General features: G+C 31.4%; 1 protein-coding gene across 2 annotated transcripts; it reads left to right on the top strand.

Moving 5' to 3' along the window:
* Nucleotides 1-31,688: 31,688 nt before the first annotated feature.
* LOC143052881 (uncharacterized) lies at nucleotides 31,689-62,020 on the top strand. 2 transcript variants are annotated; one of them, XM_076226028.1, is made up of 13 exons: nucleotides 31,694-31,854; nucleotides 32,587-32,658; nucleotides 33,609-33,680; nucleotides 40,055-40,126; nucleotides 41,629-41,700; nucleotides 49,995-50,066; nucleotides 50,669-50,740; nucleotides 51,319-51,390; nucleotides 52,685-52,756; nucleotides 54,309-54,460; nucleotides 55,446-55,544; nucleotides 57,162-58,565; nucleotides 59,861-62,020. In XM_076226028.1, the coding sequence occupies exons 2-12, from the start codon at nucleotides 32,639-32,641 to the stop codon at nucleotides 57,308-57,310; spliced, it is 924 nt and encodes a 307-aa protein (XP_076082143.1). In that variant the 5' UTR covers nucleotides 31,694-31,854; nucleotides 32,587-32,638; the 3' UTR covers nucleotides 57,311-58,565; nucleotides 59,861-62,020. The 2 variants fall into 2 exon arrangements, with proteins under 2 accessions (XP_076082144.1, XP_076082143.1); XM_076226029.1 differs by lacking the exon at nucleotides 52,685-52,756 and having other exon boundaries at nucleotides 31,689-31,854.
* Nucleotides 62,021-72,089: the final 10,069 nt, after the last annotated feature.

Below are 72,089 nucleotides of genomic sequence, written 5' to 3'. Positions count from 1 at the left end.
TTTTTTGAAAAGGTTTAATATTTTATTATACACTTTAATTCCGATTGTTTGAACCATGAACATATTTTTGCTGCAAATAAACTGCAATTAGGCAGAAATGAAGAATGTCTAAGCTGTTATCATAGACATTAATTTAAAGTGTCTCGCACATCCGCAGAACTATAGGTTACTTTTTAGTTAACGAGTAATTATTGAATAAACTCATACATTATACTATAAGTTTGATCAACTTTCGTCCTTTGACCTTCAGATATTTCATTATGAGTTTGATAATCTTTTTGCTTTTGATTATCATACATTGTAGTATGCGTTTGATCAACTTTCTTCTTTTAACCAACAGACATTATGCTATGAGTTTGATCAACTTTCTTCTTTTAACCATCAGACATGATACTATGAGTTTGATAACCTTTCTTCTTTTGATCATCATACATTGTAGTATGAGTTTGATCAACTTTCTTCTTTTGACCACCAGCCATTATACTATGAGTTTGATAACCTTTCTTCCTTTTTACCATCAAACATTATATAATGAGTTTTAGAAACCATCTTCTTTTGACCATCATACATTAAACTATGAGTTTGATCAACTTTCTTCTTTTGACCACCAGACATTATACTATGAGTGTGATAACCTTTCTTTTTTTATCATCATGCATTGAAGTATGAGTTTGATCAACTTTCTTCATTTGACCATCAAACATTATACTATGAGTTTGATCAACTTTCTTCTTTTGATCATCAAACATTAAACTATGAATTTTATAAACATTCTTCTTTTGACCACTAAACATTATACTATGAGTTTGATCAACTTTCTTCTTTTGATCATCAAACATTAAACTATGAATTTTATAAACATTCTTCTTTTGACCACTTAACATTATACTATGAGTTTGATCAACTTTCTTCTTTTGATCATCAAACATTAAACTATGAATTTTATAAACATTCTTCTTTTGACCACTTAACATTATACTATGAGTTTGATCAACTTTCTTCTTTTGATCATCAAACATTAAACTATGAATTTTATAAACATTCTTCTTTTGACCACTAAACATTATACTATGAGTTTGATAAACTTTCTTTTTTTGATCATCAAACATTATACTTTGAGTTTGATTATCTTTCTTCTTTTGTTCATCATAAATTAAACTATGAGTTTTATAAAATTCTTCTTTTGACCACCAGACATTACATTATGAGTTTGATAACCTTTTTTTTTACCATCAAACATTATACTATGAGTTTGATCAACTTTCTTCTTTTGATCATCAAACATTTTACTATGAGTTTGATAACCTTTCTTCTTTTAACCATCAAACATTATACTATGAGTTTGGTCAACTTTTTTTCTTTTGACCACCAGACATTATACTATGAGTTTGATCAACTTCCTTTTTTTGACCATCAGACATTATACTATGAGTTTGATCAACTTCTTTTTTTTTTGACCATAAGACATTATACTATGAGTTTGATCAACTTCCTTTTTTTGACCATCAGACATTATACTATGAGTTTGATCAACTTTCCCCTTTAGACCATCAGACATTATACTATGAGTTTGATTACCTTTCTTCTTCTGATCATCATACATAGTAGTATGTGTTTGATCACTATTTCTTTTTTTATCATCTACATATATCTTAATCGTTAACCCATTTATTCTGTGATTAATTCTAGTCACGGCTTTTGATCATTATCAAAAAGTGTCTGTGCGGCTTTTGCATATTTGACACGTTAATCAAAGTCAGAATCTATATAGCTTGTAAACATTAGACATTATACTATGAGGAAGAAAATCTACGGCTTGTGACAGTCTGCTATTATACTTCGATCGAAAACTACTACGGTTTGTAAACGTCACACATTATATTCCAAGGTCGAACTACAACGGTTTGTAAACGCCACACATTATATTCCAAGTCAGAATTACAACGGTGTGTAAACGTCACACTTATGACTTATGTCTATCGATCCCTTTGCAATGTGAAAGGTAAAAAAATGGAACATCTATTTCGAGTTTATCTGTTACAATGCACCTTTTTCATATATTCTATATACCCTTTGGGTGACCCTGTCAAATCTGATCAGCTTTTATTTTCTATATGTTTTTTATGTTCTTCAATGATAAGAATAAAATATTTTCAAAGAGATGGTAAAACCAATGAATAAATAACTTTAAGATAAGGAAAAAAGAAAATCAGAACGTGATTATCATTAATCGTAATATTTCATTCGAACGCTTGATTCGTTTAGCAACATTGAACTTTTGTCAAATTATTTCCATCAATTTGTTTAAAATTGATTCATTAGATTGAAAGTTCTTCCCGGTATTGATAGTTGGGAAGTCATAAATCATTTGTAATATTTTCCACTGGATATTTAACTCCGAACATTCATTTATTTTACTTGCGTTTGGAGCCATATTTGATAGTGGTCATTGATTAAATAAGAAAATAATAAATCAATCGTTTAACAAGAGTTAACAAGAGTGAATCTCAACTTGGTCTATTCAAAGAATATTAGAACATTTCATAGAATGTATTATACAGTTTCTGTAATTACGTGTCAGACACATATATTCGCTAACGACTAATCAACTCATGATTGCGTTCATAAAATTTTGAAGTAATTATTGCAACTTCATCACCTTAAAGTACTGATTTGATATTTTCCTCGACAGGTCCCTACAACAGAGTTTAACACACGGTTGCCATCATAGTCTAATGGGTTGCTGATGTAGTAGCTTAATTATGAAAAAGAGTTAAACAAATTGGTATTGAAAACATTGCTATCAAAATTGCAGTGTTTAATGCATACACAATTATTGAAAACAACACGTTTAATAATTATCTTGTAATAATTAGGGTCTGTTTTGGGACATTAGGATAGTCCACTGAATTATATAAATTTTGAAACAAATGAGTATTACAAAAGTGTAATGGTTCCAACGAGTACATTTGTCGTCAGAAATGTCGCCAAAGATTTTGAAAATGGATTTGAGCAAATACTACAGATATAAAGTAAAATATTCCTTTGATTAATGCAGTAAGGAATGGTTTGTGAATGGTCTATCAATTACGATAAGCTTTTATTGGTTTCCCTTCATCGGGAATGCAAATCATTTTACTTTGGTAGGAAACTTCTTTTCTGTCTGTTTCGCTTGCTGTTGTTTCCAGTTGACAGTTGTGGTGTTGTTCGATATTTGGTCTTTGATGAATTGTTTGGCATGGGTAATGATAACCACATTTTAAAAACTATACAATTTCTGTTAGTGGCAAGGAAATGTATAACAATTATTGCAATAAGCTGAAAGAAGTATTTTTTCCTTAAAACATTGAGGTATAAGATACATTAATTGATATACCTATAAGTATGATTGTAAGTTTTCTTTACAAAGCTGTATTTTATAATGCAGTGCATTAAACAAAACAGTATAAACAAAACAAAACGACAACGATACATAAATTAATAAAGAACTAATAGCAGTTACAAGCAATCACTGACATGGCAGCTTCAGACCTTAATTTAACTGATTGAAAGATTAAGTCTTCATAATATGAATATCAAGCATAATCCCCCATTAGGGTTTTAGTATTGTACCATCATAAAATATAGGGGAAGATCATAACTAATAGTATGACAACAACTAGTTTTATAATAAATGTGTTTATTTCCAATGCAAAGATCCTATAAGGGAATAAATATTTAAGCCAAAATATTCAATCTTCAATGACCTGACAACAGTATCGTAACTATATCCCGTCCTGGGATATAAAAACACCATAAGATGGTGACGAGGGAACGTCATCATCTACGAATGGATATTTAACGATAGGAAAGGAAACATCATCTCTTTCATCATGAATTTTTGTATTGAGCTTTCCATAAACGAGGAAGATAACAAGATATCGAGGATAAGGCAGTGTTCATTCAATTTGATAGTATTTGCTTCTTTAAAAGTTAGGTCAACAACATAAATTTCCGTAGAATACATACTGAAGTCGTCATTATTGAGAACCAATATATCAACCAAATATCATAAAAAGTAAAATCACAAAAATACTGAACTCCAAGGAAAATTCAAAAAGGAAAGTCTCCAATCAAAGGGCAAAATCAAAACTACTAATAAAGTATTGTTGAATAATTCATCAGATGTTGATTCCATGGGTCTTTGCTGAACATAGTTTGTTGAAACATAGTTTTAAAAATATTCATCCTTCTCTAACAAAATTTTTTGATTAATTAATATAAGCATCCCTTGTCACAGAATATACACGTTAACACCCGGTTTGTTAAGAAATTCCTGTACCATGTCAGGAACATAACCGATATTTTCAATTCGTTAGATGTGTATTACCATGTGTCATTGAAGAAAAGTTATCAAACTCATAGTATAATGTTTGATAGTTAAAAGAAGAAAGTTTTGCATTGTTTAAGTCAAATACACAAAAATAGATACCACACTTATGCTTTTATTGTACATTTCAGAAAACACAACTAATACTGTATCATCTCCAAAAGAATATCAGTGATGATTAAACGCATTTCCAAAAAAAAAATGATGCTGCGCAGTCTCGATCTCGCCTTTAATATTTCTGTACTGCAGGCATTTATGTTAATTACTTCTCCATAATTCATTTTGATCATTATATTTTATCATAAATTTCTCGTTAGTGTTTCGAACTTCATAGATACCTGTAACATAACTAGATGGTAAAAAATAAAAGTTTTATTTTGTAATGAATTTCGTGTTGTCTATCAATTTATGTTTGATGATTGAATGCATGAATCTATTTATTTGCAAAACGTATTTACATGCTATGGCAATCAAAACATATATTACATATATGACAGATGAAGATAATTAAATTTATTATAATTATAACATAAATAATAAATAAACACGAGTTGCAACAAATAGTAGTATATAGTACTTTCTCCATCAGTAAGTTGTAGATATTGATATCATTCAAGTGTTTCTTATCATGTAAGGCAAATTTAATATTTTCTTGAATACAATCATGAATCAGTGAATCCTCATTTAAGAAAGGACACTTTAATCAGTTGGCAAGAGTGTTGTTTAACTCGACTTTTTCAACCTAAAGTATAAATAATTGCAGATAAAAAGGGGGCCGGTTAATGTCTTAATAACTTAGTCAAAAGTAAAATCAAACAGATACTGAACTCCGAAGAAAATGAAAGTGTCTAATCAAATGACACCATCAGATGACAAAACATATCAAACGAATGGACAGCAACTGTCATATTCCTGACATGTTCAGGTATTTACAAATGTAGAAAATGGTGGATTCTACCTTATTCCATAGCGCTAAACCTATATCTTTTATGACAGTCGCATTAAATTCTATCATTATTTACAATAATGCGTGAAAAAAAAACATACTAGGTAAACTTTTTAAAATAGGGGTAGGCAATTCATGTTGAATACTGTTGGTCTAACACGGAGATTTGTATTTCATATTTATATTTATTCATATTGAGAAGATAACTGTTTTCTCATCTGTGTACGAAAAAAAGTCTTTAGTTTTTTTCCAAAACTGATCTTCTAACAAATATCTCCTGATACTTGTAATAATTAGTATGTTATAGTGTCTATAGAAATGTATAGATACCGTCTTTAGTCAAGATGTTTGTTATACAGACTTACTTGGAGTGTTCACAAAGTAACTTATATTGGCTCTATAGAAATAGATAAATACCGTCCTTAGTCATGATGTTTGTTATACAGACTTACTTGGAGTGTTCACAAAGTGAGTAACTTATATTGGCTCTATAGAAATAGATAAATACCGTCCTTAGTCATGATGTTTGTTATACAGACTAACTTGGAGTGTTCGCACAGCAAGTAACTTATACTGTCTCTATATAATTGTATACATACCGTCCTTAGTCATGCTGTTTGTTATACACACTAATTAGAAGTGTTCACATAGCAAGTAATTAATTTAGTCTCTATATGATTGTATAACTACCGTCTTTAGTCATGATGTGTCTTATTCAGACTAACTTGGAGTATTCACACAGGAATTAACTTACATTGTCTCTATAGAAATGTTTAAATACCGTCTTAAGTTATGATATGTGTTATACAGACTAACTTGGAGTTTTCACATAGCAAGTAACATATATTGTCTCTATAAAATTGATAAAGACCGTCTTTGGTAATGGCGTTTTGTTATACAGACGAACTTGGAGTGTTCACACAGCTAGTAACATATATTTTCTCTTTATAAATGGATAAATACCGTCTTTGGTCATGATGTTTGTTATAGAGACTAACTTGGAGTTTTCACATAGCTATTATCTTATATAGTCCCTATAGAATTGTGTAAAAATGTTGTTTATATCTATATTTGTTTAAATGTTTGCCTTACATGCCAACAGTGTATTACAAAAACAAACAATTTCTGAACTCTGGGTAAACAGTTAGCTACTTGCATGTCATCTGCTATCGATAAAAATGTTCTTGAGAGGTCAAACGATTGAAAGGCTAACTTCATTATTTATTGGTTTTATAATTATGTTTTGTACCGATTAATTTTATGTATGGCATATTTTATTCTTTAAATGTCTGTCTTTTGTGATTTTTCCCTTACGTTCATGTTTAAGCCCTGTCAGGCTCAAGGTAATTGAAACCCCGATATTCAAATTCACTGTCTTTATTGTATTTGTATTTTTGATGACACAACTCCCATAGTTTGAAGTTAAAAGTACAAATAAGGTTAATTCTTATTTCTCTTATTTCATATTTCAAATTAAAAAGATTAACTTTATAGATTAAACGGTTAATTTAATAAGATCATTTATCATGGTGAAATACAGTTTTGAATTATCGATTCAAAAGAATATTAAATTCGGTAAATACCCGTTAAAGACAACATTTAAAACGATTTTTTTATTATTAATCGAGTTTTGATTATTAAACAACATTATACTATTGTTGCTTATATTCGATCGGTCCTACTTGCCCATCTGGAACACTCAAGTGTTTGGTGGATTCGATGTACTTAATGTTTAGTTTCCATGTTTTATGTATTGTTGTTTGTCTGTTTGTCTTTATTTTAGCAGTTCTATTCCATTAAATCAAGAGTCAAAATGTCAACACGTGCACTTACCTTAATAATGTATATGTAAGTAAAAAACGCGATGCCTCATTCGTATACAACTTATCTATTCAAATATCGATATGGTGTTCCACTATAAATTTGAACCTGATTTCCTAACATTTCATGTGTAGTTTTTGTTATAGTCTGACTAAAATCACACCTCTCGCTTGATATCGCTTTTTTTAAAATATAATGCCAAATATAAGGGCCACATGCAAGTGAGGGGTATTATGTTAAGCCTTCAACAAGTTTGAGGACGATTGTCGAGTTTTTATTGAAAAGTTAAAAACGATATTTCACAGTTTGACTTAAAATGATTTAAATTGATAATGTTTATTTGACCTTGACGTTATCATTTTTGTTGTCTTGCATGTTTATTAATTTTACAGTGCACTGCGGAAACTTTTTTAAATTTCTAGAAGTGATTCGTCACAAAAACGCTCAATGACAACGAAAGAGGATTTTTTTTTTTTTTTTAAATTGACAAGTTTCAAAGACATGAACTAATTTTCATCTAAAAAAAGCGAACTTTTAAACAAACATCTGTGCACTTCTATTATGGTTTAAGTTTTGTGCAACATAATCCCAGACTTAATAAAATAACAATTATTCATAGATATCGCGGAAGTTTATGACGTCAATACATGCAAGAATACTGTTAACGAGCAAATACATATGAAAACAGTGAATGCCTTAAATAAAAATACAAAATGAACCAAAATCCCAAATGCAAGGCTTGCACAGCAATTTTTCAAACTATAAAAAAGGAGATGTGGTATGATTGCCAATGAGACAACTATCTACAAAAGCCCAAAATGACACAGACATTAACAACTATAGGTCACCGTACGGCCTTCAACATTGAGCAAAGCCCATACCACATAGTGAGCTATAAAAGGCCCCGATAAGACAATGTTAAACAATTCAAACGAGAAAACTAACGGCCTTATGTATGTAAAAAAATGAACGAAAAACAAATATGTAACACATAAACAAATGACAACCACTGAATTACAGGCTCCTGCCTTGGGACAAGCACATACATAAATAATGTGGCGGGGTTAAACATGTTAGCGGGATCCCAACCCCCCCTCTAACCTGGGACAATGGTATAACAGTACAACATAAGAACGAACTACAAAAATCAGTTGAAAAAGGCTTAACTCATCAGATGGACAAAAATACAAGTGGACGTTTTTTCTAGATTCAAATCATTCAAACTCTAACTCTTCCTACATGTGTTATACTAGAACTTATACTTGGTCAAGGGTTTTACAAAAATAATGGATTACATCAAAATTCATGATGCAATTCTTTTAAGAATCAAGTGGGTTTTTTTAAGAAGAAGGCTTGTTAGTTCGATATTTTAATGTGTTATATGTTTTGTTTTATGTCTTAGTGTCTAAAATGTTTTCTCTTGGTAAGTATTATTTTTTCAGAAATAAAAACAAATTGACATAATTAATTTATCTGTTTTGTTGAATAATAAGGCATCTTGGCCAATTTGAAAGGTAATCTGAGAATTGCAAAGAGAAGTTAAAACTTGCCATATTTATATATATTTATGTGTGTTTATTACAACACCTATATGTAACTTTCTCGATAAAGTGGTAGGTTCAAAAAGCCGAAATGATAACCTCTTAAAAAATTGATATTGCTGATAGCATTCCATGTATCGTTCTATTGAAAAGGTTACTTTTTGATTGTCGTTTCCCAATGGAAAACTTAGTATATTATTCTATCGATACTATCAGTTCTAATGTTACTAATATGATACTTTAATCTTGTATAAAAATAAAGACAAATAATTATGTAGGCCATAGTTCACTTCAAAATGTATATGATTTGATTTCTTAAGGGAACGTTGGGCACATTGTTTGCCTCTAACGTTGTAAACGTGCGATTATTTGCAACCTGAAAATGTACAGCTTTTATCGTGTCGCTGAAAACATTTTTTAAGCGAAATCCATGCTTGTAGCATTGCCATCGATAAGCTACTTAATGTAGCCGTTGGAAATCACATTAAACAAATATGAATGTGTTCAAACAGTACCAATACTAAAATAAGGCTTACGCATAGTTATATACTTAAATTCAGTCACGGACCCGCGATATCACGGTTGTGTTCTGGTATATATGTAACACTCACAAACGTGTCCTTCCCTCCTAACGTGTCCGATCCTCCAAACGTGTCCGGAATTATCAAACGTTGCCCAAACGTGTCCGATTTCATAACCCCCAAACGTGTCCGATAATTGTTATTCGCCTAAACATGTCTACTGTTTAAAAACGCTAAAGCGTCTCGCGTCTTTTGGCGCTAATATGTTTTAAATGACGTCAATAACGTTGACGGCAATTTCAAGATGGGGGACACAATTGAAGATGTTGGGTTTCGTTTAGACTCTTAAAAAAGATCAAATCTGCTATCGAAAGACATGAATGCAGAAGTATGTTGGGCACAACTACCGGGAATTAAAAGAGTTACTAAATTGAAAGAAGAAAATTCAAAATGGGGACCTAGAAAAATTTCAGAAATGATAAAAGGTGTAACAGAAGGTATGATAAAAAAATATATACAATTGTATTTTTTTGACAAAGAAACAAAACAAGTTTACAGAAGAGGTGAAAGACTAAATGTTGGCATAGAAGATGCGTAACCAAATTAGAGCTTATACAGATTATTAAGACAAATCACGAAACAGATCACAGGAAAAATGATACTATTTAAGAGACAATAAGACATGCTGTGTTCCCCGTAGGAAGAGAGAGAGTATTAAAATCTTAATTAAAAATGAAATTACCTGCTCTAGCTGTAATGCAGCTGCGGAACTTCCTAAAACAGCAAGGACTAGAAGACCAATTCCAGCCACTTATCCAAATGGTCGATGGCAGATAGACTTGAAACAATGCCTTGTTACAAAGGATTTAATTACGTTGGCAACATTGTAGACTGTTATTCCAGGTTTGCGTTTGGATGTGCCACAAAAACCAAAACGGCAAAGGAAATTGCTGACATTGTACTCGAATAATTTTACTTGTTTAGTGCACCGCGTATTTTACAATGAGATAATGGCAAATAATTTACCAATAAGGATCCAGAAGGAGTCGTTGAGGAGTTTAAGTCAAAACAAATCCATTGCAGGCCGTACAATCCACAGAGTCAAGGGAGAGTAGAAAGATTTAACCGGTCAATGACCACATTTAGCCGTAAAGTAAATCATTACCGGAAGCTGCGGAAAGGTTGCAAAGCATAATTATTGATCTATAAGTCTTTTGAAAAGATATTCGTGCGAAAAGGGGAAAGAAACTAGCGTAAAGCGTTTACCCTTTGATTCTTTGATTTACTACACTAAAGTGTATAAATTGTTCTAACCAACGCTTAACTAACCTGACCCTTATCAACGTTTACTTAACCCTAATCTTTATTTAATCCTAATTGAAAAATACATTCTCACGCATTTAACGCGTAACAACTAAAAAAAAAAAAACTTTACAAACACATACACAATAACTACGTTTACCTTATTTGTGTCAAAACTGTAGAATCCTATAAATAAGATAAAAACTACCAAACACAAACCGTATTCTAAATTGCAGGAATCCGTAAAGGAAAAAAAAGATAAATATTTATAAATACCAACAATAATTAGTAAATTCGAGAGTAAACTGATAGTATTATCTTATTATTGTCTGCAAAAGTAATAATAAGTTTTTAATTTTAGAAATTTTGCAACTACTAGAAACATCGCATCGCCTACCAAGGATGTAACTGAAGACCAAACAAATGAAGTTAACACGCAGCAAGACTGTATAATGGAAGATAAAACACCTGAAAAGAATATAGTATGTATACCCCGAGTTTATAAACAATAACATGTTGTTTTTTGATAACCTATATTTGTTCTTGCATTTTTACTTTATTTTTTTAATAGTCTAGGTATCTGTTAACATATATTAAGCAATTTCAATATTTTAACATGTTTTAGCTTAGAGCTTAGAAATGGAAAATCACTAAATACTAAACTTGTTCAAAGGGTATCCACACGTCTCAATCTTCAAAATCGGTTATCTAAAAATACTACCATCGCTAACATTTTTAACGATAAAAATCGTAGTTACCCTTCTATCGATAAGTGTCATGCCAAAAAATGACTTACATGTCCCCGTCTTTCCACCAACAATACGGTAAGGTCCACGTTTAATGGTCGCACATTTTCTTTAAATTTTGAAACTGATATAACTTGAAAAACAAACAGTATTATTTATTTACTCACATGAAACAAACCGGGGTGTGGTATTCAGTACGTAGGAGAAACTGGACGATATTTATCTAAACGCACTCAAGAACATCTGTATCGTTTAAAAAGACCCAATAAATTCAAAAGTATCATTTACCAACACCTTAAGAAGCACAACCATCCTTTTAAATATTTAGCAGTTCAACCTTTAGAAGTAGTAAATAAGCAGCCTGGTGAATCGCATTCAAAGTTTGTTCGATCACGGAAAATAATTGAATTAAATTGGATTAAAAAATTACAGACAGTTTACCCTCTCGGTCTAAATGATAATATCATGGGAATTGGTAATATATCTAGAACCAATTCCGTTAACATTTTGGATATAGTTTCTAAAACTGTTCGTAAAAAACGTTCTCACGGTCGTAGAACAAATCGCAATCAAAGAAAATTTCGGGCCAATCATACCAATATTTCGGACCTAATTTCTATTTCAAAAAACAACGGCAGACATTATCTGTTAATAAAACTCTGTTCGTTACCGGTTAATAAGTTAAATAAAATTTTGGAGGATTGCAACACAATTTCATATAGCAGTCCTAAGTATGAAATTGTTCAAATTGTTATGGCATATTGTTATTCTAAATTATTTCCCAAAATTGATCGCCCTGAAGATCATAAAAAACATTTTATTAAAATTAAGTATGTCAATAAAGGCTTTGATTTTGTAAATATTGCCGGTATATTTAACGACCATTCTGTTAAAGAACAAATTCCTGGATATTTTGACAATACTGAGCTACCTCTTATTTGTTATATTTACAAGAAATCTACCCGGAAATTTGTGTTTAATTATAGTCAATTGTGTAAAGATGTTAATATCAGTGAAAATACACCTACTTCATGTAATTGCAGTAATTCCGAATATATTTATGGACCCATTTCCCATGTTATAACAGGAGATCTTAACATCGTTCAAGACCGAGAGTTAAAATCATTCCTCAGTAAAGGACCTAAATATCGTCCCCCGTCAATTATTAATTGGAATGAGTGTCGTAATATCATCCACGACTCACTCCATACTTACTGTATGAAATGGATAAAACGGGAAAAAGCTGACAAAAAATCTTTGGACTCTTTTTTTTAATTCAGTAATGAAGATAGTTGATATACGTATTCAACATTTTAAAGAACATTTTACTATAAACAATAACCACAATAAACCTATTTCTCGTATCAAACATAAACTAAAAGAACTAGCCAAGGAATTTGTTTTTGTCCCGGCAGATAAAGCTGCTAATAATATTATTATTGTTTGACGTAAATTTTACATTGAGGTTCTGAAAAAGGAAATCACCAATTCACCAACATTCCAACTGACTCCATTTTCAGAAAACGAAATCTGTAACAAACATAAACTTTTAGCCACCGCTTTACAAGCAGAGCCAAATACAATGAAAGTCCCAACTATGTATTGGCTTCCGAAGCTACACAAAACCCCTTACAAATATAGATTTATTTCGTCTTCAAGCCATTGTTCAACTACTAAATTGTCTATTCTTCTTACTAGCACACTTGGTACAATTAAAAACCTGATAATAAATTGTTCAAATAAGGCCTTCGAAAATAGTGGAATAAATTACTTTTGGAGTGTCAAGAACTCGTTGGAAGTACTTGATAAATTGCATGCTTATATTGGTGATTTTGAATCTGTTCAAAGTTTTGATTTTTCTACCCTGTATACCACATTGCCTCACATTCTCATTAAGAAAAGATTCACACACCTAATTAAATGGGCATTCAAAAAATCAGAATGTGAATATATATGTTCAAACTCTTTTAGGTCATTTTTTAGTAGCAATAAACAAAAAAACTATGTTAATTGGACATGCTTTGGTACTATATATGCCCTTGAATTTTTATTAGATAACATTTTTGTTCGCTTTGGGGATTCCGTATATCGTCAGATTATCGGAATTCCAATGGGGACTAACTGTGCACCACTTATTGCGGACCTGTTTTTGTATTGTTATGAGTTACAATTTATGACAAAAATAAGCAAAGACCCATCGAAACAACATCTGATAAACAAATTTAATAATACTTTTAGATATTTGGATGATATTTTGGCTCTCAATAATGACGACTTCAGTATGTATATTAATGAAATTTATCCTGTTGAACTTACTTTAAATAAAGCTAATACTAACAATGACCACTGCCCTTTTCTCGATCTTGATATCTATATCACTAATGGAAAGCTGAATACTAAAATTTATGATAAAAGGGATGATTTTTCATTTCCTATCGTTAATTATCCGTTTTTAGATGGTGACGTTCCCTTGTCACCATCTTACGGTGTTTATATATCTCAACTTGTACGATTCGCTCGTGTATGTAACAATGTTTTAGATTTTAACGAGAGAAATTTATGTATTACTGAAAAATTATTACACCAGGGTTTTCGATATCACAAACTAGTCAAAACATTTACTAAATTTTATCATCGGTATAAAGACATCATTCGTAAATATAGCTCAACATGCAGACTTCTAATACGTTCAGGTATTTCACATCCAATTTTTTATGGTAATATTCTTTATAAAGCACAAAGGTGTCAGTATTCACCTCAGAAACTTACAATACTTTGAATAGACTTATTAAGAAGGGATATAATTACGATACTGTTGTCAAGTCATTAAAGATTGCATATTTTGGCGTTAATATTGAGTCACTGATAAGGTCTTTGCATCGGAACTAAACACATTATTTTTTAAAAACAGTTGTTGGCATGACACGGGTTATGTTCTACTCATATATGTTATGATGGTATGATACTAAACCCCTAACGGGAAGGATTGTGCCTGATGTTCATATGATGAAATCATAATCTTTCAGTCAGTGTAATTGAAGTCTGGAGCTGGCATGTCAGTTAACTGCTAGTAGTCTGTTGTTATTTATGTCTTATTGTCATTTTGTTTATTTTCTTTGGTTACATCTTCTGACATCAGACTCGGATTTCTCTTGAACTGAATTTTAATGTGCATATTGTTATGCGTTTACTTTACTACATTGGTTAGAGGTATAGGGGGAGGGTTGAGATCTCACAAACATGTTTAACCCCGCCGCATTTTTGCGCCTGTCCCAAGTCAGGAGCCTCTGGCCTTTGTTAGTCTTGTATTATTTTAATTTTAGTTTCTTGTGTACAATTTGGAAATTAGTATGGCGTTCATTATCACTGGACTGGTATATATTTGTTTAGGGGCCAGCTGAAGGACGCCTCCGGGTGCGGGAATTTCTCGCTACATTGAAGACCTGTTGGTGACCCTCTGCTGTTGTTTTTTTTATTTGGTCGGGTTGTTGTCTCTTTGACACATTCCCCATTTCCATTCTCAATTTTATTTAGCTTAGTATTTTTAAAAATGACCACTATTTATCAGTATAAACTTCATGTATAATTTTAAATCACGCATGAATGAATAAAAAAAAAATACACTGCTTAAACACGCTTGCTTTTGATTCGAAACTATAAAAAAGAAGATGTACATGTAGTGTGATTGCCAATTAGACAACTCTCCGCAAAAGACCAAAATGACACAGAAATTAACAACTATAGGTCACCGTACGGCCTTCAACAAAAGCAAAGCCCATACCGCATAGTAAGCTATAAAAGGCCCCTGAATGCCAATGTAAAACAGTTCAAACGAGAAAACTAACGGCCTTATTTTTAGAAAAAAAATATAGAACTAATTTGTATTAGTATACTTAGTGCATAATGCTGATTTTGATCTAATATGTTAAATACTAATATTTTTTAGGAAATAAATTTGACAAGTGAAAACGTGCAGAGCTGCCAAGTATTAATGATGGAAGAAAAGGAAACCAGGTACATATAAAAACCTACAATAAACAATTGTCATTTTATGTTTAAAGCATTAACTGGTTATTGTGCCATTTAATATTGCCAACTGTACAGTAGTTAACGTTTTCTTGTAATATAAATACATATCCAATAATTAAGGTGCACATAAATCCGTACAGTTTGTAATGAAATGTTGTTAAAACGACCAATATGCAAGTTTCTGTCATGCTATTGACAGGATCTTCAAACAATTTTAATAGTTTTTTTTATGTTTTGCAAGGTTATAAACTACACTTCATTTAAACGTTTATATAAAACAAATAGTTTATAAGATTTATTATAATATAGAATAATTTTGTATATTTTAAATATGTGTAAATTGTGTTTTTAGGTGGTACAAAATAACACAGTTTCCCCTTACTATAGTGAAATGTATAGAAAAAGATATGGAAGACCCCTTCTTTGATAAGCTCAGAAAGTCCAAGCAAAAAAAAATTCATTTACAGGTATTTATTTACAATACATGTACTTTAATAAAACAAAATACAAAAAAAAAAAATATTTATTTGATAATTATTTAAATTACTTTTCACAAGTTTTTATGTTAGCTCAATTTTTGCATTACTTCAAAAATAGTTTTCGAAAATTAAGTTTAAAGTAAAATTTGCAAACACTTGTTTATGAAACATTAAACAAACACTTTTTTGTTGTGATTTTATTTTCTCAATTACAGGTAATGTTTTTTTTTTTTTAACATGTGTTTAATTTATTCTAAATAGGAAATCAACGGGAACCAGTCCACATTTTTTAACACTGGTATTATTGTTTTTAATAGCAATGGTTTTACAAATTCTTTTTATTAATACGATTATTATGTGATCAACGCCAGTTGTTAATGATTACCGTAATTGCAAAATTTAATTTTTATTGTATAAATTAACTTTAGACTATTGGTTGCGTACTGTCCAGTTGCAAGTACTTCAGGCATATTTAAAGCGAACATACAAGTTGTAATGTTTTTACATTTGCTGTTTTAATCAACCTCAGACTGTTAATTGCGTATTGTCCGGTTGCAAGTATTTGATGCATATTCAGAGAGAACATTCAAGTTTCAATGTTTTTACAGTTGTACTGTATAAATTAACTTTAGACTATTGATTGCGTATTGTATAGTTGCAAGTACTTCGGGTATATAGAGCGAATATACAAGTTGTAATGTTTTTACATTTGCTGTTTAAATCAACCTAAGACTGTTGATTGTGTATTGTCCAGTTGACAGTACTTGATGCATATTCAGAGAGAACATTCAAGTTTCAATGTTTTTACAGATGTACTGTATGAATTAATTTTAGACTATTGATTGCGTATTGTCCAGTTGCAAGTACTTCGGGCATATTAAGAGCGAACATACAGGTTGTAAGGTTTTCACATTTGCTGTTTAAAGCAACCTCAGACTGTTGATTGCATATTGTCCAGTTGACAGTATTTCATGCATATTTAGAAAGAACATACCAGTTTTAATGTTTTTACATTTGTACGGAATAAATTAACTTTAGACTATTGATTGCGTATTGTCCAGTTGCAAGTATGTTTTGCATATTTAGATATTTAGAGAGAACATAAAAGTTTTAATGTGCAGAGAAAGGGAAATTTTAACCAGGTATCTGTACAGTTTAACTTAACATGTTTGATCACAATTTTTAAAATACAACATATTCGAAAATACGCCCCCACGTTTACCAAATTTATACTAGTGGTTTAAAAAGTGCTAACATACTTTATCTATATCTTTAAATGAAATTGCAAAATTAGTATACGTTAGTAAAATAGCAATATCCAGATAACGGACACGTTTGGGGGATTGGACACTTTTGAGGGGTAGTTAAAAAATGGACACGTTTGGGAGTCTACAGAAATGACACGCTTTGGTGCCCTTTTGCATCTTTACAAGTTTTGCAGTTCAGTGACGTCATGTGGACACGTTTGGGGGACTCGGACACGTTTAGGGGGAAGGACACGTTTCTGCGTGTTACATATATTTAATACAACTCAATACAACTATAGAATATCAAATGTAATATAAAATGTGATATATTGTGTCTGCAAAATTATACACATTCCTACCAGAAACACGTTTACCATCAACTGTACTGCCTCTTGCTTTGAATGTTAATACCAATTGAAACATTATGCAATGATTGTTTTTATTATTTTTTGTTGTCTCCTTAGCATTGCTTAGGCCCTTTTTAATTTTTCTTTTGTAGCTTTTCGGTGTTTCTTTTATAAAAAATAGAAAACAACATTATTCTCGTCCGTCCTTGGATATCAAAATTGACCTCTGCTTGTTTTCTTTTCCTAACATAGTTTGTTTCGCTGTAACTAAAATACAAAAGGAACATAGACAGATGTCGCAATGGATCAATTAAGTCTTAGATGCATGATTTTTTTTTCAGTTCTGTTAGATCAAGGCAGCAGTTGGTTTCCTTTGTTCCATATCTCATTAATCGATTAAAAACGTTTCTTAAGTGAAATAGAGATATTGTCTCATATGAACGAGTTGTATTGTGTGAAATTTCCGACGAATGTTTATATTTGTATGAAGAAAGGAAGATTACTAGATAAAAGTTATGACTATTCTTCTTCAAACAGGGTACCATTTAACAGGACAAACGTCTGCATGTATAATTTTAAGGAATATAATGAAAATCAACTTGTATCAATACGAGAAATCGGTATTTTAATGAAATGAAACAAAAATGCTAATATTTTTAATTAGGAGATATGCCCATTCAATTAATATCATGTTTCAAAATCAGTGCAATGCAATTGAGAAGGATCGGTTGTTTTCTACACCAAAATCACCTATAATTCAATGATACTGCTATATTTTATATTATGGATGCGATATTTTTCTAATATAAAAGCGCTGTTGTTTTTAATATGAAAAATTATTTACTGCAATATTTGTCCTACTGCAATATTTTCTCATATAAAATAAATACAATGATAAGTCAAAATGTATGCTAAGAAAACCGGAATCATAATTCACAATTATAGTACATCTAACAAAGGCACAAATATCACTTAAATATCGTTCCGGTAACAATATTAACGGTTACAGTACTATTCATGTCGAAAAATGTTGTTTTATCTTATCAATAGTTAACCTGCTAAGACCATTTTTTTTTAGATCATATGGTTATATCGAATTAGTCTTTTTTTCAGTGATGATGCAAAGGCGGAATTTAAAATGTGCCTACTGTGATTATTCTAACGACCTATATAATTTGATTAAGGTCATTCTGTAAATATCCACAAACACATAGCCAATAATAGTGTATTGACTTGACACATCAAAGATATAATGATGTGGCTTTGAAACTGGAAAATGCAAGTCTCTGCAAGCTTTTTCCCCGTTTTATGCCGACTCCTTATATGGTTGATATGTCAAGTCAATACACTATTATTGTCTTTATACTGCATTCTAGAAAAAAAAAACTATTTAAAATTGTTGTTTTTATGAGATGTTATTGTTAATACGTTGATTTAAACATTAGGAAAAAATCTTTAAAAAGGCATCACTTCTGAAATATACACCACAATGCAATGTTCATTACCTGTTGAAAATAATCGACGGTGAACGAATTCGTTTGAGTATAAACTAAATATCAATAATACACATTAAACATACTGAACTAACAAGTGAACTACGTTTGTAAAAAAAATTGTAACAAAATATTTATGAGTCGTTCCACGCTTCGTTGTATTCATAAGAAACAAGAACAGTTTTAAGGTGTCGTCATGAATCTCTGATTAAAGTTCCGGCTTTACTATTTAAATATCAACGAGGAAAGGGGATATCGGGTCATTGACTGTATAAGATAGAGAAATATACAGGCCATGCATTTCAAAAGAGTAAAAAAAAACACATTCCTGCAAACAATTCAATCCAATATGGAAGTTCCTAATAACACATGGGAATGAGTATTCGATTGGAAAAAATATTGTTCTAAACAATGAGACATGTACAGGTACTTGTGTCCCGAACATTAAGATTACATCTGTCCTCAAAATAGAAAACTTAAATCAAGTTATGGAAATCCAAATTAGCAGCCTCAGTTTATGATGAAACAACTTCAGATACCACGAATAAAAAATGTTGTCATACATAAAATTGAGAATGGAAATGGTGAATGTGTCAAAGAAACAACAACTCGACCATAGAACAAACAACAACAGACGGTCATTAACAAGTATTCAATGCAGCGAGAAATTTTCGCACCCGGAGGCGTCCTTCAGCTGGCCCCTAAAGAAATATATATACTAGTTCCAGTGATAATGAACGCCATACTAAACTCCAAATTGTACACAAGAAACAAAAATTAAAAATAATACATAACTAAAAAAGGCCAGAGGCTTCTGACTTGGAACTGGCGCTAAAATGCGGCGGGGATAAACATGTTTATGAGATCTCAGCCTCCCCTATACCTCTAACTAATGTAGAAAAGTAAACGCATAGCATTAACATTCAGTTCAAGAGAAGTCCGAGTCTTATTTAAGAAGATTTAACCAAAGAAAATAAACACAATGACAATAATACATAAATAACAACAGACTACTAGCAGTTAAAACATGCCAGCTTGACTTCAATTAAACTGATTGAAAGATTATGTCTTCATCATATGAATATAAGGCACAATCCTTCCCGTTAGGGGTATAGTTTCATACGATAATAGCATATATGAGAAGAACATAACCCGTGTCATGCCAACAACTGTTTTTTTTTAAATAAATGGGTTAAGTTCCAATGCAAATACCCTATAGGTGAATCAATACTAACGCCAAAATATGCAATCTTTAATGACCTGACAACAGTATCGTAACTATGTCCCTTCTTAATAAGTCTATTTAAAGGTTTCGTTAGCTTCTGATGTGAATACTGACATTGTTGTGCTTGATAAAGAAAGAATATTTCAATAAATGTGAAATACCAAAACGTATAAGAAGTCTGCATGTTGAGCTATATTTACGAATGATGTCCTTATACCGATGATAAAACTTATTAAATGTTTTGACTGGTTTGTGATATCAAAAATACTGGTGTAATAATTTTTTAGTAATTCATAAATTTCTCTCGTTAAAATCTTAAACATTGTTACATACACGAGCAAATCGTACAACATATGAACAATTTCCTAGTCTTTCACAATTTGACAATACAAGGCATGGCCACATTACAATTTTAAATGGAGATGATTTATTTCACCCTAAACAATTGTTGAATTCCAGTGCAGGTTCAACTCTATATAAACCGTCTGTTTGCAGTGATATATGACACGTTGTTCTCATACATTTGTAGACACAGATCACCATTAAAAAAAAATATTATGTTTTTTTTTATGTTGTGGTATGTGTCGAATGTTGGTTTTATGCATGCAAGTTATTTGCAATGAGACGCATATTCTGTTTATATTGATATAACCTTTACAGAGTTTAATATAAATATTTCATTTTTAGAGACCTGACATCAAATCCACTCAACTGTAACTGTAGAATCTATTCATTTTGGTCATGGTTGTATAGGAACAAGTGCTAAATGTAACAACGGAACACTGGTTACATCACTCCAACCAGTTGCGCTTGAAAAATGTAATAGTAAGTAGTACCAATCGATAGCTAGTCTTTTCTCAAAATAGTATGATAGATAAAAAAAAGGTCACAACTTCTTTCTGGATTCAGTCGAGATGTATGCTAAGCGTGAGAAGGAAGACGTAGACACTATTTCCGAATTGATTAAAGCAGTAAGGTCGTTAATACAAATCAGAATCAAGAAACTGAATGGGACTACATGCTACGTCAATCTTTCAAGACCCTAATGTTGCAAAGTAATTATTCTACCTTCATGAAAATATATTGTTGTCCCCGCAGATAAAGCCCCAACCAACATCGTTTCTTTGTGTAAAACTCATTACATTAACTGCTTGATAAACAAATTAGGTATTGACAGTTCACTTGGAAACCCAACATGTTCCCTCACGACATTTACCAAATAGGAAATCCTGGATAAGCATAGGTCTGTTCTATGTTCCTTTGGAATTTCAACCACAGATGATCAACTGGATCTTCCATCACTGTTTTGGATTCCCAAACTGCATAAGTGTCCTTACAAACAACGGGATATAGCTGGGTCTTCCAAGTGATCCACAAAACCTTTTCCTAATTTATTAACACTCATTTTATCAGCAATCAAAGACGGGGTTCAACGTTATTGTGAAACTGCCTATTCTAGAGATGGCGTGAATCAGATGTGGATATTTGAAAATTCCAAACATATTTTAGAGTACATACAATCTAACTCTTTTTCAACTTGTAATAGTATTAAAACATTTGACTGTTCTACACTTTATACAAGTATTCCACATTATAAACTAAAAGACAAATTGAAAGAGTTGGTATTGCTTTGTTTCATTGAAAAGATTGGCCAACGAAGATACAAGTATCTTGTCTTAGGAAGGGATAAATCCTACTTTGTAACGGATCACTCTGATTCAAAAAAAAAATTTCTGAAACTGACTTCATCAAGATGCTTGATTTCTTGATTGACAATATATGTGTTACGTTCGGAGGACGTGTTTTTCAACAGACTATCGACATTCCAATGGGAACGAATTGTGCCCCTCTTCTTGTCGACTTGTTTCTTAATTATTTCGAGGCTGACTTCATACAGGAACTTCTTAGGAAGAAAGATACGAAGTTAGCAATATCCTTTAATTCTACTTTCCGCTATATAAATAGAATCGTAAATCATGTAAATTCAATGCAAACAAGGTGAACAGACTGTTAAAAATGGGGAACGAAATCCGTGATGATCATCATGTTTATATCCCATCATATAAAAATATTTTCCCGTTGTGTTGGATAACCTATCTATGAGTGGCATCCATCCGCTTTGATTTTTGTATATGCAACTTTTTAAAAGGAAAAATAGGAAACCTGCTATTCAATATTTATTGGAACTGATTTTTTGTAGTTAATAAAAGTTAATATTAAGAATTAAAAGTGTTTTTGGATTGTATTTGGATCGAAACACATATACTAAAAATATACAGATACAAGTCCTTTTAATAAACAAATGTTCAAACACGAAGTTTATTTTTTAATTTACACAATCATTAAACGCGAAAAGTTAACGTGCGTTTACTTTCAAAGGCACGTTATAATATAGTAGTGAAATCTGTAGTAAACGCCCGTTTACTTTTAAGTGCACGAAACAATCAACCTGTAAAATCTGAAGTAAACCCCCGTTTACTACTGACTAAACGGACACAGAGTTAACGCGCGTTTACTCGTGTAGACATTAGAAATTTCCATTTTGACCAAGTTAACGTAATTATAGTAAACGCTCGTTTACTAGTAAACGCGAAAATTAAAGTGAATTAACGGAATTTGTGAACGCGGCGTTAACGGGCGTTTACTTTATGTAATGCTTGGTCTGCATCCAACTGTAGATGATGTTCGTTTACTAAATAATTAAAAATTTGGTGACTTTGTCGAACGCATCTATCCCATTTAACTAGAGATAAAGGATCCAACAGATACAGTTAAGTCGGCCTTATATCTTGACTTACATCTAGAAATTGACAATGATGGTCGATTGAAAACAAATCTTTACGACAAAAGAGATGATTTCAGGTTTCCAATGTGAACTTTCTATTTTTAAGTAGCAACATTCCAGCAGCACCTGCATATGGTGTATATATCTCCCAATTAATACGATATTCCCGTGCTTGCATTTCCTATCATGATTTTCTTGATATAGGGTTGTTGCTCACAAGGAAGCTATTAAATCAAGAGTTCCAAATGGTGAAGTTGAAATCATCTCTTTGTAAATTTTACGGACGCCATCACGAGTTGGTTGACCGTTATGGAATAACCGTTTCACAAATGATATCGGATATGTTCCTAACGTCGTAACTACAATCCCCTTCCATTTCATAAATGTAACCTACCGAATAAGACTATCTACCGGATTTGTTATCTCATAAGCAAGACCAGGTGCAACATGTGGAGCAGGCTCTGCTCACCCTTCCGGAGCGTCTGAGATCACCCCTAGTTTTTGGTGGGTTTCGTGTTGTTTATTCTTTAGTTTTCTATGTTATGTCATGTGTACTATTGTTTGTCTGTTTGTCCTTTTCGTTTTGATCAATGGCGTTGTCAGTTTATTTTTGATTTATGTGTTTGCCTGTCCCTCTGGTATCTTTCGTCCCTCTTTTCTATTAATTTAGTCAGCATATTTTTTGATTGTAAAAAAACTACAAATGGTAAATATAACTTACCAACTACTTTAACAGCATAGAACGATATAAAGTAACAGTTGGATAAATCCATGTGCATAAAATCGATGAACAAGATGGATACTATGTTAGGCATCTGATATGTGAACCGTGACGAAGTTCAAAAAATAAACTCGATGTTTGGTGTGTTCTTCGTTAATCAGTATTCTGTTTTCTATGTTTTAGTGTGTACATTATTCTTTTCGTTTGTCGTCATGTCCGTTTGTCTTTTTCATACTCCAAAAGCTGTAACAAAATATTGATTATGTATCTTTTGTGCTCAATCACGACACAAAGTTATCAAGACTTTGATGATAAAATATACCGTATCAACTTAAAACAAAACTACATGATACATGTAGTCTAGAAGGATATATTATAGGTACTGACGTTGCTTTTTACCTACAAAGTATGTTTGTTTTATTCAAACATTGTTTTTAATGTATAGGAATATTTTCCGAAAGTCACACAAGTGAAAGGTTTCACTAGCTAAGAAACCTGGCTTTATCCAACTTGTTCTACGTCAGGAAATGTATTTACAAACCCATGTATTTGACAACTGTTTATATGTGTTTAAGCTGTTGATGTTGCCATTCCGTTTTGAATTTACCTTGGGGTTCGGTGTTTTTGTTATTTTACTTTTAATCTTGTATGCAATTACATGTTATTTGAAATGTTGACTGTAGTACTGGACAGGATCAATTTTTCTCTTGCCACGTATACTTTATTTAAAACAAAAATGAACTCTGTACCAATTTTTGAAAAATATCATCATATAAACGATTAAATATGGAAAACTAATGGTGGTGTTATGACTTATGAGTTTGAATGTCACTTTGGATCTTTGAACATTGTACAAAATGATAAATATGAACTGTATTGTGTGAATAATTTAAAGGGACTGTTAACACTTAAGGTATGTCAGTGTCAGTATTTGTTCATTTTTTATATGAAATAATCATCATAACGATAAATGATATCATTCTTTCCTTTTAGCAAATAACTGCAAACGTTTCAATGGTGGAACATGTGTGACACAGGACGATGGACTTGAAGTTTGTGACTGCATTGTAAATTGGACCGGCCAATTTTGTCAAGGTGTATATCTTGTTATTTTCAAGGCAACGAAACAAAAAACTTAAATGTGTTAGTTTCAATGTAACAATGGCAACTCAAATCGAAATGTATTTAACTCAAATCGAAATGTATTTGAGGTGTAAGGTCTAAATGTTCATTTATTGACAAATTATGTGAAATACGTTAATCGTTATAATTATTATTCACCGAATATGTTAACCGTACACCGTAGGGTAAATAAGTTTCATCGCGGTCAAAAGCTAGAATTGTCAAAATTATGGACAATATGCAAGTAATGGTTATGTATAATTAACACTCCCAAATGTGTCTTTACCCTCAAACGTGATCGATTCCCCAAATAAAGGCAACAGTAGTATACCGCTGTTCAAAACTATAAATCCATGGACAAAAAACAAAATCGGGGTAAAAAACTAAAACCGAGGGAAACGCATTAAATATAAGAGGAGAACAACGACGCAACAAAACGTGTCTATTCTCCCTAAACGTGTCTGTAATGTTTAATATTCCCCAAACGTGTGCGATTTAATAACGCCAAAACGTGTCCGATAATTGTTATTCGCCAAAACGTGTCCACTATTACACGTCAGAACGAACGTCTCAAGTGTTTTAGCGTTAATACACTCATTTACCGAATGAAATAACGTTTACTGCTTTTCTATGATGGAAGACACAGTTGATGAAGTTGTGATTTATTAGCATTAGTTTTTGCAATGCCGGTTATTAATTATTATCATAATTGTAAATTTAATCTGTAACATATTAATAAATTTTTGACTGTATTTGCCTATTGGCCAGCTGCAAGTATGCCATGCTCATTTTGAGCGAACATAAAAATAATTCGTGTACAGTTGAATTAATCGTTTAATATGTAAATTATTTTGTACTAAAACTCCGATGATGCTTTATATTAATCCGAATATTGCCTGGTGGGATTCCTGGAGAATTGACATGCTTTTTCCATCTCTCAGTCTGATATTGTTACAGCACTTCAAATCATAAACTGGTTGTCAGGGTTCTTTTAATATTTGTTTTGTGTCTAGCAGCACTAAAGACACACGAACAAAAGACATAACGTCCAGTGTCAAATAGTTCATGCATTATTTGAACGATATAATGTTAGCAAAAATACATTTGTCCTTTCGGTGCCTTTTATAGCTGTTTATGCGGTATGCACTTTAATCATTGTTGAAGTCGGTACGGTGACCTATAATTGTTAATTTCTGTGTCATGTGGTCTCTTGTGGAGAGTTTTCTCATGGGCAATCACACCATATCTTCTTTTTTACACTGTAGATCGGTTCTATTATCATACCTGGAATTGAGGATTGGACCTTAATGTTTACGGTTATTCGGGATAAACACTAGTTGGGATTTTAATTTAAAAAAATTCAAGAGCGAGTAAAAACGATTTTTTTATGACTTCGTTAGAAATGCGCAGTGAATGGACAATTCTTCCTACACGAGGTATCTGATTTTATATCTACAATTTAACTGGGCATGGCTGCTTACAGTAACATCCAACATAGTTTAACGAACGTCCTGACTTTTACCCAGGTTATTTTGACGGTTTGAAAAATAGACCTGAAGTTATTCTCTATTTTTAAATGAAATAGCAAAATGAGTATACGTTGATAAAAAAGTAATAAACAAATAACCTACGTATTTGTAATATTGACACGAATGACATTTCCAATAAAAAATAAAAATATTGACATGCACATTAGGGGGATTAGACATGTTTGGGTGTTCATTAATTGCTATATAGTACAACAAAGGTAGAATCTTTTTTGTAAAATATCGATGGCCCTGAAAAGGACCGTTACTTTATAAGAGATATCATAAGCTGTTGGCACTCTATTCATGTCTAATGCCTTATTTTCTCGTCTCTTGGTGGGCTTCCAGTGTAACGCGAACGCTGCCATCTTGTTTATTTACGTCTGTGACGTCATTTTCTAGGGAGATACCTCAAGTTTAAATCAACAAACTCAAAAGGTTATTCGCCGGGGAATAATAGGGTTATTCACCGCTGGTGGTAATTTTTAGGATTATTCTTCCTTCCTTGCAATTGAATGAAAAACAACTGTATTATTCCATGTCACGTGATAACCCAATATAATTGTTCAACATATATGTAAGGTATAATAATATGTGTTGTTTGATATCAAACAATCAGATGAATTAATTTTGCCCCGTCAAGGAAGTACAGAAATTATAAATACCTGCATCAAATTTGCTACCAATAATTTGATCTTAAAATTATTTATCAACAGAAAGTCAGTGTATCTCACATGACTGTTGATTTTGTGACTGTTATATAGAGCCAGTAAATGGTATAGCTCAGTGCATGTGTGACGACAGATATTCTTACCTTTGTCCACGTTATGATGTGTTATTTTCATAAAATTGTAATGTAAATAAAGGCAACAGTAGTATACCGCTGTTCAAAACTCATAAATCCATGGACAAAAAACAAAATCGGGGTAACAAACTAAAACCGAGGGAAACGCATTAAATATAAGAGGAGAACAACGACATAACACCGAAACGTAACACACACAGAAACGGACCAAGCATCAGACAAAACACCACGAGAATAACAAATATAACATGAAAACCAAATACATGAATTTGGGATAGACAAGTACCGTGCCACGTCTTATCTCAATTTCTCAAAAATAAGAGAAAACACAAACGACTCAACGTTAAAATGCAACGTAAACAATGTTTACATTATAAATAAGCGTTCTAATCATTTTGAGGGTATTTAAACTATGTTCATCTAAAATTCACTTAAAAGTAATTTTACATTAAAATAAGAACATAAATTTGAATTTGAATTTTACATAAAAGATAATAAGTATTATTTAATCTGTTTCTTTTAAAAGGCTATCATTGTCGCCTTTCGCGAAAATAATTCTTTATAACAATCTATACAGGTATACTTGAACTGTTTCATGAGTTAAATATGTATGGTGTAAGTACAAGATATTTCGATAATCGCTTGTATTTATATTTATATACATTGTGTGCTTAAACATATATATCCTGATTTCTATATTGTATTTTCAGTTTAATTATCAATCAATATTCTCAACATCTCGATGCATACTAACAGTACCTGCGTTTATGTATAAATATAAATAACAGGTTGCACGTTTGTACGAATACATAATTCAATATTGTTATCTTTCGTCCCTCTTTTATCTGAATCTGTTCATTGACTTGAATTTTTAGTATTCATGTCGCTGGACAATTGTTTTTCTTTCTGACTAACTCAACAAATACAAAATATTGAACATAAAAATTAAAAGAAACATTTATAAAGCAAACACAAGTAAGTATATAAAACTGTACAAAACGTGTAGAAATAAGATACTTGTAATCACATACCTAAAATACAGGTTTTGTGTTGTCATTGTTATATTAATCTGTAATGATACAGTGGTAGTTAAAAATAAAACTCGAACAAGGACATTTGCGTGATGTGTGCAAAATATACGCAGTTATTAAATGATCAGGTAATTGTATAAAAACAAAGATTATCTCACGTCTCAATTTGTTTTACGTTCTCATTCTAATTACAACAACTTTAAAGGAAAAAGTATAAATGTTATCAACAAAAGGTAAGGAACTTTCAACACTGCAAATGTTATCAAAATAAGGGTCACAAATATAATCAAAAATAAAGAGTTTGTACTTGAATGATGACAGCAAAAAAAGAACGTGAAGTGTAATAGAAATGGTCTAAATTGAAATAATTTCTGTGTAATTAAGCATCTGTTAATATGTAAAATGTATTTAAGGCGGACACCCTATTTACAAACAAATCACGACTAGCTGGAATTTTCAATAATTAAACACTGTATTAGTTTGTTACAAGTATGCTCAAGCTGTTATCCTTTACTTATTAATCATTTCACAAACACAGATTTTTATTAAATCTGAAAATGTCGTATATGATCTTGTTTCACTTTAAAAATTATGTTTTTCCATATTATGTTCATGTATAACTTTTCCTTAATTCAGCTAGACTATAAATTTGGTATTAAAAAAAATCATATCGTGTTAACTCCCGTAAATACGTTTTTAAAATAAACGGTTGGAAAACGAGTTATCCAGACATAATTAGGTTCGTTTTCCAGTTTGAATTTTGGGCACTTGCTGTTCAGTGTTAGTAAAGTCTCCGTGTTAATGGTTTATTTTTTAAAATTGTGACTTGTCTCAATAGCACACATACCACGTCTTCTTATATATTTTATTTTTGTTTTCTGTCTTATTACGTTGTAATTCTATTTTTTGTACCATGATACAGACAATTCAGTACTTTGCAGTAGCTTTTAAGACAATTCGATGCGATGGTGATATGTTCATATAAATAAAAACCACAGAACAGTAGAAAAGAGTGGCACGCAAATAGTAATAAATAAGAAATAAAAAAACTAAAGACTAAGCCATACGAACCCGCCAATAACTAAGGTAGATCTCAGGTGCTCTGAGCAATTCTAATTTTACCGCATAGAATAATTCTGAAAATGTAATGAAAAGTTGGAAAACAATTTATTTCACAGACGTTTCTACTGTATTCAGCTTATGATGTTCGAAGGTCAAAGGTACACTGAAAAACAATATAATAATAAACGTAATTAACTGATTTTGATATTTACGAAAGTTGATTTATATTTGTAGCTTTCAAAAGACAAAATGCGAGCTTCGTTATGTCTTTGTTTTCGATTTTGTAAAAATTAGCATAATAAAAAAACCAAATAGAAACATCGGTACAATGTAGCTGTCAATTGTTTAACTTTAACTAACACCATTCGTTCGTACAGAGTTGATTTTAAAAAAGCAAATAAATTACAAAGTAAACACGTGCAGATCAAGTCTGATTATTCCATTTCAAAGCATGCAACAAAAATGGACAATCTCGAAGCTTTTTATGAATTCCTTTACCTTAAATAATATATACTAGAATATAAGTCGTGTCATAGGGACTGTTAAACTTGAGAAGGTCAATTTCTTTCCTCACTCATCAGCCATTACGTTAAAAGTATAGTTTGTTAACAAGCTCGTATACAATTATCAACGAGTCTGTAATATGTCAATTGATACAAATAAACTACATTGAACTTGGTATAATGATGGATGTGATTTAATCTGATTAAATCTTAACTTGCATCTGAACATTAATATTGTTTATCATTGTGATAGAAAATTTTTGTTTTCAAGGTGAATATTGATTCAAGTGATTAATTTCTAGTCGGTTATGGTGTGTTTGTGTCTGCTTTGCTTGAGTATGAGCTTCACGACAGATGCAAAATATACATTTGTAGATTATGGTCTGCCTTTCTGCTACATATGATGTGGGTCTGTACATTTATATCCCGTTATTGTGTTATTGTGCTACTTTAAAATCATGTTGTACTCTTGTCTTCCATATTTGGCAATTTGCTTTGTCTATTTGTCTTTTGTGTCTTTTTTATACATATGACGTGGCTCTGTACTTATACATCCCGTCATTGTGGTATGGTACATCTTTATATTTTTGTCTATAATTTATGTTAATGTGTTTTGTCGTAAAGCCTTTTTGTGCTTCTTTGTTACATCTTTGTTTGTTTTATAGTGATAGAGATTTTAACACAATGTTGACTACTATTTCTGACATTTTTACCTCTTATGTCTGTTTGTTTTGTTCACACATCATTGTCAGTAAAATGACTTTTGATGCGACTGTCATAAAAGTAAGAGGTTAGGATAGCTGTAAAACCAGGATGGTATATGACTGTTGTTATTAATTCCTTTGATGTGTTCGGTGTATAAACTCGACCAATTCACTCACAAACAAATAAAAGTTCAAAAGTGACTTGGTCTGGTTTGTATACCAATAAATTCCCCTAAAAAGGAGTTAAATCCTTATAATTCTTCAAAATTGGAAAAAGGGAAAATATATTTCCACACTCATAACCTCTATCCTGCTTACGTTGTATATTTGTTTCAGTGAATAGGCCTGGCGCATGAATTTATTTGTTAGCTTACGCAAAACTAAGTACTCCTTGAAATTTGAAATCTGATAAAAATAAACTACAAATATTCTTATTATAATTCAAACGAATCTTTTTGTTTTTGTTATTTTATTAATCGATTAACTTGCAGTTAAAGAAATTTCGTTAACGTCTGTGTTATTATAGCCGCCATCTTGTTTACATGGGTTAAGAAAAGAAGTTCGGTAAACGTCGTCTATCGAAAAATAACCAACGTCAAGGTCAACTACCGGAAGTCCTCTCGACCAATCATATCAACGTATTCCTCAATATGGAAATCATATAAGAACTATATTCATTTGCTAGTGGTATTATGTCTTTCAAATGAGTCAAGCCATGTCAATTGATATTTTATAGTATGTCTTTCTAGATGTATGTTGTTACACTATTGTTTCATGTAAGGAGGAGGTTGGGTCCTTTTAAACCGTTTAAACCCGCTGCATTTGTTTGCACCTATCCAAAGTCAGGAACCTTGTGTTCATTGGTTGTCGTTGGTTTATGTGGTTCGTCCGTGTTTTTCGTTTCTTTTTTTTTATATAGTTAGATTTTCCCGTTTCAATGGTTTTACACGTCATTTTATAACTTGAGGGTTGATGTCAGTCAAGGCTCCATGTGAAAGACCATACTTTAACATACAATGATTCGTTAACAAATAATGATTTGGATGAAGAGTTGTCTCATTGGCACTCATACCACTTCTTCTTGTATCTGATTATCGATAAAACAAAATTAATGTTTTGTCAAAAATGTAATCTCTTCTAATCAAGCAAGTGTCATTTTTCGTTCACATCTTTTTTTTTGTATCAGCTATATTCTTAGAAATAAAACAACCTTATGAATTGAGTTAAACATGAACCCATTTCAATTAAGATGATACATTTATATTGCGTGTCATTTTGAAAAGAATAAATGTGCATTTCTTTTTTAAAGAAAAATTAAATCATTTTCAAAAGATGCAATTCGTTTTTTTAGAGATGAACATAGCCATGATAGCTGTGCTACTTTTTATTGAGTTCATTGCTAGTATGGTAAATGGATTATGTCCATCGGAATGCTCCTGTATAACCTCGTCAGCGGGAGATTACGTATACTGTAATTCTAGGTCGTAGGGACATATTCCAGACGACCTTCCTAATAATACCCATAACCTGTAAGTAAACACAATGTATTTGTAATTATGATTCTGAAAATAAATTCATAGCCCTTGTTTTACTGTCTCTTGAATCATATAAACAATCTCAAACCATATGATCGAACCAAGCCTAAGGTAAACATATTAGTTGAGGTGTGAAAAGATTGAAAACTAATTTTAACATATCTAACGAGTCAAAGTTAAGTTTTAAATGGATAACACCTAAAATATCATTAAAGATACATCATGTACCGTCTTTAAGATTATATATGACAGCTGAGCGATTAACTTACCTTAAAAAATCAACGTATCAAAACAGTTGAACGTAGAACCAAATCAAAGACGAATTCAAATACGGTTATATTTTTCAACCATTTTGCAACATCGGACGTTGATGAAAAATAATAAATGGTAGATTACCTCATCATGATACTCGTAATATAGCTATTTCCTTTACTTGCATACCGAATATTCGCCCATGAGTTGCCAGCCTTGTTCGTTGTACATGTTATCAAACAATAAAATTAAGTCGTATCACAATAAAATATCTGAAAAATGAAAATTATGCCAGAACAATAATAAAGAACGTCAATTGCTTTTCAAAATAATTCATACAATGCTTAAATTAACAATGATTATTTATATTAACTAAATATTTTGCATTGCTTGCATTTACAAGGCAAGAAAAACAAATAGAACTACATGTATGATTGTATTGAATTGATGACTTTTGTTTAATCTTTGATCAAGGTTTCTGCAAGAAAACAGCATAACATCAATTGAAATTCAGTTTTGTAAGGAGATGCCGCAGCTGAAATATATGTATGTAACATATGTTTGTTTTGCTTTATATTACTTGTATTGTTGTTATAATGCGTACAACATGTGTTCAATGTATCATGTTTCTTTAATATTCAATAGTTCAGTCTTTAAATCTATGAACGTAAACATAAAAGGTCTTTTGTATCCAATCTAAGAGTTGAATATAGTCTTGTCGTTTTACAATTTCTTTAAATTGCATGTTTTCAACTGAGATCGATACAATAAAATTCCCAGATGCCAAATAATTATTAAATGTATTAAATAACTCTGTAATGTCATGATAACCTTCAAATGATAGTTCATTTCTAGACTTTGACACTTCCGTTAACAGTTTTTGACTGTTCAATGAACTATTGATCTTTTACTATGGTATGTCCATATCATTTTGTATAAGTGTCCTCGTGTTAGAGAAACATGACGATGTCGAAATTAATATCTGAATGATTTAATAGTGTTTAAATTACATGATTTGGGATGTGTATTTAAGTTCAACATATTGCATACTAAGTTGGCAAAACTAAAAGCTACGTACCAAAATCAATTTAAAAAAATAGATTCAATCTGGTAAGCATCACTTTTTTATATACATGCCTGTCATAGAACTTTAATAAACTGAAGGTGTTAACGTCGGATATATTCCGATTGGAAACATTCACGTCGCACAATTTTTTAAGCAATGTAACGATATGGAATTATTACGTCCAAATTTCCATAAGGACACTAGATACACATGGTGTAATCTCTTAAATATTGTTAAAGAGTGTTGGATTTTAATCGCATCACATGCTTTAGTAACTCTTTTTACTTCGGCCCTTGGTGAATACTATGAATTCTCTACTTAAGATTTAATAGTCATGGATATAGGAATTAAAATATATATAATAAAATATCTAAAGAAATACTAACATTTTAAACTTTGATAATGAATTTATTTCCTATTTTTACATAAGCACCATCTACAACAATCAGATTTCTGAAATCCCTGTAAACACATTTGTAGAGTGTGAATTTCTGCAATCTCTGTGAGTATATACTTTAGATATATATTTTTTTTCTTTCGTGACTTTATTCAAAAACAATTAAAACACAGTGCACACTTAAAACGGGTGTGAATGACATATAACACTGTGAGAGGATATGGTATGATTGCCAATGAGACAGCTCTCCAGATGAGACTACATGATAAAGAAATTAACAACGCATTTATCAGGTTTGACACAAGAATAAGAATAACAAATTAAACAATTCATTACAGTAAACCACGATGACTCATCCCAAATCGAAATGCTAACTTTCCATAAGACCCTTGGAAAATAAAATTGAAAAATATGTTCATCTTCCCAAAGGTCATTGAACTTCCTGAAATAAGATAATGCAGCTCCATGCAAATGGAACATTCATATTAAAAGTGGTTTTTTTTTTCGTATAACACACCGAGTGGTGACGGGATGATCAAATGATAGACTGATAGTATGTATATTTATCTTAATCTAATACAGAATGTTGTGTCTTAACGTGCAATTTTAGTTGCCTACCTTGTATTAATGTTAACTTTAATTCATACTTCATCAAGAAAGTATGTACAGTACACAATCTGCTTTTATCGCCGTCCTTGGCAATTTCATTTTTTTTTTTGGAAACTACACAAGCTGTTTTGATACGTGTCTTTATCAAACTCATTATCGACTACAACATGAAATTGAGAATGGAAATGAAAAATGTACAAAGAGGACAATAGCCGACCAAAAAGCGGAAATAGTACAAGGCCACCACTGATTCTTGAACGCAGCGAGAACATATCGCACCCGGAAGCGTGCTTCATATCGATGTTTCATGTTTCGATGATCCCTTAACTAAAATGTGTACTAGTTCATTGAAAGAGGACGTCATAATAAACTCCGGAACATATAACTTCGATCAAACAAAACACATACAAGACTAGCAAAGACCAGAAGCACAAACATGCCTTGGGTTTAATCATGTTTAATGTGATCTCAACCAGCCCATTTGACCTCTATTTGACCTCAGTTAACCTCAGTTAAAAAAAAAACGAGTCCGATGTTTCAATAGAAGGAACTATACAAAACGACAATGATGAATACATTAGCAAAGGAATACTAGGAGCTACTGACATGCCAGCTTTAGACCTCAATGACACTGCTTGAAGGCTTGTGTCTTCGCCATATGGAAGTCAAGAACAACCCCTCCAGTTAAATATTTAGTGTCATATTAACATAACTTATACGATCAGAACATAACCTGTATCATGTCAACAACTGGATTAAGAATAAAATGTTTGTTTTCGATACAAAGACCTTATGAATGAATAATATAATGATTCCAAAATAATCAACATTGATTCACCTGACAAAAGTATCGTAAGTATGTCTCTTCTGAATATGTTTCTGACACTGAGTCGGGTGTGTCTATTCTGTGTTGGTCATTCATTATGTATTCGTGTTTGTTTTATGTAATGAGTTAATATTTCAGTTTCATTATGTATATCTGTTATATTCATTTGATAAAATTTACTGTTTGCAATAGCATTAATTGTTCTAAATAATTAGGATGTTCTTATCCCAAGCATACAAACTTAGCCGTATTTGACACAACCTTTTTCAACTTTTGATCTTCAGTGCTGTACAACTTTGTACTTTTTTTCGCTTTCGATCTTTTATATCTGGGCGTCACTGGTGAGTCTTGTGTGGACGAGGCGCGTTTTTGGCGTATTAAATTTTAAACCTGATGCTTTTTGTTATTCATTAATCACGTGTTTCTTTGGCTAATACGTTTTCCTATTTATTTGTATTGTAGTCCTGTAATATTATGTTGTCATTTCTATGTTATATTTAACATTGCCATTAAAGTGCGAGGTTTGGCATGCCACAAAACCAGGTTCAACCCACCATTTTTTCCTTTAAAAATGTCCTGTACCAAGTCAGGAATATGGCCATTGTTATATTATAGTTCGTTTCTGTGTGTGTTACAATTTAACGTTGCGTCGTTTGTTTTCTCTTATTTTTGATTGTAAATTGACATTGCCATAAGACGTGTCACGGTACTTGTCTATCCCAAATTCATGTATTTGGTTTTGATGTTATATTTGTTATTCTCGTGGGATTTTGTCTGATGCTTGGTCCGTTTCTGTGTGTGTTAGTTACATTGTAGTATTGTGTCGTTGTTCTCCTCTTATATTTATGCGTTTCCGTCAGTTTTAGTTTGTTACCCGATTTTGTTTTTTGGCCATGGATTTATGAGTTTGAACAGCGGTATACTACTGATGCCTTTATTTCGTTATTTCTTATTCACATGCTATTTACAGAATAAACAAATCAATTGTGATAAATAATCATTGTCCGTTTTTACTACTGACAATAGAGATTTCCAATAAAAGATATACGGAATTAATGGGACGGGTAATTGCCAACAATCAAATTTGTTTGAATACGTCTGTCAAGTTTAAAGAAAGTATTCAAAGACTTTTAAATCACACAATGGAATAATCGTTCACAGGATTTTTTTAATATGACGAAAGATTATAGAAATATTGCATTTTTTATTGATCTCGTGGTTTTCCGGATTCCCGCCCTTATTTATAAGATGACGAAACAAACGTATCCTAAACCTATCATAAGTACGATTATTTATAAGATGACGAAACAAACGTATCCTAAACCTATCATAAGTACGATTCGAGTTATCTTTCGTGGTATTGATTATGAAATGTTTTTTTTTCAATATATTTTGCAGATTAACGCCCCAAAATACTTTGTATCTGTCTTTTTTTTTTTATAGTGTATCGATCTTTTTATTACATTTGTTTCGGGGAAAGTATTTAGAAGGATATATTTCTGACAATTTCAGAAATATCGAAAGCAGAATTTGTCAGAATCTATCTTTATAAAGGTTGAAAATTCAGACATAGTTATCGCTTCCTTTTACTGAATAAACTAATCTATTTTTTTTAATTTATTATTGTATTGATAAAAAAAAATCCATATGCTAGTTTATTTAAAGTATTGAGGTGTTTTTGACTAGGGATTGCTCTGTATCAAAAGAAATAACGGAAATGCTATAGGAGTTCAAATGCAAAAGATATTTCTCTTGAAGTGAACTAACTAAGAGTATTTTATCCATTTTATTAATAAAGAACTAAAAGGGGGTCACCGAATTCATTATAATGTGTAAATCATTAATGAAAATGTGTAAGGTAAGTAACATTGAATAACATAAGATAATAATATTTTGTTGCCGGATGCGAATCCAAGATGCACCATAAAATGAATAATCCAGATAAGGATATTTGTTTAAGAAACATACAAAGAATAAATCACCAAAAAATGATCCAAACAAGTAGTCATAACTGAGTTGGTTTTTTTACAACAAACTTGTTAATTTTGGTGGGGAAAGTCTTGAACAGACATTTGGCAATTCTACATTTTATGGAGTACTCTTCTACCTTGTTTGATATAAGCAAGACTTAATTCAGTTATCCATGTTATTACATATGTATCATCCATACATGTTGACAAACTATAGATTTATAAAGTTGAGATATATAGTGGATCTTAAACTTAGTATTCCCAAATTTGTAAACAAAAAGTAATTTAGAGGAGGTCATACATATAATTTTGTCGATCAGGAACCTACCTTAATTCTTATACATAATCGAATACTGAAAATTAAGCCTTTAACCAGAAGTTGCATTGACATATATTTGATAAATGCGCACTAGAAATATATTTTAATGATAGATTTCCACAAATCTGAAATTTGTATAGACAGTATGCGTTGGCTATTGTGTGACCTATCAAGAGTATGATTATCAACACCTATATTTTGCGATTAATTTTTTCGAATATCCGTCCACTCCGTTCTCGCATAATCGTCTTTAAACCAAGGTGAGACTTTAACTGCCAGGATTCAAATGATTTGCCTAACCAGAAATAAAATTTAAGTTACGCTACAGTCGATTGATTGACAGTTGGTTTCTTAACGTCCGGTGGCAAATATTTCATGCACAATTAACGTGAAGAGAGAGTGAGTGACATTATATCTAAAAGAGGCATCGGGTTTAACTTCCGCACTCTGACCGGACAGGACTGCGTATATGTACATCCCGCACATCTAAATGGACTCTTATCATTGGCAATGATTTAACTGCAAATCGGAACAAGACCAATAAAGACCATATTTTCTATTCCCTTGATCTTCTTTGAGAGGTTACTGTCGAGACGTGACGACCAAAGAGACAATTATTAAACGCCAAATATTTTAGAAAAAATAATTAGATAACATTGACGTTATAGTACACCTACGTTTGTACGTCATCTGCCTAGAATCCATGCATTATAATAATCAAAGACAAGATATATATAAATTAACTGCTTCAGTCAAGTGTAATCATATTTGTCCTACAGATGCGTCCCCATCAATTGATAACATTCTACGGGGAGATGACACATATGCATCAGTGATTTAATTTTTCTTTTACCTTCGACAAAAGTATTTTGAAGTAATTCGTCATGTACACCTTTCGCTTTCCGGCGTGTGTGGAACTCTTTCTTAATCTTATAACATAAAAATGAGAGTATGATCACGCTTCATATTCCATTATTTATTTTTGTTCCAACTTAATTTTGATTTATGAGCTTTAACAATTAACCGTTTCAGAGATAAATATATGGGTCAATTGAAATAACGAAATAATGATCGGTGTGTTTGATTACCGGTTACTGAACAAAGTATTTCCTATTATGTTGTTTTTGAAGAAATCACTCCAAACTTAATAACAAAATATGTAAAACAAAATAAATAGTAGTGTGTACTAGTTTTTAAATGATATTTATTCTAACAAAGTATGTGTATTTAACAAGTCAAAACGTCATGCAGTCTATGGTCCCCTGCGTCGACCTTTACTGCTATAGGCCGAGATACCGTCAGATAGTCGTCATAATTGAGATCATATATATCAAATTTATGTATCAGATGTTATACATTACAATACAGAAACTATTCCACAATAAGTTTTGCATATTTAGCCCCATAGTTTGAATTGTCATTATTTTTGGTTCTTCTCGTAAAGAGGTACCTTAAATATTATGTGTGTAACATGTGTCATTTTTCAAAATTGGAGTCAATTTGAATTTGAGTGAATTCGTGATTTTCTTTTGCAGAACCTAAATGTAAAATTAACGTCAACTAATAATGATCTTATGAGCAGCTTTATCATTTGGGAAAAAAACAAATTCATTATTGTTTAGCATTTATGTAGTGTAAGATACAACATTACAAGCGAGAATATAAACAAAATTGTAAGAAACAGGGACAGGTCCAGGTAAGGACGGACGTAATGGGCGAACACCCTCCCCATTGTGAAAAAAATATATCGTAATCTATTTATATTATATTGAAAATATCAATATATCATACTCATTAATCAAACTCATACTCTGATTTCTTTTTATACTAATTTCCCCATCCGAATGGTGATCCGTAAATTTTACTAACCATATATCACCTAGCTAGACAGTGACACGATTGCTTTAATTTAGTATTGCAGTGCAGTGTTGTCAATATTTCATATTCCATTATGTATTCCACATAAATAAAGCCTACAATATTTAAAACAAAAGACATTTATAATGCAGTGTTTGTTTGTCTGGTATCATGTGTGTCTTTTAACGAAACCAAAACTTAATTCAAAATAGAGAGATATGTATCAATCTGGCTACTTCATAATGTAAAGTTAAAGTGTTGCAATCTAGAACTTCTGATCTTCCACAAAGACCCTCTAGCAGGCATACTTACGCAAACGTTCATAAAATCCTGGCCTATGACTATTGAAATGTTAAGTAACGCCTTATAACGTAGAAGTGGATTTTTTTTTGTTATTAGTCTACTGTTGTGAAGATCCATCCAATCATTTTAATATGCCATAGACAATTAATGGAGATATCAAACCCTGACACTTTACCTAGGAAATATACATGTTCTAAGTCAGAAACCGTTACATTAGTGCATTTCAAAATTATTTTATGGTTTTTTAGCCAAAAAAAAGGTCCAAACATTTTTTCGCCCGGCTACGCTCGCGAAACATTTAATTCTACGTGTATTCGTATTGTGTAGTGAAAATTGTTCATATATGGTTATTATAGTCATGCAATCGTTTAACAATTCAACTTGTATTTTAATCGGCATTTACACAAATATAATTGTGTGACGATCATTGCCTACTGTAATGTTGAAATATAGATTAAAAAGTGAGTCTAGGTCATTCATTTAATGCTAAACCATAGAAGAAAGCACCGATTGCGCAAACAATATATCTTAATTTTTTATTCAATTAGCTTCATGTTGTTTTAGTGACGCAAACTGCTTTTGTTTTATTTTTTAGATCACTTCATATCAACATGATACGGTCAATAGAGATTAATACGTTTATCAACATGACGAACTTGTATACTCTGTAAGTCAAAATGTTTATTATTCTGTTTTCAGTTTTTTTAACTTCCATTAACCAAATATTAATATATCAAATGTTATTACATTAAGATCTACTATTTATTTGGATATTCTGATATGATCCTTTTTTCATACAGCTATATACATTTCTAAAAGTTGATACATAGCTAGCACACGTTAATGTTAGAGCTTTTCTGGTGGTGGTCTATCCATAGTGAGGGAAGCAACTTATTTAATGTTTTTTTGATATACATGCACTGTGTCGATACCAATTCTGGTGCACTGTGCCGATACTTTTACTGGTGCACTGTGTCGATACCAGTACTGGTGCACTGTGTCGATACCATTACTTGCAACAGTGTCGATACCATTACTGGTGCACTGTGTAGATACCATTACTTGTACACAGTGTCGATACCATTACTGGTGCACTGTGTAGATACCATTACTGGTGCACAGTGAGTTCTTCAAAATAGTATCAACTAATAAGTCTATGTTTCGGTACAGATGCGAAGAATTGCGGGTTTGATGATAAAAGAATGAAACTTTGCACATTTATTGATGTATATTTGGTGGTTAATTGAAATGATAGACCTCCTCAGAAGAATTAAATAGGGCGGCCGTTTTCAAGCTGTCTGCCTAATCAGTCCAAATTGCAAAAGTGAATGATGGTGATCGCTAGTCTTTTAAGAACAAATGAAATGCATTCTAACGTTTTTAGTCCTGACTTATTATTAGATTTAAGGCTTTGTTTTTAAAATGGCAGACAATTTTTTTTCAAATTAGAAGGAACAAACTTTTGCAGTTCGTACAATATTCTAATGACTGCGTTTCTATGATCCATGGATTCTGTTTCCATAACAATTTGAGCAAAGATCAAATAAATGGAAACATTCGAACGCTTCCAGGATGCTATACGGAATTGTTTGACCATTACGTCTGACTAACACGTGATAATTGATATGTTCTATTCTTCCTGCTTCAATCCTTCACTTTTCCTGGATTGGGATAACATCAAGATGATCAATGAAATGAAAAATCACTGCATTATACTTCAATGGGTAACATCACGAGAGCTAACAGTTCCGGAACACCTTAGTGGACCCACGTTTTGATGGAAAGAGACTCCAGTTATCTATGCTCTCAAAGTTGAGTAATTTGCTCTTTGCTTTTTTTTTTGTCTGTAGCTCCTAGACCTGTACTAAATTGGCTAGTTTTTTCCTATATAAAGTGAAAAACTTAATAGACAGTACTGATTACAGAGTGTCGTTTACGTTACGTTAATGTCTAGTGATTCAACTATGGCAGAAGACGCACGCATTTTAGTTAGAAGCACCCATTATCCGTCAAGTGTAGGTCTGGTGATAGATTAAGTATGTGTTTATTCACTTTTTGAACTACATTTATAAGTTTAGAAGATCAGTAAACTTTTGTTTCCGATAAGTATCATTTTGTTTAACTGCATGCATTTCTGTTTAGAAAACCATGTTTGTTTTTTCTTTTTAGATATCTACATAACAACAAGATACGGTCATTAAAAAGTTATACGTTTATCAACATGACTAACTTGCAAAACCTGTAAGTTGTGATATAATTATTATGTTATATTTTTTTATTACTGAAGTAAGCTTACAAGCAACTCATTTATAAATTTAAATACCAATTGTTCAGAGAAAATGAATAATTGGCGCTTCTTCCGGTTAACCCAATATTTCTTTCGCGTCCACTCCTAGATTTGTTCATACTGATTAAAAAAAGGATATGGTTTGTACATACTTTTGACTAACACCTTGGAGATACTATAATACTTTAAGAAGATGTCATTTACGATCTCATATCAAAGCTTATTTTGTACTGATTTTCCACATATGTTTTATATAAACTCTCCTTCAAAAAAAGGAGATAATGGTCTACTTTCAGTTGACAGAAGACGACTGCTGGTATCAGTGCAAAAAAACGTAGTATTGTTATTTAACGTTATTGTATGTTGATTCTAAAAAACACGTATAGTTTTTAAGTATTTTTTGTCTTTAATACCTGCAAAAATATCTACTTCCTGTTTGCATAATGTCACTTTCGGTAAACAAATATGCAAGGTCATATGTCCCTCAACAGTTTGCCAAATACAGTATGGATTTATCATTACCAGAATGAACTTATAATCAATTTACCTTAAAATTTAACATTTAAGGGCAATAGCTTGCAGAAAATATAATTAAATAGCTTTAGAATAAATATAACATTTCTTCCTCTCAACAACCAAAACAGTTTCTTTTGTATCTAGCTTTTATAGTTTGAGAGGAGATGCACAAACTCGGAAAGGGAACACTTTGTAATATGACTTTTACGTGTGACCTTGACCTAAATTTTCAAGCTTTGACTCAAGGCTCACAACCCAAAAGTTACGGGTTATGATTAACACACTGACACATCGACAAACAGTTACATATTCATTTTATCTATGTGTCAGTGTGATACTCATAACACGTAATTTTTGGATTGAGAGCCTTGAGTCAAAACTTGCCAATTGAGGTCAAGGTCACACGTAAATGTCATATTATAAAGTGTTCCCTTTGTAAACCTGAACCGGATCACTTCGCTTCAAATTGACCAAATCTTTAGGAGGATATGGTAACGGAGCGGCGAATGATAAAAAAGTCGCTTAGTTAAGTTTAAATTACCTAAATCCCTCATGGAATTTAAATGTCGTAAATTGTCTATCGATAATTCAGCTAGAGAATGTTTGTCGTAAGTTTCAAATGTGGTACAAATGACGTTACAAACAGCCGTTATTGACGTTATCCAAATTGCAACGAATATCCAAATGCTGATTCGGTAGACAAATCTCAAAACTAATACCCACTAAAAATAATTTGTTAGCGAAATTTGTAAATACAGTTACTTTTGAATCTGATACACTATAAGGGCATGTTTAAGTATTCCTACATGTTAAGTACATGTATAATGCATATGAAAATGGTAAAAAAAGGCAACGTTTTTCGCCTAGCAATCGTTGCACTTGCAGTAAAGGTGTGTTTTAAAGGTACAATAGTTACGCCACCGTATACTACTTCAGTCGACCCAATTTACTTTTTTTAGTTGATGCGTAAGAAGATACATACCAAGCTAAACGTCTTGTTTTTATCAGGATTTGAAGTCCGGATATTTGTCACACATTTGCCGACAATGTTGTGGTTTTTGGTTACACGGTATTGAGCAAAGGTCATGTGTAGTCATTATCAAGCTGATTTCTTGTTCATTTTAGAATTTCCAAAGCCTTGTTGTTTTATGTCGTTTGGTTTTGTTGTTTATTTGTTTATGTTAAATTTAACAGAGATCGTGAATATCATTATAGGGTTCGTTTGGTTCTCAGATGTGTTTGGTTTGTTTTGTATTCAAGTAAATTGACAATTTCACGGTCTTAGCGAAACTGGCTCCGTCCGATGTCAAGAAAATGCGAGTTGCAGTTGGTGTTGACAAATGCATTTTCTGCGATTTTGGTGTTAATGAAATATTAATTGTATCAACAAAGTTAGGACGACACATGTTTGATTAATACTGTCATAAAGAGACTTGATGATTTGTCCGGTTTTTTTTTCAAACGAATTATATAGGAACTGTAGGTATTATATGTCATGTATTAAAAGCTGCACAAGTAATTAGAATTTGGAATCAGTTGCACATTCGGCTGAATGGAAGCGTCAGCTACAGAGTTTTATTGATCAATTTTTTGCTGTCTGAAAATAATGTTAATCCTCTCAATACACCAAAGTATATTATTTTCCGAAACAATCTTACAAAAAGGTAATGACATTATGCATATCATTACAGCTGTTCACGTTATCACATGTACAAGATGCTGCTGTAAGTGCATGTAACTCTGAAATGATTTATCAACAAGAGCACGATAATTTGCTCAATAAGGCGGCATGTTTGAACGTCTTGGCATATATATCAAAATCCATTGAAACATCTGCGTATGATTTGGCTTTTGAAATAGAAGTTTAAATTATTGACAGAGACCTTATTCGTTTCAAAAAGTATCTTGTAATGTCATCAATTTTGACAATGTACTAGGTTTTTGTACCAAAAAAAAATGAAACGACCTGACGCAATTCTTCTAACCTGAAAGTTAAACTTGAGAAGCACTACACGGCTGTAATTGTGTTTTCTCCCCATCAAGGGCAATGTTAATCTAGCATTGTATTTACTAAGATATTTCTTTTGGAGATGTTATTAGGGTCACAAATAGAATCAGAATTGACAGCTTAAAGAATAAAAGACAGTTAGTACCAGTTTACGCCATTATTTCGTCTTTTTACCAGTTGTTTCGGGTATTCTTCCGTTCGTTCATGTCTTGAGTTGTCCTGATTGTTCTTCAAGTTGTTTTGAGCATCGACACAAAGTCAGTATTCAACCTACTAAAACGAACACGAACCGCTTCGTTCATCGTGTAGCCTTAACACAGAATCATATTTATAGTGCTGGGATTGCTACTATATTGTTAACTACTGCTGTCAATGTTAACGTGAATATCAATTATATGATCATTTTGTAAAAGTTCCTCTTTAAAAAGTTTTTTTTTTGAAATTCTAAGGACTTTTCTCATCCCAGGCATACATTACCTTATAAGCCACTGGTTCATTGTATGCAGCAGGATCGGGCGTATAACGTTTCCGCAATTTTAGCCAAAAAATAGTTTCATGTTTCCGCATTTTCGTGCATTACTTTTCCGAAGAAAAAAAAATTTACATTTCCGCATTTTTACCTGTATTTCACCTGTAAAAAAATGGTACAAATGATATATAAGACTTTAATTAGGTCTTTCCACTTTTCTGTGGAAAGACCTATTGTTTTTCTTCTGATTATTAGGTCTTTCCACTTTTCTGTGGAAAGACCTATTGTTTTTCTTCTTCTGATTATTTTTTTTTTTTCTTCCGCCTAATTTTGTTCTTGCGATAAACATTTGTTTCGCAATATGTCGCTTAGATATTTGGTATATGATATCGAACAGTTTATGCGCTTTTGAAATTTACCCTGCGTAAACGAATACTTTTCTTTGTAGGAGTTATCTCCCCAAACACTGTTTTCCTTGTTAGCGCATCTCCTTCGCAACCGTAAAATATTATGACAAATTTATTTTACAAAATTGCTCGTTATATCCTTTGCATGATTTGTCCTATTTTGACCGAAGTGATATGAACGCTCCATATGAGAGTTATTTGCCCTTATGCATTTGATATAAGTGATATGCATTTCTATCTTGTAAACCATAAGTGCTAAAGACCAAGGATCTTTTGATTTGAGGTCCTTGGTCCAAAAAAATAAAAATTAGGTCAAGGTCAAAGGTCAAGGTCATATTCTAATATTTGAATTTGGCTTATTTTCACTTATATCCAAAGACTGTATAAGATATCAACAAATTATTTTTACTAAATTGTTAGTTGCGACATGTCGTAAGATGTAAATTTTGTAAAAATTAGGTCAAGGTCAAAGGTCAAATTCATATTCCAATTTTTGAATTTGGCTTATTTCCACTAATTTCTAGAAACTGTATAAGATATCGACAAATTATTTTTTCTAAATTGTTAGTTGCGACATGTCGTAACTCGTAAATTTTGATTGCAAGGGTACGTTGAACGTAAAAGTGAGTTTTCTCCCCTCTTGTATTTAAAAATACGTGTATGGTGATATAACTGATTAACCAAATATAATTAAGTCCTCTGGTCTTTTGATTTGAGGTCCTTGGTTTATGACCTTGAAATTGATCTCAAGGTCATAGATTAATTTGACGTTCTAGTTTTTGACCTTTGCTTTCGGCTCATATTTATACATGATATATCCATGAGACTTTTGGCGAAAGGTATCAAACCATTTAACCTTGAAAAAAACAACCGGAAGTGACCTTGTGTAAACCGGAAGTAGCTATTTTTGTACTTTATTAATAAAAAAGTATATAGAACCAGATCTTTTTGGAATCAGTGTCAATTAAATATTCAAATATTATCGGAAGTAACATTTTTCAAACCGAAAGTAACAAATTATCTCCCTTATTTAAAAAATATTTTATAGAAACCATATATTTCTGGAATCAGCGTACAATTACCTATCAGTTGACGATTGAAATGACATTTTAAACTTAATTTTACAACTTTCATATTAAAATAAATTGTTTTCAGTGGAAAGACCTTCAATTGTTCTCTGAACAATTGGTTTTTATTTTTTTTTTTCTTCCCAAACACTGTTTTCCTTGTTAGCGCATCTCCTTCGCAACCGTAAAAGATTATGACAAATTTATTTTACAAAATTGCTCGTTATATCCTTCGCATGATTTGTCCTATTTTGACCGAAGCGATATGACCGCTCCATATGAGAGTTATTTCCCCTTATGCATCTGATATAAGTGATATATTATAAATAATATTTGAATTTGGCTTATTTTCACTTATATCCAAAGACTGTATAAGATATCAACAAATTATTTTTACTAAATTGTTAGTTGCGACATGTCGTAAGATGTAAATTTTGATTGCAAGCGTACGTTGAATGTAAAAGGGAGTTTTCTCCCCTCTTGTATTTAAAAATACGCGTTTGGTGATATAACTCATTAACTAAATATAATAAAGACCTATGGTCTTTTGATTTGAGGTCCTTGGTTTATGACCTTGAAACTGATCTCAAGGTCATAGCTTAATTTGACGTTCTAGATTTTGACCTTTGCTTTTATTCTATATGTATACATGATAAAGATATACAACTTTTATTTTTTTGTACTTTTTAATATAAAAGTATATAGAACCAGATATTTTTGGAATCAGTGTCAAGTAAATATTCAAATATAATCGGAAGTAACATTTTTCAAACCGGAAGTAACAAATTATCTCCCTTATTTAAAAAAAATGTATGGAAACAATATATTTTTGGAATCAGCTTACTAGGAGCTATCATTTGACGATTGAAATGACATTTTAAACTTAGTTTCACAACTTTTCATATCAAAATACATTGTTTTGATGGAAAGACCTTCAACTGTTCTCTGAACAATTGGTTTTTAATTTATTATAGTATTTTTTCTTGATTTGTAATTTATTATGACAAAACAGAAATCCTTCAAAATGTAGATCATCTTCAGATTAAACGTTGTGAATACTTTTCAATAGTCACCCCATATGCATTGTATTCCGTATTCGGTTATATCTTTTATATACATTTACAAATGTTTGATTTATTTTTTGGACAATCAATTTCATGTCCTTATTTGGTTTGGGTCAGTATTACAATTTCCATATGATTGTTCCTCAAAAAAATCATAGTGTTTGAATTTCTGGTATTTAAGAAAGTGTATTTTGATTCTTAAGTACCAGTTGGACGTAACAAAAACCAACAAACAAAGAAACAATCAATCAATTTACATTTTAAAAAATAGGCATTAGAGACATATCAAGATGAATATTAATGCCACAATAGTGTTTTAAGTAGCGTTAAAGTCCAAACACTACCGAAGAACAAAAAACACTGTCCAGGTTTACCTGACAAACGGAAGAGGAATACATCTGCTTTCTTGGGTACCTGAAGTCAACACCAGTTGGGTTCGTGTTGTTTGGTCTTGATGTTTCTTTGCTGTGTCTTGTGTACTATTATTTGTCTGTTGGTCTTTTTTTTCTTTTTTAGCCATGGCGTTGTCAGTTTTTTTCATCAATCTATGAGTTTGACTGTCCCACTGGTATTTTTCACCCCTTTTTTAGCCGTATTTGACACATCTTTTTGGAATATTGGCTCCTTAATGCTCTTTAACTTTGTACTTGTTTGGTTTTATAACTATTTGATTGATCTGAACGTCCCTGTTGATTCTAATGCAGACAGAAAAAAAAAAACGCGTCTGGCGTATCGAAATTAGAAGTCTGGTAACATTGAAAGCTATCTATGCGACTCGAAATAAAAAAAAATCAGCTGGCTATAGATCAATGAGATGCACATAAAAGTCGTTAAAAGCTTTCTACATGTAAATCAGTGATGTATCAACAAGTAACACAAGTGATGCAAAATGGCAAATAAGACACACCTATGAAATAAATAGCGATGAGTACATACCTCTTGTAGAACGATCCGCATCTATCAAAAGTGGCCAAAAAGATCCTGAGGATAAAATAATAATTTCAGAAAAAGAATTTTGTCGGTATCGTTTACGAAGAAGATGCACACACATGATTATCAGTGAATGGAAAAATAACTCTCACTCTGAAAATTATTCAGCTCAGCAGAATTAAATGTAAAGCGCACATCGACTATACAAAATAAGAAATATATCATCAAAATATTGCAAAACAAATATTATCGCAAGAAAAAAAAATTGCGGAAGAAGAAAAAAAAATGATAATCAGAACAAATACAAAAGGTCTTTCAAGAGAAAAATGGAAAGACCTTATTTAAAACCAATCGTTCGGAGAACTATTGAAAGCCTTTCCACCGCATAATATTTGAATATGAAATTATAAAAGTCTGGTTTTACAGTTTCAAACGATAGCTAATTGTAAGCCGAATCCCCAAAAATATACTCTGTCTATACATGTTTGTATTAAATAAGGGAGATGTTTGTTCTTTCCGGTCACTTTCATTTGTATTTGATAGTTAACTTGACACTGATTCCAAAAATGTATGGTTGATACATAACAAAAGTGCAAACATAGCTACAGCCAGTTATAATTAACGCATGTAATTTTTCTGAAGATCATATGACTAACAACCGAATGCACAAATCCCATGGCCTTATCATGTATATAAATGAAGTTAAAGCAGAAGTCAAAATCTAAAACATGTTAATTTACCTATGACATTGACCACTAAGGTCATCGAGCAAGGACCTCATACAAAAAGACCTTATTTATCTATAATGTATTGTTAACAAATTATATTTATATTACAATACATCTTACTTTTAACATTCAGGGGAGAAAACTCCAATTGAATGTTATCGCTTCACTTCGAATAAAAAATTATATTCCCACAGCTAACACATGAACTATTAAGTAAAACATGTTGTCGGTATCTATTACAGTTTTTTAGGAGAAGCATGAACAAGCAAAAGTAAAAAAAGATAAAACATGACCTTGACCTTATTTTTCTTTTGGTGAATCCAGGATCTCGTACCAAAAGACCCTAGGTTTCAGTCGTTCAACATTTATGGCTTTCTATAGGTTGCACTTGTGTAAAACCAGCAATGTAATTTTCCATAGGAACAGCCTAAATTGCATATGCAGTCACTCTTCATTCAGGAAGTTCTGAGGAGAATGTTATATTTCCCTGGAAAGACACATGCACTACTTGTTTTGCACTAATAAGAACATAGAGGTGTGCGGCATATTTTCAAGTTTTACTGCCCTCCATTTATAAACATTGCAGGTTCGCACTGAATTTTTACATTAAATTTGACTCAACACCCAAATGTCTTCAACAATCTAAAGTCCTTGGTTCAAAAATATGACCAAGTGAGTAATACATGTTAAAATCCTTATCACATGAAGAGTCAACCTCGACCAATGTCATCCAGAATTCTGCCCTCTGGATGAAATTGGTTACTCAAATCCAAACAATATGTGATATGGTTAATATTTTTTATTAACTTTTCCTTCTGTTATGTTAATCTGTAACATGTTAAAGCATTGACCTTTTATTAAACACAGACATATAGAAAGATATATGACTTGTATATTACTCTGATTAACATCTGCTCAATCTCTTCTTTTATCAATATTAATCTAACGCATTTGTAAAATTGCTTCCTTTCAAACATACTATTCATGAAAACATATTATCTTTAAATGTGGACTGTTTTTAATCAGGACAGATAAAATCAATTTATGTTCTCTTTTAAGACAGCTGCAAAACAATGAAATATCAATAATAGAATCATTCACTTTTATGAACCTTCCAAGTCTTCAATATTTGTGAGTAAATTTATTATTTATTTAGATTTCGTTAACAGATAATTGAAAAATTAAATCATCACCAATTGGTACATTAGACGTTAACTCAGACCACACATGAATGGCATGAAATATGGATCCTCGTAAAGTCTTCATCAATAAGCAAAACTCATAATGTGACATAAACTATCCATGTCAGTAAAAGTTCTGTTTTTTTTTTTGTTTTTTTTTTTATTTTGCTATCATACTACAAGTATGTAATCACCAATCCAATATTGCAATATAGAACCCGACACTACATTAGTGATTAGGCAGTTAAAGATTCGGGATGTTCATCTGATACATTTTGTCTACGTTCCTTTTTTTTTTAATATAAACAAATATGAAAATTATGTATGTATATATTGGTATGTTTATAATATAATTCTTCATCAAGTTATTGTGACAGATCTGCCATCATCAAGTGTCTTACTGTCAATTTTATATCAAATCATTAACTTTGATCTTATAAGCATATCTCTTCCACTTTTATGTTTGCTATACGCAACTTTTGTTTGTGCTATATTGCATTGTGCTGTCATGCAATGAAATGACTTATTCAACATATTATCCTTCTTTTTAAGATATCTGTTTAACAATGAAATATCTGTAATAGAACCATTTACTTTTGTGAACCTACCAAGTCTTCAATATCTGTAAGTACCTGTATATTTGACCGAGATTTTAATAAACCCGTTATTAGAAGCTAAAGCAGCAGAGACCGGTAGAAGAGACGTTAACTCTAACATGTCTGACAACACCTGGATTAAACTAAATATAGTTCACCGTAAGACATTCATCAATAGGCAGAACCATACAGAAAACCAATAAATGATAGTAAAGGTCTTCATGGTCTTAGCTAGACAAAATCTAATCAATTGGCCAAATGTTTGAATCTTGAACACAAACACGAAATCAACGAACTTAACTATACCGTACGGTGACCTATAGTTGTTAATGTCTGTGTCATTTTGGTCTTTTGTGGATAGTTGTCTCATTGGCAATCATACCACATCTTCTTTTTTATATTTGTATATTCTTCAGCAAGTGCAACGGGGGTGTATACATAACCATAATGTGTTTATTAATATTCATTAAGCAGAAGTTGACATACGATTCAGATTAATAGTATTAACAGAACAATCAACCGTGGTAACTGTCGGCTTAACTACTTATTTTTTCCTATTTTTTATTTTTTATCTATTTTTTTATTAATTTGTCATGCTGTTTGTAGATATCTTAGAAATAACAAGATACGGTTATTGGAGAGTTATACTTTTATCAACACCACAAACGTATATTACATGTAAGTCATGATGTAATAAATCTGTAATGGTTTCTTGAACTGGCATTTCGTTATTTAACATATAACTTTTAGGACCGATGACTCTTTTTGGGTAGGTTTTAGAACAACTTTTTTTATCTTTTGGTCCTCGATGCTGTTCGACTTTGTGCTTGTTTCGGCTTTCAAACTTTTGTATCTTTGCGTCACTAGAAGATCTTGTGTGGACAAAATGCACTGCTGGCGTATTAAAATTTTGAACTTGTTGCTTTTTGTTGGCTGTTTTTCGTGTGTTTCTTTGCCAATTGTGTTCTCCAATTTATTTATAGTCCTGTGGTGTTGAGTTGTCATTTTAATGTTATATTTCACATGGCTATAACAGAGGGAGGTTTGGCATGCCACAAAACCAGGTTCAACCCACCATTTTTTCCTTTAAAAATGTCCTGTACCAAGTCAGGAATATGGCCATTGTTCTAGTATAGTTCGTTGCTGTGTGTGTTACATTTTAACGTTGCGTCGTTTGCTTTCTCTTATTTTTTAGTGTTAATTCACATTGCGATAAGACGTGTCACGGTACTTTTCTATCCCAAATTCATGTATTTGGTTTTGATGTTATATTTGTTATTCTCGTGGGATTTTGTCTGATGCTTGGTCCGTTTCTGTGTGTGTTACATTGTAGTGTTGTGTCGTTGTTCTCCTCTTGTATTTAATTTTTTTCCCTCAGTTTTAGTTTGTTACCGCGATTTTGTTTTTTGTCCATTGATTTATGAGTTTGAACAGCGGTATACTACTGTTGTCTTTATTTATGTAGGCTATTAAATAAATCGACAACGGGTATTGACTCAAACTTGTTTAGAGTTTGACATACTACATGGATACCTGTCTGTTGAAGATGAATTCTAGATTAACTCATTGATTTATTTGTTCGTGCTGTTGCTATCTAATTTCATGTTTTCACATTTGTCTTCTAGTCACAATGTATTTATCAAAACTACTATCTGTTACACAATTATCAAAAGAAGAACAAAACATTTTGTTAGGTTCACAAGTAAGACAAAACTAATTTTGTATCTACAGATCTACAGGTGTATGATCTCTGTTCTTCGTTTGCGTTCAAAATCGGGATGTTTAAATCCTTACGTTCCATTTATTAATCCGTTAAATTGAGAATATGAACAAACTCTTAAGACTTGGTCAATATTAATGGTTTGTTCTTTTACTTTTTGCATATAAACAAAATAAGTACAGATGTTCTAAGTGGCAGCAGTGTTTTTCTTTTTATGTATGGAAAACAAACTATAAATTATAAATATTACAGAAACTTGAGTGAAAACAATATCAGCCATATCGAAGAACACGCTTTTGGGAATTTCACGTTATTGTCGGATTTGTAAGTCTTTAATTAATTTACGAATTTACGAAAACATATAAACATTCTAACCATGTATATAGCTGGAAGACACAGGGTAGTGTGGATTGGATTTGTATATTAAGTCCATAAACTATTATTGTCGGGTATTACAGTACATGTTGCAATTATGTAATTGTGTGATTGCTTTGTTATGTTCGTCGTGGAGCTTTAAGGTCTCAGTTGTATGTTTTGTAGAGCAGTACATACATCTCAACAAAGTTAATTAAGGTAACGGTATGGTTTGACAGATCATATAATAGTTTCTATATTGTTTTAGTCTTCTTTTTTTTGTTTTAACATGTACTGACATCAAGATCCTTTGAAATCGAACAAACACTTTGATATCTTGAAGTTCATTGCCAACGTCACCATATTTTAACAATGTATGTACTAACTGGGAGAGCAAAACAATGTATTTATGTACAGCTTTGAAATATAAAAAAGAACCAATAAATAATTCGGAAGCTAATACTTTCAGATTCAGATTCGAAAGTGTAGTGTTCGATTTTGCAAGCATTTCCTGTTCTCTTATGGAATCATATTTTACATTTTGATATAATTCAACTAATTGCGTTAAATATGTATGCTAAGATTAATACAAATAACTTCTTTGTGTTCTATCACAGACTGTTGGAGATGTTTATTTCCCAAGCATTTCGTAGTTTTGTACATGTTTTATATTTGTATGGTTCTATATTATAGATAAGTTTTAACTTTCACATTTTTCCCGGTAAGCATGATGAGTGCAATTTAGAAAAACTATATCATGCATACTTGTTTGCTATTGAGTTTGATCAACGTAAGAACCATTTTCTAATTTGCAATAGTTTACTATAGAAAAGCATGCTTTTGACGTAGAAAATTAACGTGTAATGCTTGTGTACTGATGTGCATATATACGCACCTTAATAGAAAATAATACATTTAATTCTTTTTTCCCGAGTTGACTCACCAAGACATGACATGTTTCAAATTTAAGCTATGTTAACTTAAAATGAATCATTTTTCCTTTGACGATTATTCAAATCTATTTAAGGAATGACTGTTCTATATGAAGAAATAACATAAAAAATTTGGTGCACACTGAATAACGCGTATGTTATTTCGAATAGACAGAAAAAATATTACAGTCATTTCTTATAATTTAATTCTAAATTCCATTTTAAACCGTAGAAAACAATGAAAAAACGTTGATGACGTCACGGTCACATGACTAAATTATATCTATGGGCTCATAACAAAATAACCTCAGCCAATCAGAAGACGCGTTACATCCAAAATTAAATTATTACAGGTTACTCCAAGGGAAACCGATACTTCAATCTATTTTTCGTGGAGTAATAATATATCTCTTTATCTCGTATCTTTTATAAAAAAAGGACAAGATTATAAAAATGTTTGAATCAATCATGTGTTTTGAGTTTTCTTTTCACGCATATAAAGGTGATTGCGATGAGAAACAATTAATATATTTTTGTTGTTATAACCTTGACCTACAACTATCATTCTTTAAATAGAATTTCTTTTTCAGAATACTGACATCGAATCCACTCAACTGTGACTGTAGCATTTATCCATTTTGGTCATGGTTATCCGAAAGAGCATGCAAAGTAACAAGTGCAAAATGTAGCAACGGCACATCAGTTACATCACTGCAAGTAGCTGCGCTTGATAAATGTAATCGTAAGTAGTACCAATCGATAGCTAGTATCATCTATTAAAACAAAAAGTATGAAAAATACCATTAAGTTCATAATTTCTATCAATTTTGTACATTTATTTTAAAGTTTAATTAAGCTTCAAATAGTTAAAATGAGACTTACCAACTACTAAAATTGCATTGAACGATTTAAAGTCAAGTTGACATAAACCAACGGGAGCTATAATACATGTAATACACATCATTCGTTTACCACTACGAAAAACAAGAGATGAACCACATGTTTGTGAATTATAATTTCTGTTGTGTTGTCCATGTTTTTTTTATAGTTTTTTGTTTCCATCTTTATCATGCTACTGTTCGTGCGTCCTCGAATACACAAAACAGAATACGTCTCTTCCCCCTCAATACACAATAGAGTACAAACAAATATTCCCTTGAATTGGACAGTGTCGGTTTGCAAACCTGCATTTCATTGCACACAAGAAATTCTGAGTCATGACCATATAATTTTAATAGTTCAAGGCATTATTTTTTTATGTTTCTAACAAATATTTTTGAAACTTGAGGTGAAGTGGTTACTAAAGCATTGAACACAGAAAGAAAGAGTGAAACATTAGTTGGTTCAAGTTATGGTTATTATCTAATATGCAATAGAATGGGTTTTCACATTTAAACTGTAGGCATGTACGTGAGAAATTTCCTGTACGAAGTCAGAAATCTTCAAGATGATTTCTATCCGTCTGATGTGTTTGACCTTTGATTTTGACACTTAAATAAAACACTTTCTGTTTTCAATTTTCCTTGGAGTTCGGCATTTCTACTTTTTTTATATTTTTACAGATAAATTAACGACAATAGCAGTGGTCAGCATAAATTAATGACTACTTAACAAAGAACTAGACATTTTTAACTTCTTAGTTACTGTTTATCGGTGGCTGTATTTTTTTATTTTTTTTTTATATGAGCATTTTTATAACCATTCATAGCATCATTTATTCATTTAAGCTAATAACTGTCAATGTTTCAATGGCGGAACATGTGTGATGACGGACATAGGCCGTATGTGTGACTGCATTGGACATTGGACCGGTAAATTTTGTCAAGGTATATAATATGTTATTTGCAAGGCAACACAATAGTATCGAAATGGTGATTCAGCATTAAGTTGTCGGAGAAAGGACATATGTTGTGAGAAATTATTTTACGGTACATGTGTTAATATTCGACGAAAAATTGTTCTTAAAGTCTCGAAAAAAAATCTGGGTCAAAGTAATTTCAGATTTCAATATAAAACTTTGGGGTCAAGGACCCTTTTTATTTCGTTGAATATATAGAAATTAACGAGATAAAAGTTACTTTACAAATCTTAGATGGTAGAAACTTAGTTTCATCTTATGGGGGAAACATTAATCGATATAATTGATTAGGGTTCAATGAAACAATTCTTTTTCGTAAATACTGCTGTAATATTAAATAAAAAAAGTTATTTTTGGCGTTATATTCTTGAAATGTCCAAATTAGTACTATAGTGTTATTAACTTGCTGTTTTTGTATTGGCACTGCTATAGATTCGAGGTTAGCTGTATTGTGCATTTTTATTAATTGATTTATATTCTTTTAAAAAGAATACATTACGAACCTTACCGCGAAGAAGTTAAAGAAACCATTTCAACTGAACTTGTCACCGCTTTTCGCTTTTACGGCCATGGATTTCTTGTTAATATTGTCACATGAAATTTATGATTTCTCGTCCGGGTTCTTACTAAAATGTTATTACAATTTATTTTATGTAGCAAATATAAAGTAACTTGGAAGAATAAATTAGACAGTTCAACTATTATTACTCTTGGGTTGTCTGCGTTTTGAATCTGTTGATTGATTAACGGAAATGCATCTGTGTCAATAATCGAAAGTCGTACTCGAAAAGGCTGTGAATTATTTCCGTTTCAAGACTTCAATACGTTACAAAACATTGCATATCATTTAACCTTTTTTATGATTATACAAATGTTTTATGCATAATATTACCACCAAAGTTAAGCAATACCGTTAAAATCTAACACAGTTCCTCGGAATTATTTTTTTTTCTTTATAATTGATATAACAGGAATTAATTTTTAATTTTATCTATAAATTCACATGTGTACATGATGCAAGCACAATACAAATATTTAAACAATAACACATTATCACAACCAAATGTTGGGAAATCATTTTGAATTTTTGCAAATAAACTGATAAAAAATAATTTTAAATATTAGTAATATTGTTTAAATATCAATCAACTTTTATCTGTGGTAATCATGTATCTTTTATTATTATTGTCATTCAGGAACCAATTAATCTCTTTATACAGTATACATAGTGTATATACAATACGTAATGTTAATTTACCTCACAGTAAAACTGAATCAATATATTGGCTTATAAGAGATCGTAGGGCCGGTGAAAACCTCGACAAATTGTACCGTCTAATTAATAACTCCATAAGTCACTTTTTGTGAGACACAATTGTACAGTCCGGTGAATAGCCCTAGTATTCACGGATGGTGAGTACATAATTGATCTGTATAATAAAATAGATATGACCTTTGGGGTCAAGAGATATCTGTTTAACCTGGTTGCTATGTTCATGTGGCCTATATTGAAAGTACAGCAATCATTCAGATCTCTATTGAATTAGTTATCATCAATTTGATTTTTTAAACAATTCATCAACAGAAAGTCAGTGTAACTCCTATAACTGTGGATTTGGTGACTGTTATATAGAACCAATGAATGGTACAGCTCAGTGTTTCTGTGGCGACAGATACTCTAATTATTGTCCTGGTAAGTTGTGTTATGTTTATTTATTACATTGGTTGCAATGAATTACATTGATTCCCCAGTTAAATAAAAAACCGATAATTTCACATGTAAAATAAACGTGATTATTGATCAAAACAAATTGTGAATGTGTAAAAAAAAGATATTGTTCCTTGACATGTTTTAAATTAATTTCTTTAAAAAAAAGCAAAAGCGGCAAAAAGCATGTAAAATCCCATCAATGTTATCAAGAAGTATGTGCATATCAACAATTTATGACAATATATACAATATTGTGAAGTATTAATCATCATAATTTTGTCAGTACAAGATAGTATGGTCGCTTGTAATCATTATGTTTAATACATTGTGCACTTTAACATAGACACTGAATTTTAAATTGTATTATGGTTAATCATCAAACAATATTCTAAACACCTCTATGCATACTAATAGTCCCTGCTTTTTATGTTAGAATAACATGTTGTTTGTTTTTATGAATGAATAGTTCAATTATCTGTTGTCATTATCATGATTATTAGAAATGAACGTTTAATGAACTGTGACATGACAAATTACAGTTGAGGACATTTTAAAACTCGTAATTACCAAACAATGATTTGACTATGTTGACAACTGTAATCATTTTACACAAAACAGATTCATCGCTTAAATATGCAATGGATTGAGAGTTGTTTCATTGTCACTCATACCACATTTACTCAATTCTATAATAACTGATTTTCAAAACGTATTTTTTGCATTTAATCTTATGAATGAATTATTATATGATTATTGTTATTTAGCATTTTAAAAGTGTATTTAAGACGTTCTTACGCGTGATTTTTTTTTCTCAGAAAATCGTTGATCGAATGCATTGTAAACAATATTATATAGTATAGAAAGTCTTTCTTCAATGAAACAGTTTGTTATGTAATGTCAAGCCTGTTTTAAAGCAACATACAGACGTTTTAAATATTATATAGTTCCTTATCGTTGGCATTAAACATAGACACATAATTTATTACTTTCAATTAATAAATAATTGGTATTATAAATTTATTCAGACTGAAGCTTAATGTTGTTGTTTTAAGGTGGTACTTAACACTACAGGGAGATAACTCTGTAAAGTCAGCCTAACGTTTTAATTACGTTGTGTTGTAAAATAAATATTAAGATTCTTAATGATCAAAATCATAGTATCAATGTATTATATTATCATTGTATGTATGTATGACAAAGAGAAAATGATCTAAATACATCATCAGTATGACACGATTATGGTGATTAGTGAAATGCTCCAACTAAGAATGTGGGAAGGTAATACATTAAAACTTAAAGATATCATAAGATTTATGTAAACAAACTTCATCCTTTTTTGGGGGACAGAGTCGTGTGTTCATTTAGTACATGTTAATTGTACGTCACCCCTTACAGACGATTAACGTACAATACAGTATGTAGATGATAAACATCATGTTTTTACCATGACCGGATACTTTTCATCGACCCAATGTATAATTTTGTCCATGAAAAAAAAAACCCACTGAAACTGAATGATAAGACAAGTTCTAATTGTACCTCAGTAGTGCGAAGGATTCACATGCTGCGTCTTAAATAACACAATGACTTAGGTCATTAAATGATTTAATGATATATTGATATTGCAAAGCATACCTAATTTTTATTGACAACTAACATTGATAAGTATTCTTTCAAAGGGAAAGATAATGTAGATTATTCAGACTTGTATTTAATTAATTCGAGATATCACACTTGTCCAATACTATGAACTTCTTTGTAATGTTTGAAATAAATCATGTCAGTATTTGAAATACTGACTATTGGGCTGAAGATAACTCCAGGAACAGCGAAGATATCAACTTAGTGCTGCACAAATGAAAAGAAAACACGTTATTCATTTATACGTCCGAGCAATCTTCTGAATTTACTTTCATCAGTTACGATCAAAGTCAAAAATGTGAAAGCCATGTTTAAAAAACCGAAACAGATATAGAACTGTATGACCAAAAGATAGTAATACAACTTAATTTATAGAGGGCAACTGTATTGATGTTACTTTATAGACATGATGTACTGTAAATGTGCATGTACATTAAACTTATAGCATTGAATTTTCAAAATTCAATGTTGCATACCATCGTACCTTCTTTTTATGACACTATCAAATGAACACTTAGGCCACAGTACATTTTACAATATAAGTGCACAGTTTGGAAGCAACATGTTTGTTTACACCGAAAAAAAAACACTGATAAATCGACGTAACATAACTTACAAGATAAAAATGTTGCAACAAAAAAAAAGAATTACTGTCATTGATCTGCTTTCTTTAAAACATCTGTTAATGAACAGTGAAATTATAAATAACACAAATAACAATCCAGATTCATCAGATAGATTCATGATTATTCCGTTATTAACACACCGTGTATAGTAGTGCTTTCAAATAAATATTTAGAATAACTTTGAAATGACGTCGGAAAAAAAACAGAACAAGGGATGTTGCAATATAAACTTGATAAACTTTACGTTTTCGTAATTGTATAAAATTTTGCTATAACGTATCTTTATCTTTTTCTACGATCATCTAGTGTTGTTGCCAGTCCTAAAAGATGCAAGGACAGAATGCAGTCAAGTTTGGATGTTTGTGGAGCTTATTCTAGCAGCGTCATATAAGAAACGAAATAAAACAAAACAGAGCTATGAAAATCTTTTTAAAATATGTGACCAAAGACTATACGATTATGCTTTCTGAACATATAGTGATACCGTACCTGTGATGTTTGTGAAGTTGAGATGGGTTTTTTAATGTGTCTCAATTTAAATGAACATCATAAAATGCATTTTTGTTTATATATCTGATTGTCGAGTCATAAACAAACATGGTTTTAATTTTCTATAAAAACAGATCTCCTCCTTTTCCTCCATTTTAACTTTTCTTTAAGATTGGTATTTTTGTGAAAGTTATTTTTAAGACCATAATTTTGATATGAAGGATGTTAGCTGGTAAAGAAAAAAAACATTCCTTATTTTCGTATCTTTATCAGTTGTATTTTTTATACCGCAATTTATTTATAGTTCTGTGCTATGTCCCGTTTTGAACTTTTGCACGTGTTTCCACTTGAGTGTTCCTGGTGAATGTTAATCAATAAAAGAGCTCCACTTGCACCATATTATAAAATGTCTATAATTTGTTAGAATCTAAATGCTTGGTTTAAAAAACGTCGGGAATATGAAATACATTAACTGCCTTCTGTTATATTTGTTTAAAATGTTGATGTAAAAACTGTTTGTTTAATATTTATTAATTAATGTTGACCAATTTATAAGAAAAAACAGAAAAAAAAATTGAACTTGATACCTTAGTTAAAATGTCCTGTTTTTGTAACAAACATGAGTTCCCTAGAGAAGGGGTTTACATTGATTTTGAAAAAAAAATCCACATAATGTTCACGTATAGTATACCTTGAAAACACATACGACATATAACACTAGTGCTAATGTTTCAAGTGTTTGAATTGGTTACAATGTCTCAATATTTCATTGTTTTCATTTGTATACATTTAGTTCTATCAAAATATGTGGTACACTGTGACTGATAGGTTTCATTAGTTTATTGACAGCGATCGCTTTATTGTCAGCATTTATGTTGTACGTTTAGACCCCTACGTTGGTTATGGCATTTGATGTTAATTTAGATGAGTTAAATTTCCAGTATTGCTGATGTCGCTGTTCGATGGTTTTCTCTGGCTAACTCCACCAATACAAATATTACCAAGAGTACTTGGAGTGAAGTTTAAACCAACAATTAATCAATCAAATATAATAATATCAACCAAAATGTTAACATCGTTTAAGCCCCTTTATCACTCATATATGTTAAAATCAAAACAACATTTCTCTAAAAAGTTTCTAATTTGGTACATGTAGCATCAACAAAGAATTTCGAAATTCTTATCTGATTTCATTATTTTATGTTAATTTTTAAACAACAATACGGTAAGGTCCACGTTTAATGGTCGCACATTTTCTTTAAATTTTTAAAATGATATTACTTAAAAAACAAACAGTATTATTTATTTACTCACATGAAACAAACCGGGATGCGGTATTCAGTACGTAGGTGAAACTGGAAGTTATTTATCCAAACGCACGCAAGAACACCTGTATCGTTCTAAAAGACCCAATACATTCCAAATCATAATTTATCAACATCTTAAAAAGCACAATCATCCTATTAAGTATTTAACAGTTCAATCTTTTGTAATAAATAAGCAGCCAGGTGAATCTCATTCAAAGTTAGTACGATCACGGAAAATAATTGAATTAAATTGGATTAAAAATTACAGACAGTCTACCCTCTCGGTCTAAATGATAATATCATGGGAATTGGTAATTTACCAAGAACCGATTCTATTAACATTTTGGATATAGTTTCAAACTGTTCGTAAAAATCATTCTCATGGACGTATACAAAATCGCAATCAAAAACAATTTCGGACCAATCATACAAATATTTCGGACCTAATTACTATTTCAAAAAACAACGGCAGACATTATCTGTTAACCAAGCTCTAATCTAACTTATAAATTAATTAAATAAAACTGTAGAGGATAGCAACACTATTTCCTATTACAGTCCTAAGTATGAAATTGTTCAAATTAGAATGGCATATTGTTATGATAAACTGTTTCCTAAAATTGATTGCTCTGAAGATCATAAAAACATTGAAATAAAGTATGTCAATAAAGGTTTTGATTTTGTAAATATTGCCGGTATTTTTAACGACCATTCTGTTTAAGACCAAATTCCAAGATATTTTGATAAAACTGAACTCCCTCTTATTTGTTATATTCACTAGATATCTACCCGGAAATATGTGTTTAATTATAGCCAATTGTGTAAAGATGTAAATATCATTGAAAATACACCTATGTAATGTAATTGCAGTAATTCCGACTACACTTAATGCCCCATTTCCCATGTCATAACAGGAGGTCGCGACCGAGATTTAAAACCATTCCTAAGTAAAGGACCTGAATATCGTCCCCCTTCATTTAATTTGAATGAGTGTCGTTATGTCATCCACGACTCACTCCGTACCTACTGGTTGAAATTGGTAAAACGGAAAAGCTAACAAAAATTCTTTGGACTCTTTTTTTAATTCCGTAATGAAGATAGTTGATATTCGAATATAACATTTTAAAGAACATTTTACTCTTAACAACAACCATCAAGACCCTATTTCGCGTATCAAACATCAACTAAAAGAACTAGCAAAGGCATTTGTTTTTGTCCCGGCTGATAAAGCTGCTAATAATATCATTAGTGTTTGGCGTAAATTTTATATTGAGGTTCTGCAAAAGGAAATTACGAATTCATCAACATTCCAACTGACTTCATTTTCAGAAAACTACATATGTAGCAAACACAAACTTTTAGCTACTTCTTTACAAGCAGAACCAAATACAATGAAAGTCTCAACTATGTTCTGGCTTCCGAAGCTACATAAAAAACCTTTCAAATAAAGATTTATTCCATCTTCAAGCCATTGTTCCACTACTTAATTGTCTATTCTACTTACTAGTAAACTTGGTACAATAAAAAACCTGATAACACATTGTGGAAAATAGTGGAATTAATTACTTTTTGAGTGTCAAAAACTCGTTGAAAGTACTTGATAAATTGCATACATAAATTGGTGATTTTGAATCTGTTCAAATTTTTTGATTAATCTACCCTATATATCCCTTTGCCTCATATTCTTATTCTTTTATGTATTTTTTTTTTTACAATAAACAAATGAACTTTGTCAATTAGACATGCTTTGATACTATATATGCGCTTGAATTTTTACTTGATAACATCTTTATTCGCTTTGGAGATTATGTATATCGTCAAGTTATTGGAATTCTAATGGGGACTAACTGTGCCCCACTTATTGCGCACCTGTTTTTGTATTGTTATGAGTTACAATTTATGATTAAAATTATCAAAGACTCATCGAAACAACATTTGATACAAAAATTTAACAATACTTTTAAATATTTGGATGATATATTGGCTCTCAATAATGAAGACTTCAGTATGTATACTAAAGAAAGTTATCCTGTTGAATTAACTTTAAATATAGCTAATACTAGCAATCACCACTGCCCTTTTCTAGATCTTGATATCTTTATCAATAACGAGAAGCATAATACAAAAATTAATGATAAAAGAGATGATTTTTCATTTCCTATCGTTAATTGTCCATTTTTAGATGGTGACGTTCCCTTGACACTATCTTCTGGTGTTTATACATCTGAACTTGTACGATTCGCTCGTGTATGTAACAACGTAATAGATTCTAGCGAGAGAAATTTATGTATTACTGAAAAATTATTACAACAGGGTTTTCGATATCAAAAACTAGTCAAAATATTTACTAAATTTTAGCATCGGTATAAGGAAATTATTAGTAAATATAACTCAACGTGTAAACATCTTATACGTTAAAGTATTTCACATCCAACCTTTTATGGTAATATTCTTTACAAAGCGCAACAATGTCAGTATTCATCTCAAAAGCTTACAAAACCTTAAACAGACCTATTAAGAAGGGATATAGTTACGATACGGTTGTCAGGTCATTAAACATTGCATATTTTGGCTTTAATATTAATTCGTTTTTAGGGTCTTTGCATCGGAACTAAATACATTTATTTAAAAAAACAGGTGTTGGCATGACACGGGTTATGTTCTTCTCATATATTTTGTGATAGTATGATACTAAACAGTTAACGGGAGGGATATTCATATGATGAAGACCTAATCTTTCAATCAGTTTAATTGAGGTCTGGAGCTGGCATGTCAGTTAACTGCTAGAAGTCTGTTGTTATTCATGTATAATTGCCATTTTATTTATTTTCTTTTGTTACATCTTCTGACATCGGACTCGGACTTCTCTTGAACTGAATTGTAATGTGCGTATTGTTATGCGTTTACTTTTCTACATTGGCCAGATTATAGGGGTTGAGATATCATAAATATGTTTAACCCGGCCGCAATGTTGCGCCTGTCCCTAGTCAATAGCCTCTGGCCTTTGTTAGTCTTGTATGATTTTTAATTATAGTTTCTTGTGTATAATTCGGAATTTAGTATGACTTCCATTATTACTGTACTATTATACATATTTGTAAAGGGGTCATCTATTTTTTGTTAGAACAAAGTACATGTATTAACTCAGGCTGCATTAGGTTTGTGTAAACATGCGAAGAAATGAAACAAATTCAAATATGTACTACTTTTCTTAAAACACAAGTTAATTTTAATCATCCTTTTATCAATGTATGTACTACTGGGTAGCATATTAAACAGCGTTTACCACTTTATATTGACTTTGCACTGTCAAAATTTAACAAAACATGAAATTTACTCTAAATCAATTGTATGACCTTACTCACTAACCTCACCAACCACTATCAAGAGTATGTTTAACCAACCAAACAATATATCAAAAATGTTTAATTTACTACCTACATCTCATTTACTGACTTGAACACATATATTGCTACATCCTTTTCTATGTTTGGTTGGTTAAACATACTATTTATTAAGACTTATGGTTTGCATTTCTTTAGATATAAAACACTGATTACATTAATTTGAAAGTCATTGTTCACATTGAAATATACCTCAGTAATTTGATAGCATTGTTTGTGTATACACACAAAGACTATGTAATGAATGCAGTGTTTTCGAGTCCATCATTTCAAATATGACAAAGATCTAAACGAAAAGATAAGTGTTCAATGTATTGTTTTTTTTTCATATTGTTAGGTGTTTGTTCACAATAACAGTATAACAATCAGGTAATAACATACTATTTATTAAGACTTATGGTTTGCATTTCTTTAGATATAAAACACTGATTACATTAATTTGAAATTCATTGTTCATATTGAAATATACCTCAGTAATTTGATAGCATTGTTTGTGTATACACACAAAGACTATGTAATGAATGCAGTGTTTTCGAGTCCATCATTTCAAATATGACAAAGTTCTGAACGAAAAGATTAGTGTTCAATGTTTTTTTTTTTTTTTTTTCATATTGTTAGGTGTTTATTCACAATAACAGTATAACAATCAGGTAATAACTTCATTTTGCATCAAATTAAACATGGTATGTATTTGTTCATTTGTTTGGTGTGGTATCAACGGTGCGGGATATTATTAAGGTAGAGACACGAAAGAAACTAAATGCACATTCAAACTTATTAGCCTAAAAAAAACTGTCAATGCCAAGGCAAACATTATCCTTGATGATATTTTTTTTTAAACATAGAAAACAAAAGACGCAAAACCCATTAAAATAGGAAGGGTAAGTAGTTCACGTTCAACATGCAGCAACCGTCGTGTTGCTCGTATTAGCACATACCCGGTGATTAGTCTTTTTTGTCATATAGAAGTACTGTCGATTTGGCTAGTGATACTGTCGGAAATGTAAACCTTACTATCAACAGCTTCGACCCAGAGGTTATTCAAACATTATATAAGACACCAGGCGTATTATTCGTATGTACGTAAGACGTGAGTCTAATCTACAAATGACTCACAAGTAACACCTGAATCAAAAAGTATAAGACATAACGAAGTGTATAGTTGAAGAGCATGCTGGACCAAACATGTTGAAAGGTTTTGACAAATACTTCGAAGAAATTGTATTTACGGGTAGAATATCATAACTGTTTCGAACAATTTAGAGAATTGTAAACGGTCAATTTATAAATGTGACCATATCAATGCTCGTCTATGTGAACAGATAAGCGCTGAATCCTTTGCTGAACATCATGGAGGAAACCTTTCCCTAATGGGAATCGATATTTTTTTACAAGTGTAAGTTGTGAGAAACTTCGTCCTCGGTCCATACATAACGTATAGACCTCGTCAAAAGTCCATAATTGACAATATTCTTAACGAATAATGAAGCATGATAAATTGTGTGCCACAAACGAATCAGACTCTGATTACCCTCTGAAACACATGAGATCATTCCACGGTTTTAGTGGGGTTCGTGATATATGTTTATATGGTATGTAGACAATTTGAGTTTTTAATTTTAAAAATAGAATGTTTAAAAGCAGATATCTTAAGAGTGTAATACAATTAGGACTTTTTAAATCAAATGTTAAGAATTACATTTTGCATGCAAACTGTTGATTTAAAACACGATAAAATTGATTCATATATTAAAGTATATGTTGCTTTATTAAGTGCATTTTTGTCAAGATTTACATCCGTAATTTAATGATTTTTGTATTTCTAAAGCAACAAATATTAAGCGACAACTGCATTGTTTGTTATTTCCTGTCATCATTTCGAATCTATACAAGACACGCATATCAGTTTTATTCAGTTTCGTATTATCAGAATACCATACTATTTATGCACATTGGCCGTCTGGTCTTAAATTTTATTTCCAAAAATTCCGACGTGGCATATGATCCACTCAAATATTAAGTTATCATCTAGTTTGACTAACTGGTAGTATGACAAATAATATTGTACAATAAATATTTTTTTATATTTAATAAATTACTCTGTAAGTCATAGAAAGCTGTTAGGTAATTGGAATCTTTTTTGTATTCCAATTTCGGGTATAGCAAATAAGCATGGCGTATTTGAATTTGTTTCTTCGCATGTTTGCACAAACCTAATGCAGCCTGAGTTAATACATGTACTTTGTTCTAACCAAAATTAGCTGACCCCTTAAAAAATATGTATAATAGAACAGTAATAATGGACGTCATACTAAACTTCGAATTATACACAAGAATTTGGATCTATCAATCCGTCCGTATATATTTTTTCAAGCCTGGCTATACTGCTTTCCAATTATCAAAATATTACCACTTCGAATTAAGTGTGGATTGTCCTCTTTCGAGATTAGTATTAAGAGTTGGGTTTAAACAAATGACAAGGAGGTGTTAGACATTGTTTGTATTTATATATGCAGTTAATATCTATATCATTTTGATTAATCATATATTTTGAAATAACAACTTACAAGTTTCCATTTTGCTTAATTTCCCTCGAGTAGCAAAGAAATGTTGCGGTTTTGCTAAATTTTCCATAGTAAGATGATTATCTTCATGAATATATATGTTCCGGACCATATAAGTATTTGGACCATACGCGTATGGTCATGACCATATGCGTATACTCTTATGGTCCGCAAGAAATTATTAAACTGGATTGGGAAATGCAGTATGCCCATCAAGATGTTCCTGTTCTAGCTATGGAGGGAATATTGTTCAATGTAATTCTAGATCATTTCAACATGTTCCTGACCTTCCTGGTGATACGTACTCCCTGTAAGTAAACATAATGCTTTTGTTGGTTTTATCCAAAATCAGTACACATCCCTGTCAGTGTTGTCCCTTGTTTTATTAAAACTCTCAAATGACTAGTGTCAGTTTTTAGCCAAAGATGCACTAACGAAGAAACATGGAATGAAGAGATTGAAAAAGCTTGGTTGATAAGACAATTGTGAAGGAATACATATTTGTTTAGCAGCGTCAGACTTTAATCGTATCAAATCGGACAGAGGCACATAAATTAACAAACTCATCATGTTCATCAACAAAAGCAAGATTATAATCGTTGACATAACGGGTGTGTTTAGTTTACACATTGACGAACCAACCAGTAAAATTTAGCACGCCCAACAAGCGTGTTTTTTGTTAGAAATACACATATCTGACTTACACATCGTATTGTTAAAAATTTTAACAATATCGGACTTTATTTCAAAATTATAATATGTTGTTTTGTATTATTCAAATATAGTTATGCTTATTGAATTGCATGTCTAGCTGCTCTTATAAGTGTGAAACACACACCATTAAATCAGATTATGATACAAATATAGGACGATTATACCTACGTTGAATTGTAAAATATAACAATCGCTTTATAATAATTTTATAAATAAAATTAGAAGTTAAATTGACATGCATATTGACCTTGATTGCATCTACAAAACAGAACATATACAGCTCTATCATAGTGTTATATATCTTAACGTTTTTGTTTTTTGTTCTTTTCCTCTAAGAAATTTACAATCGAACACCATACAAGAAATTCCTATTCAGTTTTGTAACGCAGTACCGTTGTTACAATTAGTGTAAGTAAACTAGTATACCTTGTTCCACATTAAATATAAAAGTAGTAAATTAGTTCTACATATATGATGATAAAGTTATGAAACTATACCTGAGGGAAAACGTTTAGGTTGTAAAAATTAAGTTCAAATTATAATATACATAAATCTTAAATATGGTTCCTGCACTTACATGCATAGAGTAAGTACTTTCCTAAATTACAAAGATCCTTGATGTGAGGGATGACAATTGCCATGTTGCTATCCATGAATCATTTAAATATTCATAAAACAGAACAGATATTGATAAGGGAACATGACATTCCTAAATTTTATACCCCAAAAACGGTGTACAACTGTTAATTAGCGTTTAAATCAAATTTTGCAATTATTTGGAATTACCAACTGTAATCAACTTAATTTGTTATTAAATTTTGATGAAGACAAATGTCCGTTTAATATTGCATATTTGTTATTTTTCCGTTAAACTAATAGGAGAAATGGAGGTAATATCGAGAGAAAAAAAATCTGAATTACAGAATTCGCTTAAAGTTTACAATTATGGAGTTTAAGTACACCTTATTGACGTATAAATCGCATTTTTGCACCAAAGCTCCAAATGATCTCCCTTTGGAGCAAAAATGCCATTTTGTTGGCGTTAAATTAAATTATCTGTTTTAACTCATCGGTGACATATATTTCTTAGTAATTTTATTTTCAAATAAGGTGTACTTGAACTGCACAATTGGAAACTTAAAGCGATTTCTGTAATCCAGTTCTTTTTTTTATATATTACCTCCAATTCTCCTTTTAGTATAACGGAAAAATAACAAATATGCATGCTTCTTTCGATAGCTGATTGTGATCATAAATGAACGCAGACCCCTTTTTTATTTTATTTTTCCCTTATTTATATCATAAAATACGTTTAAATCAATATCTATACGACAAAATGGATTAGTTCAGCTTCCCAATTATTAACTTTCCATTTCTATGTAGCAAATAAACTCATCATAGACACCAGGATTGAAATTTCATATTTACGCCAGACGCAAAAGACTCATCAGTGACGCTCGAATCAAAAAATGTTAAAAAGACCAAATAAAGTACGAAGATTCCTAAAAGTTTTTCCAAATACAGCTAAGGTTATCTATTCCTGAGGTAGAAATGCCTTAGTATTTCAAAAATTCTAAATTTTGTAAATTTAAAATTACGAACATATCAATGATAACTCCAGGAGCGCCTGCATACCATGAATACGGAGTATATGTCTCCCATTAATATGATATTCCCTTGTATTTCCTATCATGATTTCATTGATAGAGTAATGTTACTCACAAGGAAACTATTAAACCAAATAGTTCCGAATAATGAAGTTGAAACCATCCCTTTGTAAATATTTTGGACGCCATCAAGGGTTGGTTGACCGTTTCAAAATAACTGTTTCATAGATGATATCGGATATGTTCTTTATGTCGTAACTACAATACCCTTCCCTTTTCACGAATGTGACCTACAAAATTTTTACAGAATTTGTAATAACATCATCAACACGACGGGTGCCACATGTGGACCCATCCGGAGCACCTGCCATCACCCCTGTTTTTTAGTCCGGATGTACTATTTAAAATTGAGAATGGAAATGGGGAATGTGTCAAACAGACAACAACCCGACCAAATAAAAAACAACAACAGCAGAGGGTCACCAACAGGTCTTCAATGTAGCGAGAAATTCCCGCACCCGGAGGCGTCCTTCAGCTGGCCCCTAAACAAATATATACTAGTCCAGTGATAATGAACGCCATACTAATTTCCAAATTGTACACAAGAAACTAAAATTAAAATAATACAAGACTAACAAAGGCCAGAGGCTCCTGACTTGGGACAGGCGCAAAAATGCGGCGGGGTTAAACATATTTGTGAGATCTCAACCCTCCCCCTATACCTCTAACCAATGTAGTAAAGTAAACGCATAACAACACGCATATTTGTCTGTTTTTCTTTTTATTTTAGCCACGGTGTTGTCATTTTTATCAATCTATGAGTCTGACTCTCCCTCTGTTATCTTTCGTCCCTAATTTATAGAAAAACATACAATTCTGTATTTTAAAAATATTAGGATGTATACCCTCGAGCTCCCTTACGAAATGCATACAATTTAACTACTTCCGTCTTTTCTTTGGAATTGTAGGAACAAGTTTCAATGGACTTGACAAATTTTACATGTCGATGAATTTTAATTGAAACTATCCGTCAATAATTTTTATTTTTACAATACGATTTTGTTGACAAAGTATAGTGTCGTAATATCATCCACGACTCACTCCATACTTAATGTATGAAATGGATAAAACGGGAAAAAGCTGACAAAAAATCTTTGGACTCTTTTTTTAAATCAATAATGAAGATAGTTGATATACGTATTCAACATTTTAAAGGACATTTTACTATAAACAATAACCACAATAAACCTATTTCTCGTATCAAACATAAACTAAAAGAACTAGCCACGGAATTTGTTTTTGTCCCGGCAGATAAAGCTGCTAATAATATTATTATTGTTTGACGTAAATTTTACATTGAGGTTCTGAAAAAGGAAATCACCAATTCACCAACATTCCAACTGACTCCATTTTCAGAAAACGAAATATGTAACAAACATAAACTTTTAGCCACCGCTTTACAAGCAGAGCCAAATACAATGAAAGTCCCAACTATGTATTGGCTTCCGAAGCTACACAAAACCCCTTACAAATATAGATTTATTTCGTCTTCAAGCCATTGCTCAACTACTAAATTGTCTATTCTTCTTACCAGCACACTTGGTACAATTAAAAACCTGATAATAAATTGTTCAAATAAGGCCTTCGAAAAGAGTGGAATAAATTACTTTTGGAGTGTCAAGAACTCGTTGGAAGTACTTGATAAATTGCATGCTTGTATTGGTGATTTTGAATCTGTTCAAAGTTTTGATTTTTCTCCCCTGTATACCACATTGCCTCACATTCTCATTAAGAAAAAATTCACACACCTAATTAAATGGGCATTCAATAAATCAGAATGTGAATATATATGTTCAAACTCTTTTAGGTCATTTTTTAGTAGCAATAAACAAAAAAACTATGTTAATTGGACATGCTGTGATACTATATATGCCCTTGAATTTTTACTAGATAACATTTTTGTTCGCTTTGGGGATACCAATTTCACAGCTTGATTGCAATAAGCAGATTACAATTAAAACATCATATCAATCGTTCATGAAATGTCAGAAATTGATAAAAAGACCGGGGGGGGGGGGGGGGGGTTTCGACCTATGTCTTGTGTATGTTTTACCCTATCAGCATGCTTAGAGGATTCCAATAAAACTATACTTTTTAACGGAAAAAGATATCCAATATCCTTTGTTTTTGTGTAGAATCATATCCTTAATGATGTGTTATCGGCCCAGGTATCAATGACAGTAATTCTTGTACGTCATGTTGATCAATTGTGTGTCATGTAGAGAATATGGAGTTACAAATGTAATGACAACTCGTAACTCGTTTCTTTATTTGCCAATTTTGTGTCATGTAGAGAATATAGTGTTAATAACAACTCGTAACTCGTTTCTTTGTTTGCATCTTTGTATACTTGCGCCTTTTAAGAAATAAATATAGGCAACAGTAGTATA

Source organism: Mytilus galloprovincialis, chromosome 11 (assembly GCF_965363235.1).
Source record: "Mytilus galloprovincialis chromosome 11, xbMytGall1.hap1.1, whole genome shotgun sequence".
Taxonomy (NCBI): domain Eukaryota; kingdom Metazoa; phylum Mollusca; class Bivalvia; order Mytilida; family Mytilidae; genus Mytilus; species Mytilus galloprovincialis.
The sequence above is the reverse complement of the archived record's forward strand: the minus strand, read 5'-3'. Positions and strand labels throughout refer to the sequence as shown.

What these genes read in the sequence shown, in the direction of transcription:
- LOC143052881 (XM_076226028.1), top strand. Translation starts at nt 32,639, where the DNA reads ATGCCGCAGCTGAAATATAT. An exon ending in CTACCAAGTCTTCAATATCT is followed by an intron (nt 50,741 to 51,318) that starts GTAAGTACCTGT and finishes TGCTGTTTGTAG; the next exon opens with ATATCTTAGAAATAACAAGA. An exon ending in ACCACAAACGTATATTACAT is followed by an intron (nt 51,391 to 52,684) that starts GTAAGTCATGAT and finishes TAAATATTACAG; the next exon opens with AAACTTGAGTGAAAACAATA.